We start from the raw sequence: 72089 nt of genomic DNA, 5'->3' as shown, positions 1-72089 counted from the left end.
AGGGCGCTGCAGTGCTGTGCACATTTCCCCAAACTCACGAGACTGTGCATGAAGGATGGGGACGCTTCACAACACGTAAATTATTTTTCAACAAAGCTATTTTAAAAACACTTCCCACAAAGAAAACTTCAGGCCTAAAGGTTTTAATGAAGTCTATCAAATATTTAGGGGAAGTAATAACACCAACTTATCATAAACTTTTTCAGGGAATAGGAGACTAGCATATGCTCCTACGACCCAGCAATTCCACTCCTTGGTATTTCCCCAGGAGAAATAAAAGCACATGACAGTTACATGTTCACTGCAGCTTCCTTCATAATCAGTGCCAAACCAGAATCAACCCAAGTATCCACTAAGGGGTGTGGTCCCTGCATACAGCAGAACACTAGTCAGCTTCCACCACAATCAGGAGCAAATTGCTTATAAACATGACATTATGGACATCTTATTTTAGGCTGCTGTAATAGAAATACTGTAGACCAGGGGCCTTAAGCAACACGAGTTTATTTGTCACAGTTCTGGAACTGGAAGTCCAAGATCAAGGTGCTTGCAGATTCAATGTCTGATAAGAGCTGTTTCCTGGATTTCTGACAGCCACCTTCTTATTTTCTTGCAGAATGGAGAGCAGAGGGAAAAAGAATGAGAGGGAAAGAGGGGGAGAGGGAGGGGGACAGGGAAGGAGTGGGGTGGGGACAGGGAGAGGAGGAGGAGACCTTGTGACTCCTCCCTTTTTACATTCCACCCCTAACACCTAGTTACCTCCGAAAGGCTCCACCTCCTAATACTGATGCAGGATTTTTCTCTAACTCTTCATTGGGCTCATGTTGGGACTCAATATTTACTCAGCCCACTGTGCTCAATCCCTTGCAGGAAGGAGCATGCGAGCAAGTGAGTGCAGGACCTAGCCAGCTGCTCTGGGCACCAGCAAGAGCAAGCTCCATGCAGTGGCACCCAGGTTGGGGGGAGCAGTTGCCTGTGACCCCAAAGCCCCTGAGGGCATGTTACAGTGCTCTCTTAACTCTGCTGTCCATGGATGGTACTGTATTATCAGCTCAGTTGGCCCTTTGCGTCATCCTCTGGGGCACATGCCCTCTGCCAGCAAAGGCAAAGGGCCAGTGTGACAGCCTTTTATGCGTATTTGTACTTGGTAAGTCCTGAGCTCTTGTCCAGCATCCAAGAAGAATGAGGTCATGTGGACACTTGAAGGATGGTGAAGGTGGAGCATTTTATTTAGCGATGGAAATGGCTCTCAGCAGAGAGGGGAGCTGGAGAGGGGATGGGACAGGAGGGTAATCTTCCCTTGAAGTCAGGCTAGTTGTTCCCTGAAGTCAAGCCATCTCTACTGTGAAGTCAAGTTGCAGCTCTTTGAAGTCAAGTTTCCTCTCTCCAGTCAAGCTGCTTCTCCCCTACCAACTGAGTCTGGGATCTTTATAGGCACAGGATGGGGAGTGGGGCTGGTCATAGGTCATTTTGGGAAAGGCAATATTCGATTGGCAAAACACATTATCCCAAAAGAATCAATTGGAAGACAGTGGGCAAACAGGAATAGAAGTTCCCACTTTGGGCGGCGGGTGTCAAGCTTTTTGGCTTGAAGATGGGGTTTCACTGAAGACCCACCCCTGTCTGCCTAGAATTTCTCTGCCTCCTGCCTTTATCAATTCCATCACCTTGGGGGCTGGGCTTCAAGCTATGAATTTGGGGGATACACAAACATTCAGTCCATAGCAATGGATGAATCTCAAAAACATTCTGTGTTGCCACAGAAGCCTGACCCAACGAAGTCCAAAGTGTACGTTTCCAAGTTCAAAAATGCTAGAGAAGAGCATTCCAACCACCGAAAGCACACCCGTCGCTGCCTGAACTGGAGAGATGATTGCAATGGAGCTTTCTGGGACCAGGGAAATATTCTGTAACTGGATTATGGTGTGGTTACGCTGATGTAGACTTTTGTCAAAACTAATTCAAATGTACACTTCAGTGGGGCATGTTTCCATGTGTGCAAATTATATATTCCCAAAGTTAACCTCAAGCTGATGGACTGATTTTGAAAAGAAAGTAAGTGACGTTAAACAGCCTGAGTCAATAAGCCAGGCTCTAAGTTATGTGTCAGGTGACATGCCTTCGGGCCGTCAGGGCATGCTCCTGGGAGGCCTGGCCTAAGGCCAGGCAGCCTGGTACTGGGCACTTCAACTGGAAGTGCTCGGAAGAAACCATTGCAGGCTCTTCCAAGTCATATTGAAACGGATCTTGATAAAAGAGAAGGGAGCCACCAGTCAGCTGGCAGCCAGAGGAACCCATCCTCATCCCATTTCCCTGTCCTGTGCCTTCTACTTGGCACTATGCGGATTTTAGGAGAAATGAAATAGCAAGGCTGTGGAGAGCAAAGCATTGATGTGGGGCCTGTTTCTGCCCCTCCCTCAGCCACGCACCTGAGTCTGCCCCTTCCTTGGGGCCCCTCCCAGCTGTGAGCCCCAGAGACCGGCGAGGGGGCGTCTACCCATTCCGTGCTCTGCCAGCCCAGTGTCCCCTCTGAGGCTAAGCTGGCCTGGCCGCCCCTGCTTCCATAGCTTTGGGTAGAGGCCTCAAGCCAATAAAGAGCACACATATTCAAACTCTGCCACAGCCCACATTAAATACAATTAAATATATATGGGCTGAGTTAAATTGCCATGTTATATTTTGTGAGTATTTAGTTAAACATTTATTTATTTCAAGTTTTCCCACCCCCAAATTAGAACCAACTTTTTTTTGATCCTTTTAGGTTCCTAAAAACTTCAAAAGCTCTGGGACTGCAGGCTTTCTCTACTGACCATGCCTCATCTATAAAACGCCCTTTGCCACACACAAGTCTCTGGCTGCCTGCTTAACTTTTTTTTTTTTTTTTTTGAAAGCTTGTGCTTCCACTTCATTGAACGGGAGCTCCCGTGTAGGGAGCAGTGGGACACGGCGGAGGTCTGGGAGCGGACGTGTTCTCCAGCCCTGGCTGGCACACCTGTGCTGATGAGCCGCCTCTCAGCCCGGCTCCCAGCACAGACAGACGGCGGGGGACCCGTTGTGCAGAGTCCAAGGCTCTGCTTTGTAACCAGCGCCGCAGCGATGCTGTGGTCTTAGGCTGGGCTCCTTCCAGGCAAAGCCTGCCTCCTCCAGGCTTCTCACTTACCTAACTGAGGAAGGGCTCCCACGGGAAGCTGCCAGGGAGTGGGGCGCAGGAGAGGCCAGGTGGGAGTGAAGTCAAGATGTGAGAGCAGCTGGAGACTCGATGGGGCCTGGCTCCAGGGGAGGTGTGGAACCAGCATCCCGCCTCAGGGCTGGCCTCGCCTGGAGGCAGTCTGAGAGCTCCCGGAACCCCCGGAGCAATTGTCCCCTAAGTGCAGCTGCGAGCCTTTCCCGTGGTCACTCACAGGTGCCCTGGCCTGTAGAGGGACGCGGGCCCCACAGCGCCTACTCCCCAGAGCTGCAGGTGTAAAGACCACACTGTGAGTAGGGCTCTGGTTCCTAAAGCCGGTTCTTAGAGGGCTGCCACACCGAGTGTGGACTTTCTACCTGCAGATTTCCAGGAATCGCCCCAAGGGCATCTCCAGGAGCGTCCTCAGGGTTCCAGCTGCAGTGAAATTTGAGATGCGCTAAATTTAAGCTAGTGTTTCCCTGGCCCTGACTCCTGCGCAGGGGTGAGTGTCTGCACGGTGTTTCTCACCCTCCCCGCTCTGCCGCTCAGGTTGGCTACCACGTGGAGCACGCAGGCTCCACTCCACCCCACCTGTTGCCCTCAGTGGGGTGCTGCCCACACCACATGTCCCTGTCTTGGCTGGGTGCTGGAGCCACATCACCAATGCCCCGAAGAGCCCAAGAGCCGGAGTTTTGGTTGCAGGGAGACCGTCTCTTCCCTTTGTAATACACTTTGTAAAGCAAAAGTTTTGTGAGCCTAAATGGGACAGTTTTAGTGAAGCATCTTTTTGGGTCTTTATATCAGACCAAGACGTGCTCCTGGAGAGGTAAGGGGTGCATTTATCTAAGTGACAGTGTCCTCAGCATTTCCCACACCTCCTGCCATGTAAGTTCTGAGCACCAGAGCAGTCTCTTTGGGAGGCCCCTCATGCACATAAGGTCCTGGTAGCCTCCAGGCTGGGTCCCCAGACATCCCCAGACAGATGCGGATACTCAAGCTTCAGTGAGAAAGTCAAAGAACCTGATTCTGTTCCTTTCCCAGGATCAGGAGGTGACCATGAGTAAATCCCTCCTCTTCCTCCCTCTCATACTTTTCACCAGAAAGAACAACTTCCTGCAACACAACTAGTATTAGTTGTGATTGCTTTAGGACAGGAAGATTGCGTGTGTGTGCGTGTGTGTGTGTGCAAGTGCTTTTTACTTTATACATCTTTGTACGCTCCAAATTGTCTATAATGAAAGAAAGAGAGCTTGTATCTCAGTAGACAGTGGGCACACAGTAGAGATGGTTTCTAATCACAAGGGCTGGGTGAGAAAAGGTAGAAGGCAGGCATATTATTGGCATCCATGCTGAGGGCGTGGGAGTTAAGTCTCATGAACACTTCTCTTTGAAATTTTTCCATGTGTGAATGGAAAATTAAGAGCTTGGACACTAAGAGGTCTTTAAAAATGTTTTCCTATATTCAGCCCACTACATTTGCTATAGAAAACAAATATAATGAAAACCTCCGGGCTTTGTGTGAGCTGTTAAGACATTTAGATTGATAATTATCCCCCTAAAATGAAATGTCTTGTCTGCTAGGAATTATTTATGTATTATACTGTTGAATATTCCACAAGCTACATGTGATTTCTCCTGACATTCTCAGGTGAACCAGAAAGGCAGAGCAAAAGTTGTTTCATGCATTTTCCAAATTACTATAAAATGCTCGGGCTGTGTTTGATGCTGGTTACTTCATCTGTAGTAACTCAGGGTGCAGGTTGGTTTTTCACAGGTGGATAATTTAAGCACGCCTGAGTAACAAGATGAGAAGTGCGGATTCAACTCTTATCCTGTTAGTCTTGTCAATGTAGACACCAAGTTGGTTGTGTAAGATTTTAAGAAATTGAGAATTTGTAGTTTAGCTGTCTTCTTGGATCCAATATCTGATGGCTAAGAATGCTCTTCTGCCACTCCTTGTTGGAGATAAAAAGCCCAGGGAGTGTTGCTCTCAGATTGCAACAAATTATCTCCCACAGACACACAGAAAAGAGGCAGAAGAGTATCAGGGAAACAGGACGTGGCTAAGTGGGGTGACCGGGGATGGCGTCTTCCCTCTGTCACTCACAAGCGGTGGGCTCCTATGTGTCACATCACAGTTGAAGGTGTGGATTATAGCAAACCGAGTCCCCTTTCCACTTCTAAAATCTCACCTTTCTCTTGAGAATGTTATTTCTTTATTGAAGGAAAATACAAAATAAATTTCAACTAAAAAGGACAGAGTATTATTTAAAAAAAAACAGGCAACTGTAACAAATGTGGAAATAAAATACAATATCTGACTCATCGAGATCTAGATCTTTTCCTTAAATCCTAAAACAGATGCTTGCAATAAGTAAACAATCCAGCATTTACCTATAGAAATGAATCCTAAAGTTAGAATAATGAAAAAAATGTAATCCCTACAGGACCTATGTTATGTCCTTCCCTGGTTTTGGTATTAGGGTGATACTGACTTCATAGAACAATTTAAGAAGGAATCCCTTTTTCTGTATCTTTTGGTATAATGTCAGTAGGATTGGTACCAACTCTTCTTTGAATGTCTGATAGAATTCAGCGGGGAATCCATCTGGTTCTGGACTTTCTTTTTTTTTTGTTGACAATTTTTAAAATTACCTTTTCCATCTTGCTGCTTGTTATTGAGTTTCTAATGTTCCTGGCTTAATCTAGGAGGGTTGTATATTTCGAGGAATTTATCCATCTACTCTAGGTTTCCTAGTTTATGTGCATAAAGGTGTTCAGAGTAGCCATGAATAATCTTTTGTATTTCTGTTATCAGTTGTAATACCTCTCGTTTCATTTCTAATTGAGCTTATTTGGATCTCTGTCTTCCTGGTTAATCTTGCAAATAGTCTATCAATTTTATTTGTCTTGTTAAAGAATCAGCTTTTTGTTGCATTTATCTTCTGTATTGTTTTTTCTCGTTTTAATTTAATTTAGTTCTGTTATGATCTTTGTTATGCCTTTTCTTCTGCTAGGTTTGGGTTTGGATTTATTTTGTTTCTCTAATTTTATGAGGTGGGATCTTAGACTGTCTATTTGTGCTCTTTTAGACTTTTGGATGTAGGCGTTTAATGCTGTGAGCTTTCCTCTTAGCACCTCATTTGCTGTATTCCAGAGATTTTGATAGGTTATGTCACATTTATCATTTAGTTCAAATAATTTTTTAATTTCTATTTTGATTTCATTGTTAACCCAATAATCATCAGGAGCACGTTATTTAATTTCCATGTATTTTGCATGGTTTCGAGGGATATTTTGGAGTTGAGTTCCAATTTTATTACACCGTGGCCTGACAGAGTACTTGATATAATTTTGACTTTCTTAAATTTACTGAGACTTGTTTTGTGGCCCATCATATAGTCTATCTTGGAGAGGATTCCATGCGTTGATGATTAGAATGTATATACTGCAGTTTTGGGGTAGAATATTCTGTAAATATGTTGTCCTTTTTTTTTGCAGGGTATAGTTTAAGTCTGTTGTTTCTTTGTTGACTTTCTGTCTTGACGAGCTACCTAGCGCTGTTATTGTCTTGCTGTCTATCTCATTTCTTAGGTCTAGGAGTAATTGTTTTGTAAATTCGGGAGTTCCATTATTAGGTGCATATGTATTTAAAACTGTGACATTTTCCTATTGGAGTAGTCCTTTTATCATTATATGATGTCGCTCTTTGTCTTTTTTAACTGCTGTTGCTTTAAAGTTTGTTTTGTCTGTCTGATATAAGAATAGCTACTTCTGCTCACTTGTGGTGTCCATTTACATGAAATATCTTTCTCACCCCTTTACTTTAAGTACGCGAGGCCTTATGTGCTGAGTCTCCTGAAGACACCAGACTGCATCACATTGCAGCAGATTTTCTCAAGTTACTTGTTTATCATATTACTTATGATGTTGTTTGAAGAATAAAAGTTGTACGTTTTATGTTGTTACATCAAAAGTACTTTGTTTTGTTATTTCCTTCATTGTTTTCTTTTTAAAATCTCCTTCTTTATCCAATAGTTTAAAATATGCCATTATTTTCCTAGTTTACATCGATAATTTTTATACTTAATTTCTTTAATCCAGATTATATTAATTTTGATACACTTAGTGAGATAGACCTCTGAAAGTTTTTTGAATAAAGATTTTTTCCAGCAATATATGCTGAATAATCAACCCTTACCCATAATTTGGTATAAACTTCATATATGCCATCCATCTGTTCCAACATGGCATTTAACAGATTAACAAATAGTTATCTTAAAGTCCTCCAGCGGGCCCCCAGGCATGAAAATAAAGGAGAACCCTGAGTTCCTTCGTGTGAAATTCCAGGTAACTAGCCCTGAGAAGTAAGGAAGCAACTTGGTAGGCAAGGTAGCCTTAAACAATAGTCAAGGAACTTAGAGTCCAGAGATGTTTGCTTTCCTGAAGAAACTGAAGGTAACATCTTAATATATGTCTCTGAGTTGTCTTTCACAAACCCGGATCCCACCAAGGACCCCCACCAAAGGGATCCACTGGCACATAGACCTCAGATAAGAAGGAACTGAAGACTGAACTCTGACCACTGCTCTTTGTTCTAAATTTTATCCTGAGGGACCTGGAAAAAGTTGCACCCATAGCCAAAGCTGAGATTCTTTTCTGAGTGACCCCAAATTTTTAAACAAAGCTTCTTTTTCTTAACTAATTGCAAATCAGAAAACATTTGAATCTACCCATGACCTATAAGCCCCTACTTCAAGACATCTTGACCTTTCAGGCCAAAACCCATGTGTACCCTCCATGTATCAATTTACAATTTTGCCTGTAGCTTCTGCCTTCCTGAAATTTACCCGTGCCTTTAAAAGCCCTAATGCAAGCCACCGGGGAAGGTGGAGTTTGAGCATTAGCCACCTTGTCCTCCCTGTCTGATGCCTTGCAGATAAAGGCTTTCCCTTCGGCCTCTGCAAAGCCTCAGTGTGGATATCTGGTTTTACTGCAGCAGGTGGGGAGACCCCAGTTTGGTTGTATAACAGTTTCATCTTCTGGGTTATCCATGAGTCCAGTTTTGTTGATTGCTTTTTTAAATCTCTTGAAAAATAGCTACAGGGTTTTCTTTCTAGCTTGCTCTATTTTGTATTTCATAATCTTCTTGCTGAAAATTTTCTTATGTCAAAATTCTGGACAGTGTGTGAATGAGTGGAGCCTGAGGTCATTATTTAAACCTGCAAATGGGGAATACATTAGTGTAGGGGTGAGTCAATCAAGTCAGTTTGGGTTTTGTTGTTCGTCGCCAAGCCAGACAGTCTCTCCCTCTCTAGAGGAATCCCCTCTACACCTCATAGCCCAGGCCGTGGAATCAAGGTCCTCTTCTACCCCTAATCCCCACAGGTCAGTGGTGAAGCCCAGCAAGTGGCAGCCAGGACTCGGGTTGAGGGGCAGAAATTGACGTGTATCTATACCACCAGTGGGGGCTCTTACTCGCCTCCTACTCCAGCTTGTCTTGTGAGCACCCAATAGGATTCATGCAAAGGAGCTTGCAAGGGAGTGCAAACTCCTTTTGTGCTAGGGACCCCCCAGCCATTCCAAATGGACCCACTAGCCCATGCTTTAACAATTTGATGAAATTTTGGTGATTTCTACTTACACTTTTTATACAACGACTCTTTCTCCTATGCTTTGCTGAAGGGAAACACTCCACCTATCCTGGGAGCACTTTGTCAGTCTTTGGAATCCGGATTACTAGGAAACCTTGCAAACGTAACTCTCAGCTTGACGATCAGCTCAAGAGAAGTTATAATTCTGTAGATTATCCAGGTTCTTCTTATTGTTAAGGTGAGAATGGTAATCTTTATAACTTTCTACCTCCTGCGTGGAAGTGTATTTCTAGGACAGATATCTAAAAGTGGAAAAACTTGGTCACATAACATGCATTGTTTTCATAGGCAGAGAAAACCTCATAAAATAAATGTCTGTCTGTATTCTTTCCCCAATAATGACACCTTTAACTGAAAACTTAGCAAAGTTATTTTTCTTGCTTGCTCAATCACATGTTAAGGGACCCTTGTTTTCTGGTATAGACAGAGGATACTGTCCTGGGTAAGCCTGGAAAACTGACTGTTCAGTCTGGAAACAAGCTTAGTATCTAAGGAAAAAGACTCAAGAGAGACTGAAAAAAGTGCTGACAATAAAGGGTTTAGCAGAGAAATTCTTTTTTTTTTCTGGTGAACTGCATAGAGAGCTTCCTTTACCTAGGTCCCCGATACGGGCTTGTCTTCCATCTCCTGTATACCAGCCATGTTTGAGGCAGTCCTTTTCAAATTCTTTTTGATTAAATTACTTTAAGAAGATTGATGACTGTAGAAGCTGTTTTTCTAACACAACTACAGGCATGAGAGCCCTCACAGTGTTTTAGAAGTAAGGGTCAATTAAGCAATGGGTCTAATAGGTCATTTTCCATCTCTAATGCTAGAGGTGTTCTGCCCTCGTAGGTCAGCAGCAGAACTCAGAACTCAGGGTACAACAGGGACAGCCGGAGAGTCTCAGACCCATCACACGTCCTGGTGCATGCATTTCCCACCAGCTGCCCCCAAAAAAGACCAGGGAGGTGGATTTAATGTTTTTAAATGAGAAGGACTTAGGGCACTGTGGTAGCAATAGAAAGACTAATGCTCACCTATTATAAAAGGAATGGTGAGGGCTAGGCGTGGGGGCTTATGCCTTTGATCCCAGCACTTTGGGATCACCTAAAGTCAGAAGTTCGAGGCCAGCCTCACCAATACGGTGAAACCCTATCTCTACTAAAAATACAAAAATTAGCCAGGCGTGGTGGCATGTGCCTGTAGTCCTAGCTACTCAGGAGGCAAAGACAGGAGAATCACTTAAACCTGGGAGGCAGAGGTTGCCGTGAGCCGGTATCACACCACTGCACGCCAGCCTGAGCAACAGAGCGAGACACCTTCTCAAAAATAAAATTAAATTAAAAAACAAAAGATAAAAGGAACAGGGAAGAAAGGAATGAATTGAACCAAACTCACGCATGATAAACCCTAAAATCCTATGTGTTTTCCACAGGGCATTTTCTGTGGTGCAACTTGGTTCCACTGAGAGAAAAAGAAATCTAAGAAACAGAAGTAGAAGTCAGGGAGATGAGGAGTGGCAGAGAGGTGGGGGAAGGAGGGGGTGAAGAGAAGACGGGAGAGGAGGGGGCTGCCGTGACTGGTACTTGGAGGAGCTGCTTGCTTTCTTTGGACTTTGGTTTCCTGATCCATAAAGTGAAGCAGCTGGACCCCATTATGTTTAAGGTTCTTTCCTCCTTTAAGATTGCATTTTCTGTTTGTTTTAGATGAAGCTAAAGTAAGCGCATCCTGTTGTGCCACAGTGAACTATCGTTTTGGTAACCAGGTCTAAGGCACGGGGCATCGTCTAGTGCACCAAGAATCTGAGGTCCTGGGCAGTGACACTTGGAGATATTGGGGGCCTTTTCATGGGGATTCAATAAAATGCTGAAATTTGAACTGGAGTCTATCTGTAAGGATCTTACTTTTCTTAGGACAGAAAACAACTTAAACATATTCTCCTTCATCCTTGATTTTCCAAAAAGAAAAAAGCTTTTAATAGAAATTCTTAAAACCCACCCTAAAATGGTAAGGTATCATTTGTGTCCACTAAATTTTGTTCAGAAAGGAAAGAAACTTTTTCTTCAGAAAGTTCTTGTCAGAACGTTAGAACTATGCAATTTGAGGCTAAAACAAAACCATCAAATTTTTAAACATCTGAAGTATAAATCACTGGTTATGATATTAGTGACAATGATAATCATGGCTGACTTAACAGAATTCTCAGTAACTTGAGCATTTTCAAGTAATTATCTATTATCTTAATTTTATCTCATCAAATCCCTGTGGGGAAATGGGTTAGGTGGTTACATTCTGCAGATGTAAAGGAAGGAAGTGGGACCCAAGTTGGTGGTGATGTAGGACCAGACTCCAGGCACTCTTCCCAGCCCCGAGCTTTGTTCCCCAGCCCGAATGTCATACAGCCACGAGGTAGTTGCCACTGGGTGGGTGTGGGTAGAACCCACTGTGGTAATACAGGGCCCTCCCAAGACAGGTAGTTTGTTTCCTCAATCGTCCCTGAAACTTTTTGTCTTACTTTTCTTCTTTGTATCCTTTTTTCTGGTCCTGATTTTCTATTTACTTCATAGGATGCTCAGTGTTGAGTATTTCTAGTGTCTAGCACAGGGTGCCATACATAGAAGGTGGCCTGTAAATACTTGTTGAATGACAGGTTAACTAAATGAACACACAGATCATTGAATGTTCATCACGGCTCTGAAGCTATACAGAGAATCTGTTGTGTCTCAGTCATATTATTTTATTTATTTGTATAATTCAGCATTAGACAGTATGTACAATATTGTCCTCTTTGTTTATTTATGTCCAGAAAGGGTAAATAGGCAGAAGCACATGAGCACAGCACAAAAGTGAACACTCATTGAGCATTTATCAAGCACCAAGTTCTAGTGCTCTTGAAATGCATTATTCCATTTAATCTTCATAAACATTTTATATAGTCAGGGATCCTAGTGGCTACTCACAGAAGCCAAGGGCTAATGCATAGAAATGGAATGTTTTGGCCGCCTCTCATGTGTGCTATGAAACTGATGTTAGAGGACAAGCCTCAGGCAATGGGGAGATGGAGGTTAGGTAATAGGGCACAGCTCACAGTCATCTCCAAGAGCCGTCCGATTAGGACCCCCTGCTGCCGACCCTGTGCAAGCTGAGCTGCCCCAGCCATGACCAACAACCTCCCAACTCTCCTCTCTTCTTTGTAACACTCCCTTGGGATCCATGTCCCGGGAAGGGCATCTGATTAGTTGAACTTCAGTCACACTCTCATGTCTTAGCTGCTGGGGCTGCAGGGAGAAGGTTGATTTGTCACGTTGAGCTTCCTTCCAGTGGGAGATGGGTCACCTTCTGCCAAGCCTCCCAATAGGAGACATTACTCTCCAACAGGATTCATATTCTGGGCAGCAGGAAGAAAAGACTAAGCTGATTATATGTAGGTACTATTTTTTGTTCGCTTCTTAGAGATGAGGACACCTAGCTCAGAGAGGTTCTGTAATGTATCCAAGGCCACACAGCTGTTAAGTTGGTACTGCAAGGCTAAGTGATGAGAAAAGGCACAGGACAAGTATGTTCTGCCTTTTTATTAACCAGTTATCTCATTCAACAAAATATAGGTTGAGCCATTATTTTGTGCCAAGAAGTGTTCTAGATGATGCCATACAGTGGTGAGCTGTCTTCTTCTAGAGTGGTCCTTATCCTCTTGGTGCCTATGCTCTAGCAGAGATGCAGACATCAGCAGAGAACCATGAAATGAAGCATACGATTACCAATTTGTTAAGCAAGATTAAGAAGAAAAATAGACTACAATAAGATGACATAAATTGGATGTGGGGTAGTTATGTTCTCTGAGAAAGGAGATTTTATCTGTATAGGAGTTAGCCAGATGAAAAAGAGGAGAAATCATGTCCCAGATAATTCACTGTACTCAGAAACCTGGGGGAGGAAGGAGCTTGATGTGTTAAACATGATTGCATGCTCTTCTGTGTGTTTTATAAATGATTTTAACTAGAGCCAATTTGCTGACTTGACAAGTTAGACTTGTCATTTGTACAAAGCCAGAGTAAACATGTAATTAAATGAAGACTGGGATTATAGATCATTGATTATTTCATGGCATGATGCATTCCTAAATTCTGAATTTAGAAAAACTTAATAATTAAAAATCCCCTGAAATAAGTAACAAAATCTCTCTGAATGATGAGAAAAGTTGTGTCTGCAATGTCCCATGAAAGGCCTCTAACCTCCAGCTTCAGTGAAATCAATCACTCTCCTGAAGTTGTCCTCAAATGTTCAGGTTTTTTGATGCCAGTGTGCAGACCAGGAATGCAAAAACAAAAGAGGCAGACATTTCATCTTATAAATCATAAGATTCTCTCACACAACCCTCTGAAGTGATGACACAGGGAGAAGCAGCAGCCTTGGAGCTGGTCACTTGCTGTTCCCAGTGTCGACAGCTTGAATTTCTTTATGTCTTCAAGAAATGCAAACACTATGCATATTACAGGTCCAAAAAAAATCCACCTCCAGTGAGCCAAGTTGGAAGGGCAGGAAGCAAGTATATGTCAACCTTACAGAAATAACATGTTTATATAAGTAAGTGATTTCTGCAGCCTAATCCAAACACACTGCTGCTCTGGAGATGAGCAATCCTTAGGAAATTTCAAGTCCATTGTTAGTGTATGAGTCAGGTTAGCCTTGTTTATGCTAATGTGACAAAGAGCTCCCATAGCTAAGTGGCTGGAAATGACAGTATTAATTTCCTGCTCATGCTTCATGTTCATTGTGGGTAGGAAGTCTTTATTCACTGTGATCTTTTAAGAACCAAACTGAGGGCTCCCCTGAACATGTGCTTCCACCATAGCCAAGGGGGGAATTTCGTCCTGGTTTTTAAGACTTCCTCCTTAAGGTATCTCTTAGCCAAGCAAGCCACATTGTTATTCTTAACTTCAAAGTGGGTGGAAAGTACAGCTCCACCTAATGTACCTGGCAAGAGACGAGAACTGGAATATTCATGAATCAACCTGATGAGAACCCCAGAGCAAATGAAGATATTCGTCTAGGTCCAGATGGACATTATAGGACCTCAAGAGTATCACAACAGTCATAGTGAAGCCTTTGCTCTGTCCTCCACTGTGGTCTATGTATCAGCCAGAATCCAGTCCAGAAAACAGAAACTAAGTATTTCAGCTCTGGAGGAAACTGATTAGTGACACAGTGTTGGAAGAGCTGGAAGAGGAAAAGGGAGGAGAAGGTTGGAAGGTATAAATGAACAAGTGATTCCCAGAGGCCAGAGAGCTAATGCCCCTGGGCTAGAGTCCTTCAGCCCATGCCTGTCCTGCATGCTGGAGATGCTGTCACAGTTGGTTCTGGATGTGCCACTGAGATGCCACTGCACCAAAAGCTGGAACGGTCATCAGCAATGTTGACACAGCTGCACAGCTTCCATTGGCTGAGTTGAATGGGGTCTGCATTTTAGATAGCAGTGTCATTTCATTTCTTAGTGTTAATGGCTGCTTTGTGGTTATGCAGGAAAATTTCCTCATATTTAGCAAATACACACTGAAGTGTTAGTGGGCAATAGAACATCATTTTGGCAAATTACTCTCAAAAGAGTCAACTGAAAAAACAAATCCTTTGTATTTTCTTAGTTGCAACTTTTCTGTAAGTTTGAGATTCTTTTCTTTTTTTTTTTTTTTTTCAATTTAAAAATTGAGCATAGGACCACTAGTGGGTCACCTGAACAACAAACATATTCTTTCTTCCCCTATGTGAAGCGATGGGCCCAGCTCTTCTGAAAGTCAGTCCATTGCCCAAGCCAACACGAGTCCTTTTTCCTTGCCTGCCGGTCTCTCGACCCAAGGATCCTGAGCTGCCTGGGCAACAGCCATAGATTGAAATCTAATGGGATACTTATTGTGTCTCCAGATGGAAATATGGAAACATTTGCCCTCTGAGAACCAGGACCTCTAGAATTGCAGAACCTAAAGTCGAAAGCACACATCCTCCTTGGGTGATTGATTGGGACATTCATTGGGTTCCCTGTGGTGATGTGAGGCAAGACCTTGGTTTCTCCCATCCCCTTGTTTCCTAGACCCATATATCACACTTGGAAACACAGCACCACATCATAGTCATTGATTAAGGAAGAGACTCTCAATAATAATGGTGCTTTTCTTACCATTGCATTTTTTATTTTTTAAAATAAAAAAATTGTGTTTATATGCTATAAAATTCAACAGTTTAAGTGTAGAATTGTGTATTATCATGATGTAGAATTGTATTACCTCGAAAGTTTCCCTCATATCACTTTTCATTCTGTGCACTCCCACAAACCTGGGCCATGGCAACCCGTACTCTGATCTCTGTCTCTGCAGTTTAGCTTCTCCTAGAATTTCACAAAAACAGAATCACACAGTATGCCATCTTTCATATTTGGCTTATTTGACTTATATCACACAATAATATATGATATGTTCCTTCTTAATCCCTGATAGTATTCTATGACATGCATTTGCCATAATTTATTCATAATAAACCTGAAATTAAGTAGCATAATTCCTTCAGCTTTGTCATAAGTTTTCAAAACTGTCTTGGATGTTCTAAGTCCTTAGCATTTGCAAGTACAGTTTAAAATCAGCTCGTCAATTTCTATAAAAATGCCCACTGGGATTTTGATTGGGATTGCATTGAAGATACAGGTCAACTTGGAGCAAGGAAATATCATGATAGTATCGATTTCTCTATTCTGTGAGCATGGTATCTCTCTACATTTATTTGGTCTTTAATCATTTTTAATAATGTTGGTTTGGTTTTTGTTTTTTTTTTTTAGTTACTGTATAGACTTCTTCAATATATTTTGTTAAATTTATCCCTAATATGTCATGTTTTTGATGATCTTGTAAATGATATTATTTAAATTTTAATTTTCAATCAGACGTTGCTAGTACACAAACATATGTGATTTCTGTGTATTGATTATGGACCCGGCAGCTTGCTAAAATCATTTAACAGTTCTGGTAGCTGTTATATAAATTCTTAGGAATTTTTCTATGTAGACAACATATAGTATGTGGATAAAGTCAAGTTTAATTTTGACTTTTCAATCTATATGCTTTTTATTTCTTTACCTTGCCTTGTGGCATTGTGTAGGATCTCCAATATGACCTTGAATACAAGTGACAAAAGTGAATATTCTTGCCTTGTTTCAGATCTTAGGGGGAAAGCATCCAGTCTTTTGACACTACATACAATGTTGGCTGTAGGCTTTTTAATGGTTTACTTTATCCTCTTGATAACATTTATTTATATGCCGTGTTTTCCAAGAACTTATCAAAAATAAATGCTGAATTTTGTCAAATGTCTTTTCTGTACCTATTGAGATGATCTTACAGTGATTCCCTTTCAGTCTGTTGATAGGGTAAATTACATTGGTTGGTTTTCAAATGTTAAATCAACCCTTATTATCATTAAATTATACACATATATTTTTGATGTATTACTTTTTATATTAGGCAGGATTTATTCTTTTTTTTTTTTCAGACAGAGTTTTGCTCTTGTTACCCAGGCTGGAGTGCAATGGCACGATCTCGGCTCACCGCAACCTCCGCCTCCTGGGTTCAGGCAATTCTCCTGCTTCAGCCTCCTGAGTAGCTGGGATTACAGGCACGCGCCACCATGCCCAGCTAATGTTTTGTATTTTTAGTAGAGACGGGGTTTCACCATGTTGACCAGGATGGTCTCGATCTCTTGACCTTGTGATCCACCCGCCTCGGCCTCCCAAAGTGCTGGGATTACAGGCGTGAGCCACCAAGGATTTATTCTTTAAATATTTTGTTATAGATACTTGCATCTCCAATCATGAGATATATTGATCTACTTCTGATATTATGGTCATAGGACCTCATAAGTTGAGCTGGGAAGTATTCCATCTTTTTTTCATGAAAGGGTGTGTGTTCAGTTGGCACTATTTCTTCCCTAAGTGTGTGATAGACTTCACCAGTGAAGTCATCTCGGCCTAGAGGGTATTATTTGTTTGTCTGTTTGTTAGAACATTTTTAATTAGAATTCAAATCCTTTATGGATATAGTGCTATTCGGGTTATTCATTTCTTCTTAAGTTTGCTAATTCATGTATTTAGTAAATACGTCTATTTCATCTACACTAAAATATACATTTCTGTGAAATAAAGCGGTCCATAATATTCACTTATTATCCTCTCAGTGTTAACAGAATCTGTAGTGATGGCCCTCTCTCATAAATTTTGTCTTCCCAATTTTACTCTGATCAATCTAATTAGAGTTTGTTGATTTTATTGACTTTTTCAAATAACACAGTTCTGATTTTATCAATATGTCTTTACTGGGTTTCTGTTATCTGTTTCATTTATTTACTACTTTATTCTTAATATTTTTTCCTTCATCTTGAAGAGGTTTAATTTATTCTTTCTTAATTTCCTAGAATAAAGGCTTAGATAATTGATTTGAGACATTTTTATAAGCATTTGTTGATAAAAGCCACTCCCTAAACACTGTTCATCTATATGCCACAAATGACGGCATGTTGCACTTTTGTTTTTATAGTGGTAATATTTTCCAATTTTCTTTATGATATCTTTTTTTACTCACAGTTCTTTAAAATATATTGGTCTATATCCAAATATTTGAAGATTTTCTCTATATATTTCTGTAATGGATTTTTAGTTTTTTTTACTCTGTCACCCAGGCTGGAATACAGGTGGTGTGAACTCCACTCACTGCAACCTCTGCCACTCGGGTTCAAGAGATTCTCCTGTCTTAGCCTCCCAAGTAACTGACATCACAGGCACAGTCCACCACACCTGGCTAATTTGTGTATTTTTAGTAGAGATGGGGCTTTACCATGTTGGCCAGCCTGGTCTCGAACTCCTGACCTCAGGTGATCCACCTGCCTCAGCCTCCCAAAGTGCCAGGATTATAGGCATGGGCCACCACAGCTGGCCTATTTCTAGTATATTTTATTACATAATATGGAAGATATCAGAGGGAAAATTTTTTTCTTTTATACACAAACATTTTCCCATTAATTTTCATTTTCTTTTTTTTTTTTTTTTTTTTTGAGATGGAGTCACTCTGTTGCCCACGTTGGAATGCAGCGGTGTGATCTCACCTCACTGCAGCCTCCACCTCCTGGGCTCAAATGATTCTCGTCTCAGCCTCCCAAGTAACTGGAATTACAAGCACGCGCCACCACACCCTGCGAATTTTTGTATTTTTAGGACAGACAGGGTTTCACCATGTTGGTCAGGCTAGTTTCAAACTCTTGACCTCAGTTAATTTACCTGCCTTAGTCTCCCAAAGTGCTGGGATCACAGGCATGGGCACCTGGCCTGATTTCTAGTTGTGAAAGAAGAATATATGTTTATGCTTTCAACCCTCTTAAGTTTATTTAGAGGACTTTCTTTACACCCCAGAATATAATCTATCTTGATAAATATTTGTATTTGAAAACAATGTGTTGTCTGATGTATTGGATGAGTGTGTTATAAATGTCAATTGCAGCAAGTTGTATGATAGTCGTAGCAGGCTGAATAACAGCCCATAACCATATCCAGGTCCTAATCCCTGGAACGTCTGAATGTTGCCTTATATAATAACAGGAACTTTGAAGACTTGATTAAAGATTTTGAGATAAGGAGATTATCCTGGATTATCTGGCCCTAAATATAATCATAGAAATCCTTGTAAGAGGCATCCAGAGAGAGATTTGCCAAGAGAAGTTAAAGGGTACGTGAAGACAGCAGAGAGAGACGTGAAGATGATAGCCTGCCAGTCTTGAAGTTGGAGAAAGGGCTCCTGAGCCAAGAAATGCAAAGAATGCAGCTTTAGAAAGTGGGAAAGGCAGGAAATGAATGTTCCCTAGCGCCTCTGAAGGAGGTGGTCCTGCTGACACTTGGTCTCAGCCTAGTGAAACTCATTTCAGAATTCTGACCTCCAGAAATCCAAGAGAATAATTTTTAAAAACTATTTATTTGGAAATTATTATAGATTCAAAGGAAATTGGAAAGAGAGTACAGAGGGATCCCTTATACACTTCACCAGCTTCCCCCAGGGGTTATGTCTTGTAAAATACCGTACAATAGCAATTGTATAATACAATACAATATACAATATGTCATATAATACCGTACAACAGCAAAACCGGGAAATTGGCATTGTTTCAATATGTGTTCAATGTGTGCATATAGTTTTATTTCTGTGTCACTTAACCACATGTGTAGATTCACATAATCACCACCACCACAACCAAGATACAGAAATATGAGACCAGTCTAGGCAACGTAGCGAGACCCTCATCTCTACAAAAATAAGTAAAAATTTAAAAGTAGCTGAGCATGATGGCATGTGCCTGTGGAAGTCCCAGCTACCCTGGAGACTGAAGCAGAAGGATGGCTTGAATCCAGGAGTTTGAGGGTGCAGTGAGCTATGTTCCTACCACTGTACTCTAGCCTGGATGAAGGAGCAAAACCCTGTCTCGAAAAAAAAAGATACGCAATTATTCCACGAATCACCACAAAGATCTTTCTTATGCTACCCCTTATGGTCACATCCATCCCCTTCTTCCTACCCTCTCACATCCACCACCATCCTTAACACCCAGAAGTTACCAACCTGTTGATCATCTCTTAGCCAATTGATTTTTTTAATACTTCATTTTCAAGGGTGATTTTAATTTCACAGAAAAATTGAAATGAAAGTACAGAGAGTTCCCATATATTCCCTGCCCCACACATGTATAGCCTCCTTCACTATCCACATCCCCCGCCAGAATGACAAGCTTGTGACAGCTGATGAAGCTAATGTGCTTTGTTTCAAATGGCCAAGAATTTAGTTACAGCAGCCATGGGAAACTAGCACAATAATGTTCAAATCTTCCACATCCTGACTCATATTTATTTCATTACTGAGGGAGAAAGGTAGACCTTTCCAACTATAGATATGGATTCTTTTTTTACTTCCAGTTCCGTCTGTTCTTGCTTTATATATTTTGTACCTTTGTTATTTGAACCCATTTACACATTTCAGATTACCATGTTCTCTTGATTAATTTCTCATTTCCTTATTGTAAAATGTTGCTTTTGTCTCTGGTAATATGATTTATCCTGATATTTACTTTGTCATTAAGATAGCCATTCCAACTTTCTTTTGACAGACTTTAAGTTGTATCTTGCTTTTGTATCTGGTCTGACAGTCTCTGACATTTAAATATAGCGTTTAGGCCATTTTTACTTCACGTAATTATCAATGTGGATAGATTGAAAATGACCACTTAACAAAGTGCTATTTTCTATTTGCCCTGTCTCCTCTCAGTACCTTTCAGATTAAATGAATTTTGTTAATAATTTCATTTTAATTTCCCTATTGGCTTGTTAGCTATACTTTTCCGTGTGTGTGTGTGTGTGTGTGTGTGTGTGTGTGTGTGTGTGTGTGTGTTTATGGTTGCTCTAGGATTTACAACATATCCACTGAACTTCTCACAATCTACATTCAAATAACATTTTCTTACCTTATGTATTATGTTAGAACCCAACAACAATCTACTTACATTAAATCCCTCTGTTCTTTGGGCCATTCTTTTCATACATTTTATTTCTACATATATATTAGACATTCTTCAATGTATTATTGTTAGTTTTGCTTTAAGTCATCAATTGTATTTTAAAGAAGTAAAAATAAGAAAAACATTTACATATGTTTACCTATTTACCATTTGGGTTACTCTTTATTTCTTTGTTTAGATCAACTATCTAGAAATATTTTCCTTTTGCTTGAAAAAACTTCTCTTAAGATTTCTTGAATTCCTGCTCTGCTGATTTTAAATTCTATCAAGTCTTGTTTCTCTGAAAAAGTAACTTTAATTTTGGAAAAATTACTTTTATTCTTATTTTTTTTCTAATTATTTTAACTTTATTTTAATGGTTTTAAATTATTTTAGAATTCCATTGTTTTCTGGTTTGCATAGTTTCTGATAAGAAGTCTGATGTCATCCTTAACATAATTCTCCTCCAAGCAATGTTTTCTTTTTCTGGCTACTGGTAAGATTTTCTTCTTTATTGCTGGCTTTTAACAATTTAATAATAATATATCTTGACATAGCTTTGTTTGGTTTTCTTTTCTTTTTACTTTTTGTTTTCTTTCTTGGTTACTTAGAGTTCACTGGGTTTCTGGAATTTGTAGGTTTAAAGTTTTCCTTAAATTTGTAAATTGTTTTGCCGTTCTTTTTTCAAATACTTTTTATTCTCCCTCCCACCATCATCTGGTAGTCCAATATTAAACTGCTTGATATGTTCATTGGCCGACAATACTCTGCTCATCATTTTTCAGCTTTTTAATTCTCTGTGCGTTTCAGTTTAGATAGTTTCTATTGCTGTGTTCTCAAGTTTACTATGTTTTTAATACCAGCAAGATGTAGCATTTATCCCATCCAATAAATAATTTCATATATTGAATTTTTTATCTCTAGAAGTTCAGTTTTGATTTTTAAATATCTTCTATTTCTACATCATGTTCATATTTACCTCTACCTTCATGGATATATGCAGTATATTTGTAATATCTTTTAAGTCTCCTTTTCTGTTAGTGCCATTTCTTTTTACTTCTAGTTCTGTATATATTGATTGATTGTTTTCCTGATTATGATTCATATTTTCCTGTTTTTTGCCTGCCAGTTAGCTTTATATTATATCCTGGATATCATACATTTTAAATTGTTGCTTTCTGGATTTTGCTGTATTCTTCTAAAACTTGTTGAATTTTTTTCATTTATAAAATTACAATTAGTTGTATCCTTTTGAGGCTCTCTTTAAAGCTATATTAGAGTAAGTTCAGAACAGTCTTTAATCTAGGGCTGATATATAGCCCTGGCATTAAAGTGGGGCCCTTATGAAGATCTGTCTGATGCCTCATATATTAAGAGGTCTTTCAGTCTCATAAGTGGGTACATGAACTAGTCCAAGTTCTGTGTGAACTATAAAAATTGTAATATATACTCTTTTTATTGACCTTTGTTCTGACTTTGGCCGTAGGTAGTTGCCTTTCCTATACGTACAGATCAGTATTCACTAAATGACTCAGGGGAACCCCTCTGCAAATCTTTGATACTCTTACTTTTTCTCTGTAATTCCATCATTTCTGATATTTTGCACATGCACATTCTAGCCTCCTTCACCTTCATAAAGTTCAATATATGTCACATAAACTTGGTAGGACTGCCAGGATTTGACTGGTTTTTCCTCCCTGCCCCGCAGTCTGGGAACTGACTCCAGGCAATGTGCTGAGGCAATCATATGGCTCACCTCACTTGTTTCCCTTCTTTCTGGAATCTCAGTTTTACCCTGCCTGTGGTCCAATGTCTGTAAACCATGGTTTTATGTATTTTGCCTGTTCTTATAGTTATTAAAGTGGAAGGGTAAATGCAGTCCCTGTTACTTTATCTGGGCTGGAAGTGGAAGTTCCTTGCATATCATATATTAATAGAGTAAGCAGGGTGTCCTATGGGCATTCCACAAAAGATAGTCAATTTGTGGGTTTTCTGGATTTAGATTGTATATTCACTTGTGACCACTTTTCTAAGATCTCTCCCTTCACCATTTATCATGGAAGTTCTGGCATTCCTATTTCACGTATTAGAGAAACAACCATTTCCAAAGTCCCAAGTCAGCTTGGCTTTATGCTTACATTATCTTCCAGGGTTCTTGTCAGGGCATTAACTTTTGCGCAGGGGGAAAGAGCTCCTGGGAAAGTACAAGATCAGCAGGGAGACACTCCCAGGAAATAAAATAGGTAGGTGACTGTGTCTGATCTCTTTTGGAACATATTTATAGCTGGACCTCCTGATAAATTACATTTTCCACAAGAGTCCTCATCTACTGAAGGTTTTTAGCTTAACGCAAACAAACCTAGAATTTATGGATTTATGGTGCATCGTCCCCTGAAAAAATGTAAGCCATGTGACTATCTATCTGGTTATGAAAGATATTTCATAACCTCTTGTGCCCCTTGTTGTGTGAGATAACCCTCACCTCACTCAAAGACCTCACCTGCTACTCTGCACAGCATCATATGGCAATGTGACCTGGGGAGACACGTTTGACCTAGCAGACCCTTCCCTGGTTTTCACAGGCCACAGGCCATAACAGAAGAGATTTTCTAGATCCTGTTGCTCCTCTTCATCAACACATTGCCTCTATTGTCTTGGCAAGCTCGGCATGTCATCATGATTTCACTAGGATTTGGCCCTTGATATTTGCCTCGTTTCTAGAAGAAGATGAAGCTTTTCATTGCTGAGGCCTCAGCCCATCGTCTGGGGAGCCTGGGAACTGGGTGAATTCTGCTGATAATTACCAAGCTGAACTCAAGAGGTTAGACCCAGTACCCACATCAGCCAGGCACTGGCTGTGCTCCTCCTTCTCCAGACAGCGGGTTCACTGTGGCCACAGACGGTACCCAGTGAAATGCGCAGCCCTGAGCCAGCAGCATTTCAGGTGTCTTGGTGCAGAACCAAAGTGTCCATAACATTATTCCATTTGATTTTTTAAAATTCTAGTCAAGAATCCCTAACTTGTAAAAATTAAATTGGTCATGACCTAGAGATGAAAAAATACTGGCCTGGCTCATGCTTAGGGAGTTAGCCCCTGGCCCGGGGCTTAGCACACAATAAGTGACAGAATAATCCTTTAACCCCCATCTCTGCTGAAGGAAACATCTCTCTAGTGGCTTTGGCCAAAAACATCAGGTTATGTTTACCTCATCTTTTTCTCTCACATTTCACATTCCTTCTTTGTCCGGCTGCCACCTTTGAGATGCAATTTATTCAGAGTCTGGATCTTCTTCCTCTTCTCTGCTGCTGTCTGCCAGTCTCCAGGTCCTTCAAAACGTAAATTGGATCACCTCACTTTGGCTCCTCTGCTTAAAACTCTCTAGTTGTTCTCCATTTTATTCTGAGTAAAGGCTAAGGCTTTACAATGGCCTTAGGTCCTGATGGGTTTCCTCCCTCATCCTGTCTCCAGCTTTTCTGCCCTGGTTCCCTGCTACAGCAACACCGAGCTTCACTGTTGAACCCCCTGAGTGTGGTTCAGCCCTGGGGCATTTGCAGCAGCTGCTCCCCTACTGGAGAGCTCTTCCTTCAAATGTCTGCTCATCTCAGTCCTTCACCTTCTTCAAGTCGTTGCCCAAATAGCAATCTCCCAAAAAGACCGACATTCTGTATCATTCTGTTCAAATTGCCACCTGTCTCCCAGCCCCCAACATCTCTTTCAAATACTCTTACTCTGCTCTTTAAAAACACTGCTCCCATCTTAGACTAAATAATTTACTTATTTATGCCTATTTTCTTATTTTCTGTCTCCTCTACTAGGCTGTCAGTCGCATGAGTGCAAAGAGTTCTACTTGTTTACTTTTGTGACACTGAGTTTGTTCTAGTGCCTAAGACATGGCGCGGCCCACAGAAAGTGCCCAATAACTACTGGCCAGATCCATCAATAACTGACTTGGAGTCTAGGTGGCCACGCTTCGAGCTCCCCTTTCTCCAAATGTTATTCCCAATTTTAAAACTCTCCTGATTCTCCTTTATATACTGTCATATTCTTGAGCCCTAAAATATGAACTTACAAAATAATTTATTTTCAAAAGCGGTTAACTCATTTATCTGATTACTAAATTCAAATCTGATTTAAAATTATAAATTCTTCTGGCTTATATAAATGAGAAAAATTAATTCAGGAGACTATCCTTTCTCATAGGAGTTTAATCTCCAAGGCTTCTGCTAGCACAGAAAACAGTCTGTGATTCTAAGAGTCTATTCACTTCTCATGGCCATATCCAAATATTTTAACACCAATTCCACAGCCTGCACAGTTGGCCGGCCCAGCTGGTCTGCAGAATCTGGGGGAGGCTCGTGGCAGGCTGACGTCAATTGGCAGAGCCCAGTCTGGAAGGAGCTCACAGTCAGCCTACTCCCACACGCTCCCCTCTCTTCTATCCAATGTTATCAGCTAACTTTGCTTCTTCTTATTCAAATTCATCTCCTACAATTTTTTCAACAAGGAAATCTGTGGCCTTTACAGAGTCTTTGGTCATGTTGTTCTCAACCTATAACCATGCCAACAGAAAATATAGGAATTAAGTGTGAATTGTTCTAATTGATGATACTTTTAGTTATATTTTTATTTTTCAAGATAACATTAATTTCTGTAAATGTCTGAACCTACTCTGCGATGGTTTTACATTTCTTTATCCTAAAGGAAGATGAAGATTTTTACACAGAAGAGCTGCCCAAGCAGTACAAAGCAATTGATTATAGACATGATGACAACTGATTTACCAATTGTCTTTACTTGCATGCCAAGGTCTTTTGTTTTGCAGTTTGAAGACCATTCATTACCTCAGTTAGGCTCATTAAACAGTACACCTCTTTGGAACTACAGTGTGCAAGTAAATCAAGTAGAAAAATTCCATAAGAAAACTCGTGGTATTTTCATATATGACTGGATGGAAAAAACAAAACGAGTACAATTCATGATGTAAATAGAAAATGTTTTCTGAAAATAAAAAATCTCATTTATGCTAGCATTTACTGTAATCTGAAATTTCTCATGTTTTTTTGGCAATTTAATGTAATGATAGGATATGAGTGCCATATCCTACGTCTCCAAAAATAGAAGCAGAAAAAAGAAGAGCAAAAAACCACATTGCTGACCAGGCCAAGCTCTGAGTCCTTATGTTCTCAGCCTTTCCAGGCTGCTAAAACATGGAATATTCCACCTGTAGAAGTTATTTGGCCCATATTCTAAGTGACAATTTGAAACCGTTAATCTCTCCTTCAATTTCCTCAGATTCCCTCATGCTCACTCTATTCTGGGAATCTGACAGATATTTACTAATTTGTAACTTGGATATAAAATTATTATCTCACCCACTTCTCCCCTTGTCTTCTCTCCTGTGAACACAGCAGGTGATTATGAGCTCACCCTGAACCTCACCTCCTCTCTGCGCTTATTCAGCCCCGTTTCGTTCTCAGCCTAAAAGGACACTCACCATCAAACCTTCATTTCTTTGAAGTCTCTGGTTTTAGTCAGCCTCTCTCTTGTTCCTCCCTTCCGCATTCCTTTAAATAAATGCTGACCTCGATTCTCTCACACTTATCCATTCCCGAGTTATATCTGGTTGAAAAGGAACTGGAGCAAAAACGCTTCTTAGGGCATTAATTTAAATGATATTTATTAGGTTCACGGGGTTCAGAGTAGTCAGCCAGGCCCCCTGTTATCATCTCAAACCCGATGAATGCACTTCTGTTTCTAATTCCTCCCGCTCTCTCTTGAGCTCTAGAAATTCTGACTCACTTAAACCTTTTCACAGAAACAACTCCACAGATTCCAGCAGCTCCTCCTCCAAATCGTGTCTGCACATCACCCCATAGCTGTCAGAAAATGTCTGTCAGCAAAAGTTTATACACAGCCATATTTGCCATACTTTCCCATTAATTTTCTTTCTTTCTTCTTCTTCTTCTTCTTTTTTTTTTTTTTGAGATGGATTTGCTCTATCAGCCAGGCTGGAGTGCAGTGCGCGATCTCGCCTCATAGCAGCCTCCACCTCCTGGGCTCAAGTGGTTCTCACCTCAGCTTCCTGAGTAACAGATTACAGGTGCCTGCCACCACACCTGGCTAATTTTTGTGTTTTTGGTAGAGTTTGGGTTTCACCACGTTGGGCAGGCTGATCTCAAATTCCTGACCTCAAATGATCCACCCACCTCAGCCTCCCAAAGTGATGGGATTACAAGCGTGAGCCATTGTGCCGGCCTAATTTCCATTTTCATTTCAAACATACACTCGTATAGAAAGAAAAATTACATGAAGGTATAGTAAAAATCACATTTACAATCATAAAATTTACCTGTTAGTACATTTGATATTTTTAAATTTACATTTCTTGTCTGTGAATGGAAACCATAGGTTGGATATTTGCATGACTGGGTGTATCCATAAGGTCAGAACACTAATTGACAGAACAATACTGCATGGAAGGTGGTCTCTAATGGAATGCTACTGAGTTGCCAATACAGTCTTAGAAACCAGGCTTGAAAGATAATCGTCTGCTCATCACATTCATTCAAGACAGAAAACTCTGATAGTAAAAGTGTAGGATGAATTAAAAACAAACCAACAGCAACAACAACAATGAAAACAACAACAAAAAGCTCAAGCCTTGGCAGTCTCATGGTCTAAGCAGAAATGATGGTCTAAAAGAATACAACTTAATAAGTATGACATTGAGTTGAGCATTCCCATTAAAATATCAGAATACCACTACTTAACAGCACTTTATAACTGAAGGATTTTGTAATTTAGAGACTGAAATTTTTCAGGAATTTCTAGCATAATCTACTGAGCAAAAACCCAAGTAAGTCTGCTCTTGGACCATATTCAGAGAAGTTCAAGAAGCGAAGATGTTAATCCCAATGTATTCACCCGGAACTGTTGTAGGGTCTGTTGGCTCACTGTGGGAGGGCATTGGCCAACTCATGTAGGTCCAGGTGTGAGCAAACAGGATGAGGAAAGATGAAAGAAAATGATGACATTCAGCTTAATGCTGTCTTCAAATAATTAAAGATTTTAATGTAATAAAAGGAATAGACTTTTATCTCCAATGTCAGTGCAGCTTGGTGCTGGACTTGCCATACTGTCTTCCACAATGGCTGAAATAATTTATATTCCTGCCAACAGTGTAAAAGTGTTCCTATTTCTCCACAGCCTCCCCAGCATCTGTTGTTTCTTGACTTTTTAATAATCACCATTCTGATTGGTGTGAGATGGTACTGCATTGTGGTTTTGATTTGCATTTCTCTGATGATCAGTGATGTTGAACTTTTTTAAATGTTTGTTGTCTTCTTTTGAGAAGTGTGTGTTCATGTCCTTTGCCCAGTTTTTAATGGTGTTGTTTGTTTTTTTCTTATAAATTTGTTTAAGTTTCTTGTAGATTCTGGGTATTAGACTTTTGTCAGATGGATAGATTGCAAACATTTCTCCCATTCTGTAGGTTGTCTGTTCACTTTGATGATAGTTTCTTTTGTTGTGCAGAAGCTCTTTAGTTTAATTAGATCCCAATTGTCAATTTTTGCTTTTGTTGCAACTGCTTTTGATGTTTTCACCATTAGATCTTTGTCCATCCCTATATCCTGAGTGGTATTGCCTAGATTTTCTTCTAGGGTTTGTATAGGTTTGGGTTTAACATTTAAGTCTTTAATCCATCTTGAGTTAATTTTTGTGTAAGGCATAAGAAAGGGGTCTAGCTTCAATTTTCTGCATATGGCTAGCCAGTTCTCCCAGCACTATTTATTAAATAGAGAATCCCTTCCCTTTCCCGTTGCTTGTTTTTGTCAGATTTGTCAAAGTGTGCTAGCTGGTTCTTTTGCCCTTTAGTTGACACAGTTTCTTCGTTGTGTCAATGCTCTTTACCATTTGGTACATTTTTGGAATCGTTGGTACTGGTTGCTCCTTTCTATGTTTACTGCTTCTTTCAGGAGCTCTTGTAAGGCAGGCCTGGTGGTGATGAAATCTCTGAGCAATTGTTTGTTCATAAATATTTTATTTCTCCTTCGCTTATGAAGCTTAGTTTGGCTGGATGTGAAATTCTAGGTTCAAAGTTCTTTTCTTTAAGGATGTTAAATATTGGTCCCCACTCTCTTCTGGCTTGTAGGGTTTCTGCTGAGACATCTGCTGTGAGTCTGATGGGCTTCCCTTTGTGGGTAACCTGACCTTTCTCTCTGGCTGCCCTTAGCATTTTTTTCTTCATTTAAACCCTGGTGAATCTGACGATTATGTGCCTTGGGGTTTCTCTTCTTGAGGAACATCTTTGTGGTGTTCTCTGATTTCCTGGACTTGAATATTGGCCTGCCTTGCTAGGCTGGGGAAGTGCTCCTGGATAATATCCTGAAGAGTGTTTTCCAGCTTGGATTCATTTTCTCCATCACATTCAGGTACACCTATCAAACGTAGATTAGGTCTTTTCACATAATCCCATATTTCTTGGAGGCTTTGTTCATTTCTTTTTACGCTTTTTTCTCTAATCTTGCCTTCTCATTTTATTTCCCTGAGTTGATCTTCAATCTCTGATATCCTTTCTTCTGCTTGGTCAATTCGGCTATTGAAGCTTGTATATGCTTTGTGAAGTTCTTGTGTTGTGTTTTTCAGCTCCATCAATTCATTTATATTTTTCTCTAAGCTGTTTATTCTCATTAGCATTTCATCAAACCTTTTTTCAAGGTTCTTAGTTTCTTTGCATTGCATTAGAACATGTTCTTTTAGCTTAGAGAAGTTTGTTATTACCCACATTCTGAAGCCTGTTTCTGTCAACTCATCAAACTCATTCTCCATCCAGCCTTGTTCCCTTGCTGGTGAGGAGTCGTGATCCCTTGGAGGAGAAGAGGTTTTCTGGTTTGGGGTGCTTTCATCCTTTCTGCACTGGTTTCTTCCCATCTTTGTGGATTTATCTACCTGTGGTCTTTGTAGTTGATGAATTTCAGATGGGGTCTCTGAGTGGACATCCTTTTCATTGATGATGAAGTTATTTCTTTCTGTTTTTTAGTTTTCCTTCTAACAGTCAGGCCCCTCTGCTGTAGGACTGCTGGAGGTCCACTCCAGATACTGCTTGCCTGGGAATCACCTGTGGTGGCTGCAGAATAGTAAGGGTTGCTGCCAGTTTCTTCTTCTGTTATCTTTGTCCCAGAAGGATATCCACAAGATGTCAACCTGAACTCTCCTTTATGAGGTGTCTCTTTGGATATATGGGGGTCGGTGAGCTGCTTAAGGAGACAGGCTGTCCCTTATAGGAGCTCAAGTGCTGAGCTGTGAGCTCCATTGTTCCATTCAGAGCTGCTGGGCAGGTACATTTACATCTGCTGAAGTGGAGCTCATAACTGCCTTTTTTCACCAGATGCTCTGTCCTGGGAAGGTGGGGCTTTATTTATAAGTTCCTGACATGCTGCACCCTTTTTTCAGAGCTGCCCTGCCCAGCGAGGAGGTAGCCTAGTCAAAGTCTGCCAGCAGAGGCATTGCCAAGCTGCCGTGGGCTCTGCCCAGCTGCTGGGCGAAATTCCTTGCACTTTTGTTTATAGAGGTATAGATAGAAATACCTCGGTAATGGCGGTCTGCCTCAGTAATGGCAGACTGTCTCCATAGTGGTAGACTGTGTTGGTAATGGCGGACTGCCTTGGTAATGGCAGACTGCCTCAGTAATGGCGAACTGCCTCAATAATGGCAGACTGCCTCAGTAGTGGTGGACTGCCTTGGTAATGGTGAACCACCTCAGTAGTGGTGGACTACCTTGGTAATGGTGAACGCCCTTCACCCCACAGAGCTGGAACATCCCAGGTCCAGCTGAGCTTCCTGTGAAACTCTCAATCCAGAGCATTTCAGATTGCTGGTCTTTGTGGGAGTGGAACCCTCCAAGCCAGAGCACCTGGCTCCCTGTTTCAGCCCTCATTTTCAGTTGAATGGGCCACTCTGTCTCCCAGGTATTCCAGGCACCAGTTGAAATAGCAGCCCAGATTTGTGTGAGTTTTTGTGTGGAGACCCACTGAACCGGTTGAAACAGCTGTGCTGGAGACTTGTGGCACTTTTCCACCCAGGAATCTCCTGGTCTGCGGGCAGCAAAAACTCATTTGGAAATGCAGTGATCACTCACCCTCTGCTTTCTCACTGGGAACTGCACTCCAGAGCTGTTCCTATTCGGCCATCTTGGATCTTCAAATCTTTCAAATCTTAAAACTGTAATATGTCTTCATAAACTGATAGGGCAGGTCTCATCTATTTGTGCTTCTATTTCATATTTTACTTACTTTTATGTGGACCTTTAAACTTTCATGTAAATATTATGGTGACATATTTTCCTTTCTCAAAAAAAATTCAACTGGAATTTTTATTGAAACTGTCTTGAATTCATACTTTGATTTGGGGAAAGCCAGCATGTTTATAATACAAAAATGTCCCATCCAAGATCACGGGTTGTCTCTCCATTGAACTTTCTGTGTCACTCACTAAAACTATTTTTTTAAGCTCTCAGCTCCTCCTATTTGACAGACAGCTGCACTTCTCTCACATTGCCAGCCACATCCCTGAGACACCATGGTGAAAGTGAAGGTTGGAGTCAATGGATTTGGTTGTATCTGGCGCCTGGTCAGCAGAGCTACTTTTAACTCTAGTAAAGTAAATATTGTCATCATCAATGACCCCTTTATTGACCTCAACTACATGGTCTACATGTTTCAGTATGATTTCACCCATGGCAAATTCTGTGGCACCATCAAGGCTGAGAATGGAAAGCTTGTCATCAATGGAAATCCCATCACCATCTTCCAGGAGTGAAATGCCTTTAAAATCAAATGGGGCGATGTTGACGCTGAGTACGTCATGGAGTCCACCAGTGTCTTCACCACCATGGAGAAGGCTGGTACTCACTTGCAAGGAGGAGCCAAAAAAACCATCATCTCTGCCCCTCTGCTGATGCCCCCATATTCGTGATGGGCATGAACCATGAGGAGTATGATAACAGCCTCAAGATGGTCAGCAATGCCTCCTGTACCCCCAACTGCCTAGTGCCCCTGGCCAAGGTCATCCATGACAACTCTGGTATCATGGGAAGACTCATGGCCACAGTCTATGCCACCCAGAAAACTGTGGATTACCCCTCTGGGAAACTGTGGTATGATAGCAGCAGGGCTCTCCAGAACATCATCCCTGCCTCTACCGGTGCTGCCAAGGCTGTGGGCAAGGTCATCCCTGAGCTGAACAGGAAGCTCACTGGCATGGCCTGCTGTGTCCCCACTGCCAACGTGTCAGTCATGAACCTGACCTGCCATCTGGAAAAACCTGCCAAATATGATGACATCAAGAAGGTGGTGAAGCAGGCGTCAGAGGGATCCCTCAAGGGTATCCTGGGCTACATCGAGCATCAGATTGTCTTCGCCGACTTCAGTGACACCTGCTCTTCCACCTTCAATGCTGGGGGTGGCATTGCCCTCAACAACCACTTTGTCAAGTTCATTTCCTGCTATGATCATGAATTTGGCTACAGCAACAGGTTGGTGGACCTCATGGCTACAAGGGCTCCAAGGAGTAAGACCCCTGGACCACCAGCCCCAGCAAGAGCACGAGAGGAAGAGAGACGCCTTCATTGCTGGAAAGTCTCTGCCACACTCAGTCCCCCCAACACTGAGAACGTCCCCTCCTCACAGTTTCCATGCAGACTCCCTGAAGAGGGAGAGGCCTAGGGAGCCCCACCTTGTCTTTACCATCAATAAAGTCCCGTGTGCTCAGCCAAAAAAATAAATAAATAAAATATTTTTCTACAAACTTTATATGAATTAATGAGTAATTCTTAAAAACTCTAGTTTTGACTGATATTTGGAATAATATTTTATTATACTTCCTAGTTTATATGTCAGTGTAAAAGATACTAAGATTTCTTAAGTTGTTCTTATCTAAAAATTTTGTTGAATTCTCTTACTAGTTCTAATAGTTGGAAGTTTTTCTGGATGGATGATTATATTATCTGTAAATAATAACAGTTTTATCTCCTTTCAGGTCTTACATCTGCTGCTTATTCTTTATTCCTTATAGGATTGGTCATGAGCTTACATAAAAATGTTAATTAATAGGAGTGATGATAGGCATCTTTACATCGTTTACAATTTCAGAGAAAATATTAAAATTCCCCTAATCTGTATAATGTTTAACATAACTTTTAGAGTAGACAACTTTAACAAGTTAAAGAAATTCCTTTATATTTCCAGTTAACAAGTTTTATTGTACATATGTGTTGAATTGATCAAGAACTTTTTCTGCATCAATTCAGATAATCCTGCATTTTATACTTTACTCTTTGTTGATGTAATAAATTCTGTTGAAATATTTATAATTGTGTATCATCTTGCATGCATGAGTAAGTCTTATTTAATTACTGTGTCTTTTTATCATATTGTTGGATTTTCTTAGCTATAACTTATTTAAGATATTTACATTTATGTTCAAAATGAACCATGCCTATAAATATTGGGGTGGATTAGCCTTATCTAATTATAGAATGAAAATTGGGACCAGGTGTGGTGGCTCAAGCCTGTAATCTTACTACTTTCAGAGCCAGAAGCAGGTGAATTGAGTCCAGGAGTTTGAGACCAGCCTGGGTAACACAGTGAGACCCTACCTCTACAAAAAATAAAAAAATTAGCCAGGTATGGTGGTGTGTGCCTGTTGTCCCAGCTACTCAGGAGGCTGAGAGATCGGAGGATCATTTGAGCTTGGAAGGTAGAGGCTGCAGTGACCTCTGATCATACCACTATACTACAGCCTAGGTGACAGAGTGAGATCCTGTCTCATAAAAGAGTTCAGTTTTGCTCTTTTTTAAATATTTGGAGGGAAATAACTTATATAAAACAGGAATTATTAATAAAACCATCTGAGCTTTAGAGCCTTAGTGAGGAGAAAGATACTTTTCGTGTTATATTTATATGTATGTACTGGGTGCCAATTAAAAATGTGGTTAAAACCATTTCAAAGACCCTGGTTAAGGCAGTGAATAAAGCGCTTAGTTTTGGCACAACTTGTTTTTAGGGTGTGATTTCTCTTCCGCCGCTCACTTCCCACCCTATTCTTCATATTCCCTGAGGGAGTCGCGCTGCCTGGCACTTGGTAGATGCTTTTTGGTTGAACAGATCAAATTTGGGTACCTAGTATCATTTACCTCCTTCCCGGCCCAGAAGCCTACGGGAGACCTACCTGCTTCCTCTCGCTCTAAATAGGCGCCCATTATTCTATCCAATACAAATTGTCCTTTAGCACCTTAAACTTCAAGTATTAGAAATAAACTGTGGTAACAATATTAGTGAGTCCACCATGGCCACGCCCCATGGGAAATTTTTCAGCCAATTCTGTCTATTCCATCTTGGCCAGGGGATGGAACTTTGGGCCCCCATGTCTTCACAAGCTGCCCAAGTGCCAGCCTCTGCCCAAGGGTCTTACTTATAAGTGTTCCATCTACGGAGGGCAAGGACTCACAGGTGATGTGGGGTTGGGCCACCCACACCAAGGCCACTGAACCACTTGCTGGTCGTTGGGAACAGAAATCCTGTAGTCAGGAACACAGCTCCCTCTTTCTCTCTGTGGCTCATTTCTCAGCCCTGTGTCTATTGTTGTAGTTTTTGTTTGTTTGTTTTTGTAGTTTTGGGGTTCCCCCCCATATCAGAATGACTTAATCTTTGAGGCAAAAATCAGCTCAGCAGCCGGGCTTCTGAGTCTTTGCGACTCACATTTGGGTTAAAGAGTCTTTGGAACGTTTTCAGTTTGATGTCAGCTAGAGGTTCTTGTCAGGCACCAACAAAAGATAAAAGAGGAAGAAGACAATAGAAAACAGAGAGGCTAATACTCAAGAGATGCAGCCCTGCCACACATTCACACTCACGTGTACCCACACACTCCGGGATTATCCTCCTGTTAAGTGAATGGACAACCAAATGCTCTGCCTATGGGATAGCCTTACTCTGTCTGTGAAATAACCCTTCTCTGCCTATGGGAGAGCCCTGCTCTGCCTACGGGGAGCCCTGCTTTGTGGAACAGCCATTTTGCCGTACACCGTTGCTCTGATAAACTTTCTTTTACTGCCACCTTGCTCTTAAATTCCTTTCTGAGTGAAGCCAAGCACTCTCTCAGGCTAAGCCCCAGTTTTGGTGTCCACCTGTCTTGCATCAGTACTATTGGGCTTGCCAATTGTACCCATGGACATGTAGCAGGACTCCCCTGAGATCACAAAATGCAATGTCTATCTGCTTTGGAGTCTGACAGCTAATTAATACATGTGGGGCAGAATTGAGTCTTAGCTTTTTAAGTTATAACAGTGTGCTTGGTGGCAGGTTGTAGAGGAAACTCATCTCTAGCTACTGGTGATTGACAATGTTACTAACAGAAACTGAAAGCTGTTTGCTAACCCATGCTTCCTACCACCCAATCCGGAACCCTCGCAAAACCAACTGAACCAAGGATTGGTGCCTGGAACTAAAGGCAGACCTCTACACAGGGGCCTAGGGCCAAATTACCTAAAGTGGTCCCCACTGAAATCTTTCCCTGGGAATATAAGTCAGACATGTGCAACGGCAGTGGCCAGGAGCAGACGTAATGCAGGGAGCGGGCAAGTAGCAGAGCTCACGAGGCAGAGCAAAGAGAAAGCGTTAGCGGGGAGCAGGAGGCACAGGAGCAGAAACGTGTCAAGGCACAATTATGACAAAGCCAGTGGAGGAAGAAACCTGCGCCCTAGAGCCGCTGGGAAATAAGGCTACCACCAGACAACCAGGGGTCCCACTGGATCCCGAGGGTGGCTCAGGACTGTGGGGTGAGCAGCCAGCAGAACAGAATGTCTGAGGTCCAGATAGTACGGTCATGATGGCTGCCCCAGTGCCTGACTTCTGGCCCATAGGTCAAAAACATTAAGAAATACTGGTGAAGGCCGGGTGTGGTGGCTCACGCCTGTAATCCAAGCACTTTGGAGGCCAAGGCAGACGGATCACCTGAGGTCGGGAGTTCAAGAAATACTGGTGAAGACATGTTTAAAACCTGCAAACACTGACATGCATTGTGAAGACAAGAAAGATAACAATTGGTTTGTTAGCTAATGCCATAATTTTAGCAGACCTCCCTTACTTATTAAATAAGAAAACATTTTTTCCTGGAAGCTGTTTCTGTGTTAAGCAGAACCCAACACAGCCTAATTAGAGCTCTTATCAGGATCTTCATATGGATGTTTTAGGAAATAAGAGTCAAATGGCAGAAAGCTTTAAATATCAAAGTTTTGGGGACAGGAGAGATTGGAGAACATGATGATGAATTAATTCACTCGTTGCACAAACATGTGGCTGTCCCTATATGAAGGGCATTCTAGGTGACAAAAGCAGTGCACCATGGTGTCTTTTCTCAAACAGCAGGAAATGCAGGAGAGCTGACAGTCTTCTACAAAATTTCCATGATGAAAGGCAGTGTGGGATATAATAGAGACATGAACAAAACATTTAAATGTAAATAACATCATGTGAATATGCTTCTATTAATCTGTCTTTCCTTAGAAACAGGAGTCCTTTCCTAAGCTCCTTGTAATTCACCTTTTTGTCTTGCTTTAATAAGAATTGATGCTATTGAAACTTTTGACTGACCAAGATTTCGGAGTGGCTGTTGACTCTCCATCCATTAGAAGTTTATTATGATCAATGAACAGACTAAAGAAGGTTCAAACTAAAGTTTTGTTATTAACGTGAGAAACAACATTGATAAGGATGGTTTTCAGCATAAATACGTATCTTACTAGTATGTATTAGGTAACTGGCATACTCATGAAAAGTGCCTACTAAGGTCTGGCTCTGTGTCCCTACCCAAATATCATCTTGAATTGTAATGCCCACGTGTTGGTGGAGGAACCCTGTGGAAGGTGATCAGATAGATCACGGGGTGGTTCCCCCATGCTGTCCTCATGATAGTGACTGAATTCTCATGAGTCTGATGGTTTTATAAGGGGCTTTTCTCCCCTTTGCTCCACACACTTTTCTATCCTGCCACCATGGGAACAAGGACATGTTTGCTTCCCCTTCCATCATGATTTTAAGTTTCCTGAAACCTCCCCAGCCATGCAGAACTGTGAGTCAACTAAACCTCTTTCCTTTATAAATTACCCAGTCTTGTGCAGCTCTTTATACAGCATGATAACAGACTAATACAGTGTCTTCCCTGGCATGAAGCCAGCACAGAAGAAAATCAGACACAAACGACAGAACCAGAGAGTGTTTTTTATTTGAACAATTGCTTCTGATGTCCAGTCATGCTACAAAAGCTAATAAACTTAGATTGATCTGTGCTCATTTCTATTTGTGCAGTCCTTGTACTGTAATATCCTTAGGACTATTCCTGTTATAAAGCAAACTTCTGGAAAGCTTTTCATCATACCTACTACTCTCTATATTAGTATATAGGGCTTAATAATTTTCCTTACATTTTGGAAGTTATTTGCATAAAACTAGTATTGATGCATTTTTAAATTTTCTTTTATAATTGATTATAAGTACAAAGACCAGGCAAGATTTTTTCTGGAGTGGAGCACTTTTGAGGGTAAAAATAAGTGCCAACCAGGTAGATGCAAAGAAAACAGGTATAAAACAATATACCCCTAGACAAACCAGGGGATATTGTGGGTTTTGGCAAGAAAGGGGTTAGCTGCTGCTCTGTAACCTGCTCTCTCTCAGAGACCCACAGAAGACAAAAAAACATTGAAGAAATCGTCTCGCCAAATTTAGTAAATGTATGAATCAGATTTCTTCATGATATTTACTGGGGGAAAGAAAATGGAACGTCCTTGTTAACAGGCTGTCCCTGGTCTACCTAGGTTGCCTACAATATGCAAGCACAGGATTTATAGATTTATATTGCAACAGGGCCCCTGGAAAATGTCAGTGTCAAATTCTTGCTTCAACAGGGTCTTGTGATTACCTGTGCCTTTTGAATTATTAGTAAAGCTTCACAAGGGCACAATTTATGATTTTTTATAACTCTGATTTGATAATTTGACCTAATTTTTAAATTAGGGAATTGTGTAGAATACATGCTAATTTTTTTTCCAATCTCTTCTCTCCCATTGCTTAGATAGCCGTCCTTAATCCTAAGATAATGTATTTGAGTCTTTCATTTCCTTGATTGCCTTTGCCTTTAGAATTCTGCCTGCCACAATTGCATACATAATGCCACAGATGTAATGCCATTTTCACCCATAAATACTTCAGAGTGCATTTTCTGAAAGCAAGTATATTATCTTATGTAACCACGGGGTGATAATTAAAATCAAGAATTAACCTTGATAGAGTACTGAAATCTAATCGACAAACCTCTTCCAAATGTTGCCAGGTGTTCCACTAACTCTCTCTACAGAGAAACTAACAACAGGCAGGCTTCCAGTCCAGACTGCAGCCCAGGATCTCATGCTGTGCTTGGCTGTCTTGTCTTTTCAGCCTCCTTTAATTGGAAACATCTCCTTGGTTTTTATTTGTCTTACACAATCTTGATTATTTAAAGAATGTATGGCCTATACAGTTTTTCAAGACACTTCTTAAACAATGTGCTGGACTTGAAGGAGAATTTATGTAGGATCAGTTTCATTAGAACCATTCACTCCTATTGGAAGACAGAGAATGCCCTACAAACGACAGGCTTAAATAAAAATGATAAAAGCAAAATATTAAAATTATACAATTAAAAATATATTCAAGGTTTTTATTTTTGTTTTCTTTGTTTACTGTTAAACATTAAGATCAAAGTAATTTCCTGAAATATCAACATAAAAATATGAGTAAACATGTTACTATGAAGAAAAAAGTGTATTTCTAAGAACCAATTTGTCTTCTCAACTCATTTTTATTTGATGTTGATCAAAACATACAGTTGACAACTTAGAAGATAAAAGAAAGTGTTATATGTGAACACGTACACACCAGTTACTTGATGTTTAATAGAGTAATGAGATAGGTGTTGGGGGATAATCAAAGACTAGGAAAAAACAGTCAGAAGATGATGCAGCCAACAGGTGGTGTTCCAGCAGTGGATATACTGCTCTCCAGGCACACCCAGTTCTGAAAAAAACAGCACGTTTTCCACTTACATGTGTTGTGGTGCTTTGGGTTTTTACTGGACACCTTTGACTAGGGTGGAGTGTAGTAATCTTATCTGCTTTCTCTGTTTCCACTTGTGTTTCCTGGATTGGATGGTTTGATCCTACTGGAATTTAATCTAACTTAATTGATACTTCTTCAGGCTTCGTTGGTTTCTTATGTGGCTCATTCTTTTCATAGTCAATCCCACCATAAAACCATCTTGCCCACCACCTTCAAGTCAACAGGGTCATGGTTTTCCATCCCACCGCCCCCCCACTTTTTGGCTTGATGCCCACATCCCGCATCACCGGCATCTCCCAGGGAGCTCCTTCGCCGCCAGACTCCCGCGCAGTAGCCCACACGGGATCCACGCCAGGGATGCAGGAAGCAGGGCGGTGGCTCTTGCGCGCTTTCCAATGTGTTTGCGTGTTTATTGCACTTTTCTTTCTAGTGTATCGGATGCTAAAAATGTGTGTTTCTTGAATGCTGAAATGTTTCCATGGATGTAGTCACTTTAGGGGTATATGTGTGTGCCTACATCATCATCCTTATTAGCTACATTATTTAGACTCGGTTAGTTCATCTCTGTCTCCCAGAGCGTGGGAGGAGCGCCAAACGCACCAGCACACTACAGTTTGTTTCCGCTTTGCACCGCCTTGTTGGGGAGCCCTTTCAATGCACATCCAACTTCTTTTCCATTCAGGAAACTCTTCTTACGACTCCCTCAAATTCCTCTGATTTTGTTTTCTTTGCTAAGTTGGTTTTTCTCTCTCCACGCCCACGTTTGCTAACCAGCCTGTCACCTTTCTTTCCACCCACTCTGGATCCCCGCGGGCTTTCCAAGGGCGCCCTGTGCAGCCCCGCGCGGCGCCATCTCCTCACGGCTCCTAGCACGCACTGCAGGGCTGAGGTCCTGCGTCAGCGGCTGCAGCCCCTTCTCGGGAGTTCACCGCAGACTGTAAAAACCGGTATTTTATTTTTACTTCATTGCCTTTCTAAGTTTGTTCTTTCCAAAAACTTTATTGATCTTGACTCAAATGGCGTTTGTCTTCTCGTATATACAATACAAAACTTTTAAAATATTTTAAAAATATTTCTGTAGAATCTTGGAGTACATCATTTTTACATATGTCTGTATTTTATCTTTCAGACACACACAGACACACAGACACACACACACACCCCCGAATCCTGTTGCCAGTGAAATCACCTTCTCTGAGCATACCCAGCAGGCATGTGGCTGTGCAGAGCCAATGCCTGGCTTCTTCCCACGTCACCTGGGGCAGCCCTGCTGCTCCCACTCACGCAGTCCTGGGAGGCTGCACCAGGGGCACCTCAAGAACGCATGCCCCAAGAGGGATTGTCAGGAGCAGAATTGGTGACAGAACTCAGCATCTTTATTCCTTTTCAACTGGCCTCTTTATTGAAGTAAGGCTTTTTAATTGGCTTCCATCTACTTGACAATTATCAAAGATTTCTCGCTGACCCTAAGCAGAGGTCATCTGCCATCTGTCACCTGGGCAGGGTGCCCTCACGCTTGTCACAGGGTTTGTAAGAGTCTCTTGCACGCCTTTCTGGGACCCCCATTGAGGGGTATGAGGACTCATTCATTCAATACTCACCTCTTTCCCGAGTTTACCGTCCTCCATTCAGGCGATGATGCTTTTGGCTAACCAGGGACAGATGGAGGAGCATATTCTCCCAGGTGCTCAGCTGATGCCCCTGGAGACCATCGGGCTTCAGAGGCGGGGGCAGCCCCCTGAGGAGATTTCCAGTCACAAGTCCTACTGCAACTGCCAGGAGGCCACTGGTTGCCCTCCAGCAGAAACACTGTGGTGTCATGATGAGTTATTATCACAGAAGGCATAGTCAGATGTATGGATACAGTTTTTAAATTCTATTTTATTTCTGAAGAAAGGAAAACAACGTCATCAATTACGGGGTTCATAAACAAGTCCCCAGAAAGGAATCTGACCAAGAGTTTTCCAAATTGTTACTTTAAATTTTCATCTTTATCCATATTTTTTTCTAGAAATTGAGAACTCTCTGCTGTTAGCCTGGTGACGTGTTCAACCCCAGAACAAGTGTGGATTCCTTTCATTCAGGAGCTAAGTCACTTAGCAAACTGACACATGTTATGACACATGAACAAAAACTGCTGTCTGGGGCTAAGAGGCGTAATACCCCTCGGGTCCTGAAACTGCTCTGGACATGGGTCTAAGTGACCCAGAACTTATGGACTGAGTGCTGGGAGTCACTGTCGTCAAGATGCCTGAAGCCTTGTGGAGGGCCTCAGTCTCTTCTTGCACATTCCTTTGTTAAGCAAGAATCATTGGTATCAGCGACAAAGCTGAGCAAATGTCTACTCAACTTTGAATTAAAAATGAACTCAGAGGCCGGGCGTGGTGGCTCATGCCTGTAATCCCAGCACTTTGGGAGGCTGAGGTAGGTAGATCACCTGAGGTCAGGAGTTCGAGCTCAGCCTGGCCAACAAGGTGAAACCCCGTCTCTACTAAAAATACAAAAATTAACCAAGAATGCTGCCAGGTGCCTGTAGTCCCAGCTGCTCGGGAGGCTGAGACAGGAGAATCTCTTGAACCAGAGAGTGGAGGTTGCAGTGAGCCAAGAACATACCACTGCTCTCCAACAAGGGAGAGGTCTGGCAGGCCACTCTGTCCAGTCTCGAATGACAGGGATCAAGCTCAGGCTATCCTCATGTCCCCAAATTCTTGCCTGGTCCTCTTTCTACCAAGTCATAAAAAATAGAACTCTTCTGTAATTTTTCCCCATTTTTTACTGTAAAATAGTGGCTATCTACATGCCTGCTTCATGTAGTTTTCTAGAAGTGCCTGATATCTACAAAATTTTTAGGATTTTGACACAAACTAAAAATTTCAACAATGCCATGATTTAAAAATAAGCCATTTCTTTGTTTTTTCCTCTTTACCTAGAAAGTGATCTTAGATATGCATTCTTAAGCAATTTCTAAATGCATCTATGTAGTACTATGAAGTACTGTCAATCTGAGGATGTTTAATGAAGTCATAAATGCGTAAGTTTGTAAATGCTAAACATTTCAATCACCAAGCACTTTTTCTTGCAAATTTTTCTAAGCAAAACATCTGGAGCTGAAATAACCGGAATCACATGTACTTCCAAACTTTGTAAACATCTCCAATTTCCTGGATTTCTTCTCCTCTAATATTTGAAAACCAACCCTTTATGAGAACACAAGAAAATGCTGAATGTGGCAGGCATGCAAATGGTCTCAGCTTACAGAATTTAATCTGAGCATATTTCAGTACCATATGGAAATAACTAGCTTAACAAATAATACACATTCTACAACTTCAGCATTTGCACATGTAAAGGAATCAGAACTAACTATTGAAGCTCCTGGGACACTCCTGGCTATTGAGTAATTTATTGCACCAAAAGCATCCACACAGCCAAGAGCAATTTATTGAACCAGAAATCCAGAGGCTGTTTATTAACATTTATTATTAATTCATACTATTATAGGTACATTTTAAACAATTTTTTGGTCATTTTGCTCACAATTTCAGTGGTATACAAAGCAAATAATGTACAACCACAGTTGGATTTTTGGTTAGGTGGAAGGCCTGACTTTTTGTGTGTCAATATAGATATGGACGTAGTATGGAATTTCTCTGGGATAGTCTAGGGGGACCTGCTTCAAGATGTGGCAGAATGGCAGATGAGAAGCCAACAGCTGCCATTAGTAGTGGAAAAAGAACACTCACACCTCTCAGTTATGTGAGAAACACATCATGTGTAAACTATATTCAGCAAAAACTATGATCACTCAATCGGTCATCCTATGGTTATGGGATGCCTGGGGTGTTGCTTTTCTGACCGGAAACCTCTGTGGCTGGTGGCACCTTTCCCTGAGTTTTGCCAAGACCCACTGGGCTCGTCCCACCCACTTGGCCTGGCAGGCTGTGCTCGGCTCACACTGCCAGCCTGGGTTCCACACTTGCCGAGAGAGCTGGCTCTCGGTGCTCCATGAGCCGGACCCACGAGCAGCTGCAGCTGTGCCTCAGTGGGTGGGGTTCCTGCACGATTTGTGGAGCCAGAGGCCCAGGTCTGTAGCCAGGACGTGAACAGCTCCAGCTGCACCCAGGGAGTTCCTGCTCCACCAACTTGGAAGGGGTGGGGCTCCCACTTGTCTCTGGCTCCTGCTGGCTCCACAGCCCTGGCTGTGCCTCTCTGCTACAGCCAGCGTGATGGTAGCAGCTGCTCAAGACGGGCTGCTGCTGCTATCACTGCACTACTTGTTATGCAATAATTATGAGTCAAGCATTTAGGCTGAGAGGTGAAGAAAGAAAACAGGGAGCACGGGAGAGTACGTGTCTGTCTTCCTTAGCGTTACAAAAACTTCATGTAGCTTATCCACCATCTTTGAACTGAGACTTGACAAGCAATTAAACATTTCTCGGTAGCCAAGAAGGAGGAGAACATCTGTGGCACAAAAGTGACTTTTACAGCACACCCTAGGAAAGTCGAAGACATGAAACATTTAATAAGCAATGAACATGTACAATAAAGCATTTACTGTGTCTAAGAAATTACACAAGAAATTATAAGAACAAAATGACAAAGACAAGATATCCATATCATTGGAAATGACTAATAGGAATTTAAGGGTATCAGACAACAGGAGAGAAATCATAAGAGAAAAGTGAGAGTGCAGTCAGTACTCAAAATACATATCACACGCTCCTGAACACTTGGAAACGAGGCACTGAACTTGCAACCAGCCAATGAAAAGAGGAAAAATGATCCATTGCCCAACTGGCAATGCAAAAATAACAACAACAACAACCAAAAAAACATGTTTTTTTAAAAAACCAGTTGTGCTAGAGAAGCACAGATGAATTTAACTGAGCCCTGACATACATTTCCCCAGAACACAGAGATGATTCTCGTGGCATAAAAAACAATGTACTTAACAACATACGTACTGTAAGAAAAGCTTGTATGGAAAATGGTGCCCTTCACTGTCCATTTAAGGCACAATAATGAAAACACGTTCCAGTAAATGAAATTCTATTTGGGTTCAAATTAATGTGGCCCAAGGCATTTCTCTTTCCCAGAAAGGAGTTCTGAGGCAGTATCTAAAGACAGATTCAAAGTTTTCCTCAGGAAGCAATTCTGGATTGATTACAACACAGAGAAGGGCCAAGGTAATTTTGGCTTAGTAAACTAGACAATCCCACAAAACCCAGTTTGGGTTCCAAGACCAGCTGGAGTGAAAACTTGGTTCAGGGTTGTAGCACCTCCTACCAGACCAACAATGAGCAGGACGAAGGATGCATGATGAGCTGAGAACACAACCGTGTGGACGAGTGCATGCCTAAGCCCTCTTTAGTTGCTCACTAAGAAGCAATTGAAGTCTGACATCATGTAAAGAGGAATGGCTACCCTGCTGGAGAGACAGCGTGGAAAAAGAAAAATATTTGGCCAGCAATCAGCAATTACAGCCATTCAAGCAGAAGCACCGAACACGTGAGTGATCTTGCAGCCACATGAGTAACACCAGGTGAGGTGACCGGAGCTGTCTGGCTGAGCCCCATTCATACCACAGAGCAGCAAGTGGCCAATAGCTATTGCTTTCAGCACTGAGTTATGGGCTGGTTTGCCAAATAGCATTACATTACTAAAATAGCCCACACTTGGAAAAAGTTTAAAACTCGTGTGTTCAAACACCTTCTAAGAGCCCCCACTATCCCAAAGTCCATAAAAAGCAATAAAACATCTCACATGGAACACCTTTTTTTTCTGCTTGACTAAATAAATCAAAGGATTATATAGACTGTTCCCTCTCAGTTGGTTAAACGCTAAAGAACATCATGGCTATTTACGATTAACAGGATCAAAAAATGCTTCCAGCAACTGGACAAAACATCCTCACAAATGATATACATCCACCAAAAATGAGAGTCTTGATTTTTATTTTTATTTTTTATTTATTTATTTTTATTAAGATGGGGTTTCACCATGATGGCCAGGCTGATCTTGAACTCCTGACCTCAGGTGATCCACCCACCTCAGCCTCCCAAAGTGCTAGGATTACAGGCGTGAGCCACTGCGCCCAGCCAAGAGCCTTGATTTTTAAAAAGTTGCTCTTAATTCCTTTTCCTGGGTTTTGTGTAGCACTCCTAAGTAAATCAAAAGCTAGAAGTGTGGGTGGAAGAGAGTATGGGAAGATCAGTTCCATCTGGGGGTAAAAAGAATCATGAAGAAGGCCTAGAGGTACCTGGAAGTGTCCATGCTCCAGGACAATGTGTCCTTGTGGAGGACAGGGTAACAATGCTGGAGGCATGGCTGACACTTTGGCAGAGAACAACACCTCTGTATCTGTTTCTAGGGCCACTGTAATAAAGTAACTCAACCTGAATGGCTTGAACAAGAGAAATGCATTGTCTCACTGCTCTAGAGGCCAGAAGTTCAAAATCAAGGTGTCCGCAGCGTCATGCTCTCTCTGAAGGCTCCAGAGGAGGATCCTTCCTGCCTCTTCCAGCTTCTGGTGTTTCTGGAAATTCTTGGCAATTCTTGGTGTGTGGCTCATCTCTCCAACATCTGCCTCCATCGCCAAATACGCCCTCCCAGTCTGCTTCTGTGTCGTCACCTGGGGTGCTTCTCTGTGTCTGCGTCTCATCTCCCTCTTCTTACGAGGACACCAGTCACTGGATCAGGACCCAGCCTAACCCAATATGACCTCAGCATGTCTTGACTGATTATACCTCAAAAACCCTATTTCAAATAAGGTCTCATTCTGAGGGTCATGGTAAACATGAATTTTTGAGGGATACTCTTTAAACCAGTACAACCTTCAATTGCAGGTGAAGGTGCTTGGACTTTTTCAATGTACCACCACCCCCATTGGAGCCAGAGAGCATGCAATGGAGAGCACCATGTCGGGACCTCATATGAATTGAGCGATGACCCTGACCCTCATTTCATGATCAGAAACATTTAAGGTTTGCTGTTTGACTCTCTTGTGTGTAATTTTCTCCCTAACTAGAAGGTTCCTGAAAGGCTGTGACCTACATTTTTTTTTTGTCAATGTATCATACAATAAGTATTTTTTTGACATGAAACATTTTGAGAGGATTGAAAGGAAACCAGGTATAGAACAACATGTATTAAATCCCCGCTGTCGAGCACCATTCATACATTATCTCATTAGGCATCATTAGGCTCCTCTCAAAGAGGAGAAAATGGATGAATATGGAAGCTTTGAGCCTGCCCAGGCCAGGCAGAACTACACAGTTTGAATGTTTAACGTGCCTTTAGGGGACCCAGCAAGTGCACCGTGACTGCATTTAACAAATAAAACTCCAAAGCGTTGTGGGAGGGATCAATGTGGCCACAGGTTATGAATTTGATCTCTTTTAGAGTATTTGGAGAAAAGCTATTAGATTCTGGATTTCCTTTCCTTTCAAATTATTTTTGGTTTCTAGACTGTGCTTCTATAAATGCAAGTGGCCCACATGGGAATCAGGATTTAAAAGTTACAAACATAAAATATATACACATTCAAATTCTGTAAGAAAAGACTATTTGATAGAAATTTATATCATTTTTTTCTTCCTCATGTTTTCTGAATTTTTAAATGAACACTTTTACTTCCATAACAGAAAAAAAATAAGCATTGATTAATCCCAGTCCTCCTTGTGGTCCTGTCTCCAGGTGTCCAGCGGGTCCTCTCATCTTTCGTGGAGATGGATGCCAACACCCAGCAGGTACATACTTGCTACTGTGTCTTAGCCCCTTCAGTTAACTTCGTTTTCTTTCCTGAAAACCAGTCAATGACTTCTCAAATTTCTTATCACGGCCTTTACAACCCTGCGTGTCTTATAGGTTTTCCCTGCGTGTCTTACAGGTTTTTACTCATCTCTCTAAACTCATCATAATCCACTCTTTCCCCCCTCTCACACATGGCTTTTAGTTGGTTCCTAGAATATGCAACATTTTTTTTTAAGGGAAGAGTTCTTCATACATGCTGTTTCCTCTGTTGGGATTTCTCTTATCTAGACAGTTTGTATGACTAGCCTTTTTCAGGCTTTATGTCTAAGAAAACATCACACTCTGTGAAGTTAGTTCCATCTCCCACATTCTCTAAAGCAAGTTCTGTTAGTGCTGAGCTCAGACTGTCTTGTTTAACATTGTGTCCAGCACCTAGCACAGTGCTCCAAGCATGGGAGGTCCTTAACAAATATTTGAAGAGTAAACGAAATTGTTATTTTAGTAACAAATCTTCACTGTCTACTTCATAGGGTAGGAAAATCAAAGGAAACAATGTTATTGGAAAATACTTCATAATTGTAATACAATTAAAGTAAAATATATTAACATTTTACCTACTATACATATGTATTGGTACATTTCAATATATGTGATATCTCATCCATAAAGGCTGTTGATTTTTTTTTAAAGGAACACATATGTATATTTTTAAAAATCCTCTTCGTCAAGTTAACTTGAAGTGCTAATACCATTAATATGGGAGCATGATTTTATTCATCTAAAATTATATCTATTTACTTTCTGGCAAGCTGTGTTTTATCAGTTAGGATGCTTTTGGCTTTAAGTAACAACAAAAAACTACAATCAAAGCAACAAAAATAACAACTTGACTCAAGATGACTTAAAGTATAAAATAATAAGGGCATTTATAATCTCACATAACAAGAATGCCAGAGGTAGGTGCACCCCAGGGTTGGTAAACACGGTCCCTCAGAGAGCTTGTCTGAGGCTCAGGGTCTCAGGGGGACACATCGCTGCACTCTGCCATCTGCAGACAAAGACGCTCCCTGACTCGGGCTCCCCTGAGCCCACTTCTGGCTGATGGTATATGTGAAGGTGGTGGCAGAGGATTTGGGGAAAAGTGGGAGTTTTAAGATATCTTTTGAAGCTTGAAACCACAAAACTGACTAAAGAATAGGATGAGGGGACAGGGAGTCAGGGCTGTCTAGTTTGAGAAACCGGTGTATGGTTGGTGATGCCACTTACCGAGATGGGGAGGAAGCAGTTTGGGGGGCGGAATCAGGAATTCCATCTTAGACAGCTTACATTTGAGTTGCCTGTGAAGCATCCAGTAAGAGGTGTTCCTAAGATGATGTAATAGTCAGACTTCATTTCAAAAGAAGTACCGAATTTGGGATATAATTGGAGTCTTCTCAAGTTGCAGATGACATTCATAGCCCTGGGAACGAATGAAGTCACCTAAGGAGAGAGCTCTGATAAAGAAGGGAGTGTGGTTAAAGAAGGCAAGTGATTTCTTTCTTTTTTTAATTTACCTTTTAAGTTCAGGGGTACATGTGTTATATAGGTCAATTTGTGCCATGGGAGATTTGTTGTACAGACGATTTCCTCACCCAGGTACTAGGCCTAGTAGCCAGTAGTTATTTTTCCTGATCCTTTCCCTCCTTCCCAACCTCCACCCTACAATAGGCCCCATTGTGTGTTGTTCCCCTCTATGTGTCCATGTATTCTTATCATTTAGCTCCCTTTTATAAGTGAGAACATGCAGTATTTGCTTTTCTGTTCCTGGGTTAGTTTGCTGAGGGTAATATCCTGCAGCTCCATCCGTGTTCCTGCAAAAGACATGATCTCATTCTTTGTATGGGTGCATAGCAGTCTATGGTGGATATACACCACATTTTCTTTGTCAGGTCTACTGATGACGCACAGTTAGGTTGATGTCATGTTTTTGCTATTGTGAGTGGTGCTGTGATGAATATGCACGTGCATGTGTCTTTACAATAGAACAATTTCTATTCCTTTAGATATATACCAAGTAATAATACCCAATAATGGTATCATTGGGTCAAATGGTATTTCTGTTTTTAGGCTTTCAGGAATTGCCATGCTACTGTGTCTTCCACAATGGTTGAACTAATTTGCAGCCCCACCAACAGTGTATAAGCATTCCTTTTTCTCTGTAACCTCGCCAATATCTGTTATTTTGTTACTATTTAATAATAACCATTATGACTAGTCTAAGATAGTATCTCATTGTGGCTTTGATTTGCATTTCTCTAATGATCCATGATTTGAGCTTTTCCTCATATGCTTCTTAGCTGCATATATGTCTTTTTTTAAAAAATGGCTATTCATGTCCTTTGTCTAATTTTTAACGGTATTGTTTGCTTTTCTCTTGTAAATTTGTTTAAGTTCCTTATAGGTGCTGGATATTAGACCTTTGTAAGATGCAAAATTTGCAAAAATTTTCTTTGGTTCTATAGGTTGTCTGTGCACTCTGTTGATAGTTTGCTGTGCAGAAGCTCTTTAATTAGATTCCATTTGCCAATTTTTGCTTTTGTTGCAATTGCTTTGGTGTCTTTATCATGAAATCTTTGCCCATTCTTATGTCCAGAATGGTATTGTCTATGTTGTCTTCCAAAGTTTTTATAGTTTTGGGTTTTACATTTAAGTCTTTAATCCATCTTGAGTTAATTTTTGTATGTGGTATAAAGAAGGGATCTAGTTTTAATCTTTGACATATGGCTAGCCAGCTATCCCAGCACCATTTATTTAATATTTGTATATGGTGTAAGGAATGGATTTAGCTTCAGTCTTCTGCATATGGCTAGCCACTTATCCCAGCACCATTTATTGAATAGAGAATCCTTTCCCCATTGCTTGTTTTTGTCAGTTTTATTGAAGACCAGATGGTTGTAGGTGTGCAGACTTATTTCTGGGTTCTCTATTCTGTTCCATTGGTCTATGTGTTTGCTTTTGTGCCATTACCATGCTGTTTGGGTTACTATATCCCTGTAGTATAGTTTGAAGTCAGGCAACATGATGCCTCTAGCTTTGTTCTTTTTGCTTAGGGTTGCTGTGGATATTCAGGCTCTTTTTTGGTTCAGAATGAATTTTAAAAATAAGTGGGTGTTGAACAATGAGAACACATGGACACAGGGAGGGAAACATCACACACCGGGGCCTGGGAAGTCGGGGGTTAGGAGAGGAATAGCAGGGGGTAAGGGGACTGGGGAGGGATAGCATTAGGAGAAATATCTAATGTAGGTGACGGGGTGATGGATGCAGCAAACCACCACCATGGCACGTGTATACCTATGTAACAAACCTGCAAACTCTGCACATGTACCCCAGAACTTAAAGTATAATAAATAAATTTTTTAAAAAAAATTTTTTTCTAGTTTACTGAAAAATGTTGATGATAGTTTAGTAGGAATAGCATTGAATCTGTAAAGTGCTTTGGGCAGTTTGGCCATTTTAACAATATTGATCCTTCTTATCCATGAGTGTGGAATGTTTTTCCATTTGTTTGTGTCATCTGATTTCTTTGAGCAGTGTTTTGTAGTTGTCCTTGTAGAGAGCTTTCACCTCCCTGGTTAGTCGTATTTCTAGGCATGTTATTTTTTGTGTGTGGCAATTGTGAATGGGAGTTTGCTCCTGATTTGTCTCTCAGCTTGACTGTTGTTAGTGTATAGAAATGTTAGTGACGTTTGCACATGAATTTTGTATCCTGAGGCTTTGCTGAATTTATCAGCTGTAGGAGATTTTGGGCCAAGACTATGGGCTTTTCTAGATATAGATCATGTTGTCTGAAAACAGGGATAGTTTGGCTTTCTCGCTTCCTTTTTGGATGCAATTTATTTCTTTTTCTTGCCTGATTGCCCAGGCCCACACTTCCAATACTATGTTGAATAGGAGTGGTGAGAGAAGGCTTTCTTGTCTTGTGCCAGTTTTCAAGAGGAATGCTTCCAGCTTTTGCCCTTTCAGTATGACGTTGGCTGTGGGCTTGTTATAGATGGCTCTTATTATTTTGAGGTATGTTCGTTTAATACATAGTTTATTGAGAGTTTTTAACATGAAGTGGTGTTTAATTTTATTGTAAGCCTTTTCCGCATATATTGAGATAATCATGCGTTTTTTGTCTTTAGTTCTGTTTATGTGATGAATCACATTTCTTGATTTGCATATGTTGAACATTGCTATCTTGCATCCCAGGGATAATGCCTACTTGATCATGGTGGATAAACTTTTTGATGTGCTACTGGGTTTGGTTTACCAGTATTTTGTTGAGGATTTTTGCATTAATGTTCATCAAAAATATTGGCCTAAAGTTTTCTTTTTTTGTTGTGTCTCTGCCAAGTTTTGGTATCAGGATAATGCTGGCCTCATAGAATGAGTTAGGGATGAGTCCCTCCTGCTCAGTTTTTTTAGACTAGCTCCTCAAGGAATGCACCAGCTCTTCTTTGTACATCTGGTAGAATACAGCTATGAATCTGTCTGGTCCTGTGCTTTTCTTGGTTGGCAGGCTATTTATGACCAATTAATTTCAGACCTCCTTATCAGTCTGTTCAGGATTTCAGTTTCTTCCTAGTTCAGTCTTGGGAGGGTGTATATGTCTAGGAATTTATCTATTTCTTCTAGATTTTTTTAGTTTATGACCATAGATGTGTTCATAATATTCTCTGACTGTTAATTGTATTCCTGTGAGGTCAGTGGTAATACCCCTCTTGCTGTTTCTGATTGTGTTTATTTAAATCTTCTCTCTATTCTTCTTTATTAACATAGCTAGTGATCTATTTGTTTTATTAACTTATTGTTCTGTTGAATGGTTTTTCACATCCCAATCTCCTTCAGTTCAGCTCTGATTTTGGTTATTTCTTGTCTTGAAGGCAGATGATTTCTTATGGAGGTGAATATTTGCTTACTTAAAGCCCAGCTTCTAGGGATCTCATTTCTACATGTCTGTCCCAAAGAAATAAAAGACTTACCTTTAACTGAAAAATCTGGGCATGCATCTTTATGGCAACATTATTCATAATTACTCAAAACTGGAAGCAACACAAATGGGGCCAAGCCTGGAGGCTTTATCTGACCGTTACAATCCACTAACCTCCAGTCGTGCCAAAGACCCTCTGTTACTCTCACCTCTGCGTCAAGGACATTGCACTGTGCAATGGAGACCACCAACTGCCCCACAGAGGCAGAGATTCAGAAGACAGGCAGAACACGCATTGTCACTCCCAGAAGGTCAGTTGTTTATAAATATGAAACCAAACTATTAAATAACAACAGCTGTAGGGCTGATCTTAACCAATAACATAACAAAAAATATCCCCAGTTATTCTGAGCAAGGTCTGCACTGAGTCAGCACTAGAACTCTGATGCAATCACACTAGAAAATACTGGATAAACTTTCCTCCTAAAACTTTAAGGAAGCTGAGAAACAGAGTCACATCACATACTTCAACAGAGTACAATTCAGCAAACTCAGGCTACATCACACATTGAAAAACCAAATTTTGTATGCAACTCCTTTCTGTAAAACAAGTTTTTTTTACTACAATTAAAAAATAGAAGTTTCCAATTCAATTTTGCAACTAAAAAGTAATAATAATGTGGTGTCTTTATGTTAAACTTTGGAAAAAGCCAAGGAATTTGCCTGCTTGGGTGAATGAATTCTGCAGGACCTTAAGGCTGCTCGCCACGTAAACCAAGACTTCTGAGGCAAGTGGGGCTCCCTCTGGCGGCTGCTCCAAATAGCTGCTCCTGCAGGACTCCAAGCTTCACCCTCTCAAACCAACAGAAGCCAGCAGGAGGCTGCATTCGGTGTGGCAAATAACCTAGCTAAGCACTGTGGACAGAGAGAGTTGCAAGAAAAATGATGGCATAAAGTAGCTGATCGCTAACATTTCACTGAGAATAGACCCCTTGCAGGGACTGAGACAACACAACGTCTCCCATAGATCTGGTGGTCAGAGAGGATAGATAAGAATCCCTAGAGCCCTGTAAGAAGCCACACCAGCACATCCCCGTGTGGGTATCCATGGCCTGGCAGCCTGCAGAATTCCGGGACCAGAGACTTCCTCATCCTGTTGGAATGCCCAGGCATCTCCACCTCAAATGTCCTCATCTTCCCGGAACCCCTCTTTTTCTCTTAACATTCCTCTAAATAAAATTCCCTATCTGCTACAACATAGAAAGAGAGGAGGAACAAGAAAACTAGTTACCAACTAATAAGAAGGCCCAGGGGCCGCTCGACGTTTAATCTTCCCAAGGGATGAGAATGCGCCTCGTGCTGCTCAGCACCTGAAATGCAGCCCTGGCTAATGGCTCCGTTTCACTGGACGTACTCCCGGGATCATAGATGGCAGCTGGGGAGGGCAGTGAGGGTGGAAATGTCTCACTAGGCTGAATTGAAGTGAGGTCTACCCATTGCCTTCTTTGCACATGTTTAAGTATTCAAAGAATCTAGTAATTTACCCATAAGAGATAATCAAACAAGAGAACAAAGGTGTATGTGCAAAGATTTGGATCTTAGCTTTATTTGAAATAATGGAAGGTTGGAAGTCAATTCACGTCCATCAATGTGGGGCTGGCCACCTGCCAGTGGGTTACATCCCTGCAGGGACATGACCCACCCATGGAGAGAATGATGGTCATTGATGGCATTGGGACAGCAAGAACTCCATGAAGAAAGCTGCCCCGCAAAATGAGATGCAATTGACATTGATGTGTCTGTACTTGTGCAAAGAGAGATTTGGGAAAGGAAGTTTACTGAAATGTTAACAATACATTACAAGTTTTGAAGTGACTTTAATTTCTTTTTTTTTTTTTTTTTTTTTTTTTTTCAATTTTCCATCAGGCTTGAATTTTCTCCATAGACATGCATCATCTATGTCAGCAGTCCCCAACCTTTTTGGCACCAGGGACCAGTTTCGTGAAAGGCAACTTTTCCACAGATCAGGAGTGTGAGGGACGGTTTAGGATGGTTCAAGCACATTATGTTTATCTAGATTCTCATAAGGAGCATGCTAGATCCCTTGCATGCCGAGGTCACAGGAGGGTTTGTGTTCCTATGAGAATCTAATGCAGTTACTCGTCTGACGGGAGGTGAAGCTTAGCCTCACTCACCTGCCCCGACACTCACCTCCTGCTGCACAGCCCTGTTCCTAACAGGCCACAGACCCAAACCAGCCCATCCCCTGGGCGTTGGGACCTCTGATTTGTGTAATTGGAAATAAAGTTGTTTGCATTACTCTAAAATAAAAGGAAGTAGCCTTGTTCTAAGGTATTCTAGAAGTGCCATAGTAGGGAAAAGTTCTGCTGAAAACTGTAGGGATGTTTAGTCATTTTAGGGAAACACAAGAAACTGGATGAATTCGAGTTTTTATCTATCTTCCTTCAAGACAGCTACTAGTGATCTGCAGAAAGATGATTGGGAAATAAATCAGGAAAACTGAGCCCAAAGTGAGGTGCAAAGGTTCTAAAAGGATCAGTGGTCAATGATGTCATGGCATGTATTAGCTGAATCTGTGGTGTGAGTTCTAAAATTATACTGAGATATTGGGGAAAAACAAAGGCTCAGCTATGCTTTCATCAGATTTCAGTTCCTTTGACAGTTCCTTGGGTGGTCACTACTCCTACTGTGATGAGCCACCACTGACCTGGGCCCTCTGCCCTGTTCTTGTCACAGTTACAAGGTGAGCTTTCTTTAAAAGATTATTTGACTAGCAATTGGCCTTGTCCATTGGCTTGTGAGCTTCATGAACACATGCATCATTTCTTTTTCTGAGACAGAGTCTCACTCTGTCGGCCAGGCTGCAGTGTGGTGGTGCAATCTTGGCTCACTGCAACCTCGGCCTCCCAGGTTCAGGTAATCCATCCACCTCAGCCTCCTGAATAGCTGGGACTACAGGTGAGGGCCACCATGCCTGGCTGATTTTTGTATTTGTTGTAGAGATAGCATTTCATCAAATGAGCCACCTGTCTTGGCCTCCCATAATGCTGAGATTACAGGCATGGGCCACCATGCCTAGCTATTTTTATTTTTCTTTAATTTTTGTTCATAATTTAATCCTTGGTGACTGACACATACTGGGGTCTCAAAACAAGTTTGAGTGAATTTATAAAAGCAGTATGATGTGACTTTTAAAAATAATTGTAATAGCTTGGTGCAGTGGCTCAGATCAGCACTTTGGGAGGACAAGGGAGGCAGATCACAACATCAGGAGATTGAGACCATTCTGGCCAACATGGTGAAACTTCATCTCTACTAAAAATACAAAGATTAGCTGAGCATGGTGGTGGGTGCCTGTGGTCCTAGCTACTCAGGAAACTGAGGAAAGAGAATCACTTGAACCAGGCAGGTGGAGGTTGCAATAAGCCAAGATCATGCCACTGCACTCCAGTCTGGCAACAGAGTGAGATGTCATCTCAAAAAAAATAATTATTATTATAATTATAACACTTTGACAATGGAAACACAAATGACCTTAGTGATCTGAAAGTTGCATTTTGTACTTTTTGCTTTGATTGCATATTTTGAAACAATAGATGCCTCACAATTTTTCCTTGACTGTTATTTCATTTTCTATTCCTCAAAGAGGCTATAGACACTGGAGGAAACACCAGAGCCCACACAGGGGTGGTTCATTGTGAGAAAAGGTAAGACAAGTAAGTCCCTCTATTTGAAAGCCTGAGACGTTTTTCAGCAGGCATATTGCATGCATGACCAAACAGATTAATGTGGTTCTAACTGGTAAACCATTAATTAGCCATAGAATATATTCAAGGTCATTCAGAAAGATACACAAGCAAATCCACAAAAGGGGATTATAAACCCACTGTGTTCAGCTATTCCTGTATTGCTATAATGAAATACCTGAAGCTGGGTAATTTATAAAGAAAAGAGGTTTAATTGGCTTATGGTTCTGCAGGCTTCAGAAAGTGTGGTGCCAGCATCTGCTGGGTTCTGGTGAGGGACTCAGAAACCTTACAATCATAGCAGAAGGCAAAGGGGGAGTAGACATCTCACATAATGAGAGCAGGAGCAAGAGAGAGAGCAGGTAGGGGGAGGTGTCACACACTTTTAAGCAGCCAGATCTCATGATAACTCACTCACTCTCATGAGGACAGAGCCAAACCATTCATGAGAAACATCAAACACCTTCCACCAAACTCCAGACTGGGGATTACATCTCAACATAAGATTTGGAGGGACTATCTAAACTATATCGTTCTGCCCCTGCCCTCCCAAATCTCAGGTCCTTCTCATATTGTAAAATAATCTCATGTCCTTCTCACATTGCAAAATAATCTCTTCTCTATAGTCCCCCAAAGTCTTAACTTGTTCAAGCTTTAACTCAAAAGTTCCAAGTCCAAATGAATTCCTTCCACCTGTGAGCCTATAAAATCACAAGAAGTTACTTACTTCTGAGATACAATGGGAATACAAGAATTGGGTAAATATTCCTGTTCTAAAAGGTAGAAACCAGCCAAAAGAAAAGGGCTACAGGCCCCACACAAGCCTAAAACCCAGTAGGACAGTTATTAAATATTAAAGCTCCAAAATAATCTCATTCAACTCCATGTCCCACATCCAGTGCACACAGGTGCAAGAGATGGTCTCCCAAGGCTTTGAGTAGCTCCATCCCTGTGTCTTTGCAGGACACAGCCCCTCAGTTGCTCTCACAAGCTGGAGTTGAGTGCCTGTAGCTTTTCCAGGTCCAGGGTGCAAGCTGCCGATCGATCTCTCATACTGTGGTCTGGAGTACAGATCCCCTTTCCCACAGCTTCATTAGACAGTGCCCTAGTGGGGACTCTGTGTGGGATCTCCAACCACACATTTCCCCTTGACCCTTCCCTAGTAAAATCTCTCTGTGAGGGCTCCACCCCTGCAGCAGACTTCTGCCAGGGCACCCAGACTTTGCCATACCTCCATTGAAATCTAAGAGGAGGCTACCAAGCCTTCTTCACTGTTGCATTCTATGTGCCTTCAGGCTTAACACCACATAGACGCATGATAGCTTATGGCTTGTGCCCTTTGTAACAGCAGCCAGAGCAGCCAGGATGTGGGGACCAGTGTCCCAAGGCTGTGCAGAGCATTGGGGTCCTGGGCTTGGCCCACAGAACAATTCTTTCCTCCTAGGCCTCTGGGCCTATGATAGGTGGGGCTGTCTAGAAGAACTCTGAAATGCCTTTGAGGCCTTTTCCCCATTGTCTTGGCTGTCAGCACCTTACTCCCTTTTAGTCATGCAAATCTTTCTAGCAAGTAGTTGCTCCACAGCCTCTCCTGATAATGATTTTTATTCCTCTCCTGATAATGCTTTTTCTTTCTCTGGCATGTGGCCAAGCTGCAAATTTTCCAAACTTTTACACTCTGTTTCCCCTTTAAATATAACTTGCAATTTTAAGTCATTTCTTTGCTCCCACGTCTGACCATAGGCTGTTAGAAGCAGCCAGGTTAGAAGCAGTCAGGTCACATGTTGAACACTTTATTGCTTAGAAATTTCTTCCTCCAGATACCCCAAGTCATTACTCTTAAGTTCAAACTTCCACAAATCCCTAGGGCATGAACACGATATAGCCAAGTTGTTATCACTATCAGCATTTTGGTCACAATCATGGAACCAGATTCTAAGAAGTTCCAAACTTCACCTCATCTTTCTTTCTTCTTCTGTGCCCTCCCAACTCCTCCATCCTCTGTCCATTAATGAATTCCAAAGTTGCTTCCACATTTTCAGGTATCTTCATAGCAACATCTCACTCCTTGGTACCAATTTTCTGTGTTAGTCCATTCTTATATTGCTATAAAGAAGCACCTGAAGCTAGGTAATTTATAGAGAAAAGAGGTTTAATTGGCTCACGATTCTGTAGTCTGTACAGGAAGCATGGTGTTCACATCTGCTTGGCTTCTGGAGAAGCCCCAAGAAGCTTCTAATCATGTGGAAGGCAAAGTGTGAGCACAGGTCTCACATGGCCAGAGCAGGAGCAAAAGAGAGGATGAGAGGGAGGTGTCACATGCTTCTAAACAACCAGCTCTCACAAAAACTCACTTATGCTGGGAGGACAGTACCAAGCCCTTCATGAGGAATCCACTCCCATGACTCAAACACGTCCCACAAGGCCCTACGTCCAACACTGAGGATTACATCTCAACATGAGATTTGGAGGGGACGTCCAAACTATATCACCCAGAAACGGGCCGACTTCACGGTTTTGCAGTATCTGAGATGATGTATGCACTGCTCAGCATCATAGAGGTTTCTAAAACCAAGGGTCGATGGGAGAGATATATTGATCCCAGCTTTGAGTATGAAGAGGAAAAAAAAGAAGCAGAGTTTATTTTTTTTTCCCATTTATTTATTTTATTGCATTTTACATTTTGGGGTACATGTGAAGAACATGCAAAATTGTTGCATAGGTACACACATGGCAGTGTGATTTGCTGCCTTCCTCCCCATCACCTACATCTGGCATTTCTCCCCTTGCTATCTCTCCCCAGCTTCCCACCCCCCACCCTCCCTCCCCTATTTCCCCCCAACTGACCCCAGTGTGTAGTGCTCCCCTCCCTGTGTCCATGTGTTCTCATTGTTCAACACCCGCCTATGAGTGAGAACATGCGGTGTTTGATCTTCTGCTCTTCTGTCAGTTTGCTGAGAATGATGGTTTCCAGGTTCATCCATGTCCCTACAAAGGACCCAAACTCATCGTTTCTGACGGCTGCATAATATTCCATGGTGTATATGTGCCACATTTTCCCTATCCAGTCTATCGTCGATGGGCATTTGGGTTGGTTCCAGGTCTTTGCTATTGTAAACAGTGCTGCAATGAACATTCGTGTACACGTGTCCTTATAGTAGAACGATTTGTAATCCTTTGGATATATACCCAGTAATGGGATTGCTGGGTCAAATGGAATTTCTATTTCTAGGTCCTTGAGGAATCGCCACACTGTCTTCCACAATGGTTGCACTAATTTACACTCCCACCAACAGTGCAAAAGTGTTCCTATTTCTCCACATCCTCTCCAGCATCTGTTGTCTCCAGATTTTTTAATGATCGCCATTCTAACCGGCGTGAGATGGTATCTCAGTGTAGTTTTGATTTGCATTTCTCTGATGACCAGTGATGATGAGCATTTTTTCATATGTTTGTTGGCCTCACGTATGTCTTCTTTTGAGAAGTGTCTGTTCATATCCTTTGCCCACTTTTGAATGGGCTTGTTAGTTTTTTCTTGTAAATCTGCTTTAGTTCTTTGTAAATTACGGATATCAGCCCTTTGTCAGATGGGAGAAGCAGAGTTTAAATGTTGTCAGTCCTCAAACACAGAGATGAAGGCTCAGGGAATTACCTTAGAAGAAAGATATTGCATTGTCGGACGACTGAAAGAAAACAAAACAAATTTTAAAAAAAATTGTGGAGGATGGGGTGAGGTTTCAGGTTAGCAGTATAAAATTCTCTTTTGTATTAAGGGCACTTTATTCATAGTCTGCTTATCATGTGAGAGGGCATCATACACCTTAAAAAGGAATAATTCCATTTCCTTCCTTTTCTAAGTGATTTACAAGAAACTCGTTGCATAGATTTTTTTAAATCAACTAAATGCCCTCAAAGTTTAACAGTTGTTTACTATGAAGCATAATTACTGAAAATGCTGGGCTATATTAATAGAGGCATATTTGTCAGATTATGGAAGGCCATGATCCCACTATAAGAATCACAACTACTTTGAATATTTGTTATTTCTTAATTTTTGCAATAACTGTGAGAGGTAAACAACTAAAGAGGCCCTGAATCCCACCCAGTGTTTAGAGGAACAGGCATGCATCCATTTTGTGATCTTGGGAAATCCTTTCATCAGCTCCACAGAGTTGTTAATAAAAGAATTCATGACCTGATACATGAAAAGCACTTACTTGGTGTAGGGCCGGGACTTAGCAAGCAATAAATAGCTGCAATAATTTGATTATTTGACAAATAAGAAACAGATTCCTTTCCTTACGTGACTTGTCCAAGACTTCACAGTTGGAAGAAGTAGAGCCAGGGCTGCAGTCCAGGCTCAGCTCTGTTTCACACTCCAAGTCCCTTCTTCACCCGCTTCTCAGCTGCCTATTCCCTTGATCTTGCCATGGTAATGTCACAGACAAGACCTTTGCTTTGCCAAGATCTGATGTTGACATAACATCCCATGCTATCCCCAAGCTTCTTCCTTGAGAGACTGAATGTTTCCATGTTGCTCATGTCTCCAGTGGTCACTTATATCTCCCTGACAATCTACTCTGCTAAGTACATTCCCTCTCCTTGCAAAATACTGAAACGAACAAACTAAGCAGATAAACTAACAAAATAGGCAGATAAACACACCTTCACACCTTGCTGCCAGCTGATTACCTGGGTCTCTCTTGTTCCTTTGCCACATGCACAAGTTTTTGAAGAGCAGGCCCCTGTCTACCCCTGCACCATCCTCTCTCTCTTCAGCCCTTGCAGTCTGACTCTAACCCTCCTTTGTGTGGAAACCCAGAGGTCCCACGACCACTGCTATAGCTGAGGCATTGCTCTGTCTTCTGTTTGTCAACCTTGACAGCACCAAGAACCTCTAAGCACCCCCCAAGCCTCCTTCCCTTGGCTCTCTGTCTCCCTTTCATACTTTCTCACCTCACTCCAACTTTGCCAACTTGTCTGGTTTCTTTTCTTGACTCTTCTTCCTACTCTTTCCTGACTTGCTCAATTTCTTTTAAGAATCAGAGAACTTTAGAATCATAAGAAATCTAAAACATTATCTGGTTCAATAGTGATCCATTGTCCTCCCCACTGCCGCCAATATCCCCGGCTGGTGCTGCTCTAGGCCCTGCAGTGGTGGCAGTGGGCTCTCCCTGCCCCGTGTGCAGGGCAGTGGACCTTTACCTGGCTACCGATGTTGGGGAGCCAGACTGCCTTCTCATGACTCCTTTAACTCTGCCTTGTGAGATCTTCCCTGGCCCCTGAACCATCACCCCAGACACCAAGGCTCTTGCCTCTCCCTGATCTCTCCCCACAGCCCTGAGGTTTTCTCTCTCTAGATAACAGCCCAATTTCTTCAGCTGCAATTCATTACATATAGTTTCTTTTTCTCCACTTCCCTGTCACTGCACCTATTCCAATTTACCCATCCATAAACTCTGAATTTTGATTGCCTCAAAGAATCTGCACACAMTATAGCAGRGTGCTCACCACTCCAGTTCAGGAGAAAACACAGGTAGGGGCAGGTCCTCAGCTGGAATGAGGCCCCAGGRGCTAAGTTACTGGGTAGCTAATGAGGAAAAGTGGTGTTCTACCTAATATAGAATAGATAGATGATGACTGACTGATGACTGGCTGGTGAGGTAGCTGACTGACTGGCTGGCTGGCTGGCTGGATGTGGATGGATGGATGGATGGATGATAGAGGTGGATGAATGGATGGATGGATACGGATGGATGAATGGATATGGATGGAGATGGTTGGAAGGATGGATGCTATGGATGCATGGATGGCTATGGATGTATGGATGTAGATGCATGGATGGATGGATGGATGGATGGAGATGCATGGATGGATGGAGATGGATAGATGAATGGAGATGCATGAATGGCTGGATGGAGATGCATGGATGGATGGATGGCTATGGATGGATGGATGGATGGATATGGATGGATGCATGGAGATGCATGGATGGATGGATGGAGATGCATGGATGGATGGAGATGGATAGATGAATGGAGATGCATGAATGGATGGATGGATGGAGATGCATGGATGGATGGATGGCTATGGATGGATGGATGGAGATGGATGGATGGATGGATGGATATGGATGGATAGATGGAGATGGATGGATGGATGGATGGATGGATAAGTGGATGGATATATAGATAGATAGATAGACTGGATTCATACATAAGAAAGAATGTTAGAATTACAGATATGCAAAATAAAAGTTGTTTGCTGAAGTGTGCAGAAAGCTGACCAGAAACAGTAAATGTGAGTTTGAACCTAGGTGCTCCACTTGTGCATGGAGTTTGTCCCACTGCACTTATGAGTAAGGTGTGGGGCAGTCACTTCTTGTCGTCCTGATCACGTGGTTGTGCCAAGTCCTGGCCCAGGTCTCTGCTTCTCCAACTGTTTTTCTCAAACCCTTTACCACACTCTGAAACTATCCCTTCTGACTTGCTTTTCTTTTTTTCTTCCCAACTGCAGTCCTGGGAAGGCAAGTATCTTGTTCATGGCAGTAGCGCAGTACCTAGCATGTAGCAAGCAGCTCAGTAAATATTGGTCGGACCAGTACGCGGTTTTAACAAATGGATGCATTCTGTGCACTCACAGAGGAGGGTGCCCTAAGACAGCGAAATTAAAAACGCAAAGGAATGAGCACGGTGCTGTTTCGCCATCGTGTGGCCTTTCTGACCATTGCAGCTACGAGCTTATGGCTGGATTTATACCTGGGGATAACACCTGTGTTTGCCTCGTTGGCTGGCTGGTGGCATCAAGTCAGAGGCTGATAGGACTTACTACATTCACCTGCTTCTCCTATACCGATCTTTCTATCTTTGCGCTCTCTTTAGAGCTAATGTTTCTTGAGGTGCACATTTGGCTTCTGCTTTTCTCATTGTGAAGTATTTGTTGATCCATTGCACCTGGCTACAAATGACTACTAATTCCAAATCTCAGATCTGAAGTTCACACTCCTTATATCAGCATTTAAAGTGACAAAGCTTCTCCCTAAACACTGATTCAGCTACATCCCACAAATTTTAATATGTTGTATTTTTGTTGTCATGCACATCAAAATATTTACTAATTTCCCCCCTTGATTTAATTTTTGGCCCATGAACTATTTAGAAGTGTGTTCTTTAATTGCCAGATATTTAGACAGTTTTTCTAAATATCTTGTTACTAATTTCTAAGTAAATTCCATTGTGCTCAGAAAATATACTTTGCAGGACTTCAATGCTTTTACTAAGACTTGTTTCATGTTCAGCATCTTGTCCATCTTAGCAAATGTCTTATGTGCATTGGAAAAGAATGTGCATTCTGCAGCTGCTGAATGTAGTGTTCTGTAAATATCAACGAGATGAAAGTGGTTGGTTGTGCTGCTGTGGTCGTCTCTGTCTTTAATGATATTTTGATAGTTTGTTCTATCAATTACAGAAAGAGATGTATATATAAATTCTTAGCTATAATTGTGAAGTTGTCAGTATTTCCTAGTTCTTTTCATTTTGCTTTATGTATCTAAGGCTGTGTATTTTACAAAATTAATTGCTAAATCTTCTTGATGAATTGTCAGTCTGTGATTATAACAATGAAATATCTCTAATAATGCTCTGATGTTACATTTGTCACTCCAGCATTTTTATCTGTGTCATTTGCTCATGGTATGTCTTTTTTGTTCCATTTCTTTTAACCTAACTTTGTCTTTATATTTAAAGCATGTCTCTTTCTCTTTTTTGTTGTTTTTGTTTTTTGAGACCAAGTCTCACGCTGTTGCCCAGGCTGGAGTGCAGTGGTGCTCACTGCAACCTCCACCTCTGGGGTTCAAGTGATTCTTCTGCCTCAACCTCCCAAGTAGCTGGGATTACAGGCATCTGCCACCATACCCAGGTAATTTTTCTATTTTTAGTAGAAATGGGTTTCACCATTTTGGTCAGGTTGGCCTCAAACTCCTGACTTCAGTTGATCCACCAAGCTTGGCCTCTCAAAGTGCTGTGATTCCATGCGTGAGCCACTGCACCTGGCCTAGAGCATGTCTCCTGTAGTCAGCATATAATATGCTATTATTTTTTATCCATTCCAACAATCTCTGGCTTTTGATTATTTAGGCTATTAAAATTTACTGTAAGTATGAATACGGTTGGTTCAAGACTTCCATTTTATTACTTGTTTTCGGTTGTTCCCTCTGCTTTGGTTTCTTGAGTCCCCCTTTCCTCACTTCTTTTGGATAATTTACATTGTAGCATTTCATTTTAATTCATCTATGGGCTTTTCAGCTACATTCTTATGCATGTTTTAGTGTTTGCTCTATGGGTTAAAATATATATACCTAGTTTTTCACGTTTGACTTAGAGTTGTCTCAATTTCTTTATTATATGTGTATATATATATATAATATATATATAAGTAATATATATAATAAAGTAACACAATAAAGTTTAGAAATTTTATATATATATATATAGACAGAGAGAGAGAGAGAGAAAGAGTCTCATTCTGTTGCCCAGGCTGGAATTTAAATTTAAGTAAAACAAAGAAAACTTGCAGACATATTGGACCCTCTACCACTGCCACCCACATTGACCTGTATGCTATAGATGTCTTAGATTATGTCTACACACATTGAAAACCCCACCAGCCAATATTATAATTTTTGCTTTTAATAGTCATAAGTATTTGTGAGAAGTTCAGAGGAAAAAAATACATTATCCCAGCTATTTATTGTTGATATCCCTTTATTACTAAAAAGCCAAGTTTCTATCAAGTGTCAGTTTTCTGCAGCATGAAGAACTTCATTTTGCATTTCTTGTAGAGGGTTCTGCAGACAACGTTTTCTTATGTTTCTTTCATCTGAGAATATCTTGACATTGCCTTTATTCCTGAATTTCTTTATTGTGTGTGTGTGTGTGTGTGTGTGTGTAATATATAATGAAGAAAGTAATATAATAAAGTTTAGAAGATATATATATACACACACATATATACTTATATATATATACATATATATATATACTTTCTACATATATATATAGACAGAGAGAGAATGAGAAAGAGTCTCATTCTTTTGCCCAGGCTGGAGTGAACTGGTACAATCTTGGCTCACTGCAACATCCATTTCCCAGGTTCAAGCAATTCTCATGTCTCAGCCTCCCAAATAGCTGGGATTACAAGTGCGCACCAACACACCTGGCTCCTTTTTTATTTTTGTATTTGTATCTTTAGTAGAAATGGAGTTTTGCCATGTTAGCCAGACTGGTCTCAAACTCCTAGTCTCAAGTGATCCACCTTCCTCAGCCTCCCAAAGGGCTGGGATTACAAGCATGAGCCACCATGCCCAGCACTGAAGGATATTTTTGATCGATAGAGAAGTCTGGATTGACAGTTCTTTGCTTTCAGTAAATGTGTTGTCCTACTATCTTCTGGTCTCCACAGCTCCTAATGTGACATCTGTAATTGTAATAATTCCAATTATTATCTCCCTGGATGTGCCATTTTTCTCTAGCTGCTTTAAAGAATTTTTCTTTATATGTGGATTTCAACAATTTCATTATAGTTATTTTATTTGAGTATATCTTTCACCAAATTCGGAAAATTTTTAGCCATTATTTCTTCAAATGTATATTTATATATTTTTTGAGACAAAGTCTCACTCTTGTCACCTAGGCTGGAGTGCAGTGGCTCAGTCTTGGCTCACCACAACCTCCACTTCCTGGGTTCAAGCGATTCTCATGCCTCAGTCTCCAAAGCTGAGATTACAGGCTCCTGCCACCAGGCCTAGCTAATTTTTTTGTATTTTTAGTAGAGACAGGGTTTCACCATGTTGGTGAGGCTGGTCTTGAACTCCTGACCTCAGGCGATCCACCCACCTCAGCCTCCCAAAGTGCTAGGATTACAGGCATGAGCCACCATGCCTGGCCTCTTCAAATATTTTTTTGGCACCAATCTGTTTTCCTGATCCTCTAGAATTTCAATGTCACATATTGTAGACCTTTTGACATTTGCTTAGTTTCCTGCATTTCATCATTTTTTTCAATAATGTTTCTCTTTTTCCTTCAGATTGGACAAAAAAAAATCAATATTTTTATTGATTTACCTTTAGGTTCTCTGACACTTTATTCTGTTCTCTTCATCCTGCTATTGAACTTATCCGGTATATTTCTAACTTTGGTTTATTTGTTTCTCAGATCTAAGTTTTTATTTTGGCTCTTTTAAATAATTTATAATTTTCTGCAGTCATTACTATCATTCTGTTTATTCCAATCATATTTACCATTACTTCATTAAGCATAGTGACAACAGTTGCTATAAAGTCCTGGTCTAATAATGTCAACATCTGTACATCTTGGGGTTGACATTTGTTTATTGTTTTTTCACTTGAAGATTAGTCACATTTTTTTCTAACTCTTTGTATAAACTTTGGATTTTTTTAATAGATATTTGAATAATATATTGATTCTGAGTCCCATTATAATCCTCTGAAGAATACTGATGCTTTTGTTTTCATAGACAGCCCAGTTAGATTCTGACCACAAATTTAGTCTTTAGTCTTGTTTTCTTGGTGGCAGAGTTTCTAATCTCAGTTTCATTCTCAAAGCTTTTGTTATGCTTTTTTTGGATCCGTTCTGCTCATTGACAGCTGAGGCCTAATATCAAGACTGTCTAAGTTCAAAAGCAAAGTTAGAAATCCCCACCTTTGGCTTTTTTGTCCAAACTGGTATTGCCATCTCAGACAACTATGATGTTAAAGTGTACTTACTGTTTTTGACAAATGCTCTGGAGTTAGGCTATCACCACGGAGCAAGCTCCGTATCAGAGCAAACAAAGATAAGTCCTCTGAATGGGTCTTTTCCAAGGAGCTGCCCAATGGGCCAGACATTGACAACTCTCTTGGTTGCTTCCAAACTTTAACAATTATTTTAAAAATGGGGCCCTAAGCATTTGTGGGAAGGCTGTTGTGTGGACCTTTTGTGGAGCAGAGAGGGGCAAGTTTCCTACATAAGACTGTGTAACTATTTTCCTGTCAAGTTTAGAAGTTAAACCACTGGCCAAAACAATAAAAGGATGCCAAGGCAATAAAATGGGGGAGAAGTAGTCTTTTCCACAAATGATGTTGCAAAAATGAGATATCAGCATCTAAAACAATGAAGTTGGAATCTTCCTCACCCCACACACAAAAATCAACCCAAAATGTATCTAAAATCAACATGTAAGAGGCAAACATATAAAACTCTTAGAAGAAAATATAGGAGTAAGTCCTCATGACCTTGAGTTGGACAATGTTTTCTTAGATATGACGCCAAAAGCACAACTAACAACAACAACGAAAAGTAAATTGTACCTCATTAAAATTTGAAACACTATGCATGAAAAGGCGTCATCAAAACACATGGAAAGGTAAGCTACCAAATAAGAGAAACATTTGTAGATCATGTACTTCATAAGAGATTTGTATCTAGAATATATGAAGAACTCTAACAACTCAACAATAAAAAACAGCCCATTTTTTTACGTTGGCAAAGGATTTGAACAGGCATTTCTCCAAATAAAATATAGAAACAGCCAGTGAGCACATGAAAACTTAATCAATAAGGAAATGTAAATCAAAACCATAATGATATACCACTTCACATCCACTAGGATGGCTAAAAAAATTTTTAAGACAGGAACAATTATTGGTGAGGCTATAGATAAATTAGAACTCTCATACATTGCTGAAGAAATTGTAAAATCATGCATCAACTTTGGAAGCATTTTTGCTGTTCTTCAAAACATTAAATATGCAGTCACTATATGACCCAGTAATTCTTCTTTAAGAATATATTCAAGAGAAATGAAAATAAATATCCACATAAAAATTGTACACAAATGTTTATAACAGCATTATTCCTAAAAGCCAAAAAGTAGAAACGACCAAAATGTCCACTGGAGGATGAATGGGAAAGGAAAACATGGAATCCATACAGTGAAGTGAAATCCGTACAGTGAAATGAAACCCATACAGTGAAATGGAATCCATACAGTTAAATGAAATCCATACAGTTAAAAGAAATGAAAAATAAGGAATGAAATACTGATACATACTGCAACTTGGATGAATTTTGAAAACATTACATTAAGTAAGAGAAGCCAATGACAAAATACCACACACTGTATATGCATTTATTTAAAGTCCAGAAGAGGCAAGTCTGTAAACATAGAAGACAGGTTTGTGGTTTCCAGGGATTAAGGGAAGACAGAGTGTGGAGTGACTGCTAGTGCATATGAAGTGACGGAAATATCCTGGCATTAGATAGCAGTGCTGGTTGCACAACCTTAAATATACTGAAAACCATTGAATTGCACATGTAAAGGGGGTGAATGTATTGTATGTGAACATTATCTCAATATGGCTGTTGTTTTTCACCTATCGGAATGGTAATGTGTAGCGGTAGTGCTGACGAGAGTATAGGTAAGAAGGAATTCTGTATGCTGAAATGGGTTGGGCAAATTGGCACAATCTCTTTCAGCATCAATTTTGTAGTTTTTATTATATTCGATATGCGTATACCCTTTTGTCCAGAATTTCCAATTCTAGAAAAATATTCTACTAGTAAAATTCATATATGTACACCAAAGATTTGGTAGATCTTTGTGTGTTAATATAAAATGATCTATAAAATATTTTTTCAGACTGAAAAATTTTGAATAAAGTCTGTATAATAGACCTTATTCTAATTTTTGAATAGGGTCTATGATATTTTTCCAATGTTGATTTCCAGATTTTGATTGCTATAGCATGGTTAAGCGAGTTGTTAATATCAGGGTAAGGCAGTGAGGGATATATAGGCACTCTGTGCTATTTTTGTAAGTCTAAGATTATGCAAAATAAAACCAAAATACCATAATAACTTTGGTAAAAATATGTATGTTGTGAAAATATAGCTATTTAAATGGAAATGAATACCCAATTCAAGAGAATACAATGAGAGAGGTGTGGAGTGGTGACTTCAACTATACTTGCAATATTTCACTTTTAGGCTTCATCATAATCAGGTATTCATTACATAATCCTTTGAAATTTTCATACAAAAGGAAAATACACACCAAAAGGGCAATAAAAATTGTTGGAACCAATTTCCTGAGTCTGCAAATCTCTGGAACCCATCTGTGCTCCCAGGATCAAACCTACTGCTTTGAAAAACTTGACGGTGTTAGTACCTACATTTGCTGCACAAAGGTACTTTTTACTTCACTGCTGGATGCATCATCCAAAGGGGAACATATTCCTGCAGGGATGCCGTTCTGTCACTGGGATGGAAGGCAAGCGAGTCAGAGAGTGTAGAGAAAGAAGTAAAAGCCTTCAACACCTGTGTGTTCCGTGACTAGCGCCGTTCTCACTTTCACAGGGAGGCGCCATCTGCCCATTCAGGGATGTGCAGCGACTGTCTCCTTGGGCTCTGCACACCACCGTGAACATGTTGTCAGCACTGGTGACTCATAGCTTACACTGAAAACAGTCGCCAGTCCCTAGCAACCGCTCATCGACTTTTTCCCAGACATTTCCAGTTTCTCTGCATTCCTATGGAGACCGCTATTTTCTTCTTGCTTCACTCTTTGTGTGACATAAGACAGAAGTCTACACAGCTCTTCCCCACCATCGGCGTATGTGGACTGAACCAGAACAACAGCAAAGAAACGGTGGTGGACCCAGGTCCTGGAAATTGCCAGACCACTTACCTTAAGGGAAATGTACCAGGAATAACCTCAGTGTCCGGCCAGCTTTTATAAACTGCTTTTTGGTCTCCTAAGGACGGGCACTGGTGATGGGCCAAGCAGCCTCGGGTGAATGTGGCCTCCTTGTTCTCGATGTTTATACTGAACACGCAATAAAATGCCGTGAGGGAGCGCCATGGCTAGGAACAGCCGATTTGCAGATGAATGAGAATAAACGGGAGGAAGTGGAGTCTTCTCCAGCCAGTCTTCTTTCACATGCGTTCTCTCTGATTCGCAGCCACACATGTCAGCCCTCACCTCAAGAACAGCATTTTGCTCCTGGTGGATCCCTCTCTCCTGCTGACATCCTCTCTCTTCTCTTGTCTCAGTTTATCAGCTGCTTTTCCCCTTCCAACGGCCTTTCCCTTTCTCTCCTGTGCTGACTCCTCTCCTCTCTCTGATCTGCACACGTGAGCCCTCTTTTCTGCATAGCCTCAGAGTCTGCCTAAGAGATTCACCCATTCTTTGCCTTTATGGCCCATTTATGTCCCAGTGATTCCCTAATGGGTATATCCAGCTCAGGCCTCTTTAGTGATTACTTTACAAATCCATTTGAAACTTCCACAGCTGCATCCAGCACACGTCTAAAATGTTCTGGTTCCAGCCCCAAATGTGTTCTCCTCTCGTGTTCTCTAGCTCGGTGCCTGGTGCCTCCATCTCCCTTCTTGCCCCTGAGAGGCCTGGTGTCATTCTTCCCACCCCACATCGCCCCTCTCCTCATCCGCCTCATATCTTGCTCCTTGTTCGCAGTGGCACACTTCTGACTGCTGGAACGCCCAGCCCCAGGGCAGCCAGAGGGAGCTTCGCTTCCTGAGCATCCTGAACGAAGAGTTCCCATGGGGATGGGGCCACCAGTGTCACTTTACCCAGGAGAGCAGGGAGCTGCAGCTGCGTCCACGGCAGTGATACCTCTAGGTCACTGTGGCAGCAGGAGGGACTGGGGCTGGAGAGCAATGACTGCCCACGGGCAGCGGGACATTTGCACATTTGCAGGAGGAAGTGCAGACGGCTTCATGCCGGAGAGCTGCTGGGGGAGCCAGGGGCGATTCCTGGGTCAAGTGGGGATTCCAAGAGCCACGGACCCCTATTGTCCCTGAGCTCAGGACCTCCAGTGCTTTACTCAAGGCTGCAGGCCTTAGGAACCCACGCTGCAGGCCTCGGAAATCCACGCCGCAGGCCTCTGGAACCCATGCTGCAGGCCTCCGGAACCCACGCCACAGGCCTCGGAAATCCACGCCGCAGGCCTCGGAAATCCACGCCACAGGCCTCTGGAACCCACGCCGCAGACCTCGGGAACCTATCCTATGCTGCAGGCCTCGGAAATCCACGCTGCAGGCCTCTGGAACCCACACTGCAGGCCTCGGGAACCCACGCTGCAGGCCTCGGAAATCCACGCTGCAGGTATCGGAAATCCACGCTGCAGGCCTCGGGAACCCACGCTGCAGGCCTCGGAAATCCACGCTGCAGGCCTCTGGAACCCACGCTGCAGGCCTCGGAAATCCACGCTGCAGGCCTCTAGAACCCACGTTGCAGTTCTTTCTGTAGCTCCTTGCATTCATTTTCCACCTCCTCCCCTTAGGGAAGAAGTCTTGCCAGAGTCACATCTGTGTGAAAAGTGGCACCTTCCTAAAACAGCTGAGTCAAGTCAGTCTTCTCATGACTTCACGTCTAGAGTGTTTCTAATAGGAATGAAGGAGGGTAAACCATTTAGAAATAAGATATAAAGGTCTGTTTGCATGATGTCCCCATGAAACAGCTTGTTGGACTGTCTGTGGGAGGAAGAACGTTGCAGGAAGAGGACACGGCATGAACTGGCAAGGTTTTCCAAAAAATTCTAAGGGATACTGTGGGGCACCAGAACTGGAAGTCGGGCAGCTGAGTCCTGGCTAGGAAGGCAGTGGGACGTGACTCCTGCCAAGTCTGAAGGGAGAGAAAGGAGGCCATGGGGCAGGGCAGCCAAGGAGCAGGCAGGACTCTCAGCCCCAGGAGCCCTTCAGGAGGGCGCGTTTGTGGGTCTCTGTGGTCTGTCCGCCTGAGCAGGTGCACCAAGCTGGACTCCTGGAGGCTCAGGAGCTAAGCTCCTGTGTGGCCGGAACACTCAGACGCACATCTGCGTCAATGTCTTCTGAAGGGAAGCTCTAGACTTACAGAAGTGGGAGATCAGGATGACAGATATTAATTATCTGTTAATATTAAAATTAATTATGCATCTCTAGTGAGTAAGTTCTGGGAAACATGTTTTCCACATTGGCAAATGGGTTAGGAAGTCCTTCACAAGGTTGTAATAAGAATTAAAAGTGTGTGAACATATGCATGTGAATATGTATAGTATGTGTGTGAATTGTGTGTATATGTATATGAATGTGTCAATGTATATCGTGCATGTATACATATATAAATGTGTCTATGTATACAAGTGTATGTGTCTATTAGAACTCATATGTATATTGTGTATGTATACTTGCATGTTTGTTTGTATATAAATGTGTATGTATGTACGTATGTGTGTATTCTATATGTATAATATATGAATATCTGTATATATATAAATGTACATAAATGTATGTGTACATGTATGGTGTATTTATATGTATGTATGGCATATTTACATGTGTGTATATGTATGTATATGAGTAGATATATTGTGCATGTATAAATATATAAATACACAAATGTGTGCATATATATATGTATGTATGTATCCATATATTTATATGTAAATGTGTGCATACATATATGAATATGTATACCTATGTATATGTATATAAATGTGTATATGTTTCTATGTATGTATATATAAATATATGTATGTTTGTGTGTATATGTGTATACATATATATGTAAGTTTATATGCATATTTGTGGATATGCATATGGTATACATATATGGACATGTATGTGTGTGCATATGTAAAGTGACCATCACGTGACCACATCCTCATCCCCTGCTCCAGGTAGCCAAACCCATCACCCACAGCCCCGCAGGTACAGACGGCTCTCCCAGAGTCCCTGCCCCTACCTGAAACATCATGCCCTGAGGAGGCTTCAGCATCCAGCGATGAGCATGCCAACCTCAGTAGAGAAGGAGAGCTGCCAAGGTGCCCAAATGGCCCAGTGTGAACTGACTACCCGCATACCCTGCAGATGAGCACAGCTCAACCTCCCCTCCACACGCCACAGTCCACTTGGTCATCCCAGTCATCACCACCCAGACCCTCATCTCTGATTGTTCCATGCATTCCCTGATCTGACTGTGTTTACCACTCTCTCAAACTCTTCCACTGCATGTCTGAAAACTCCTTTTATATATACTTTAAATGTTTAATA

The 72089-nt window shown here is 41.4% G+C and overlaps 1 long non-coding RNA gene, 1 other non-coding gene and 1 pseudogene across 2 annotated transcripts; 2 read left to right on the top strand and 1 right to left on the bottom strand.

The window, feature by feature from the left end:
- Window positions 1-22718: 22718 nt before the first annotated feature.
- On the bottom strand, window positions 22719-26171 carry LOC116533390. The gene is made up of 3 exons (XR_004261271.1): window positions 25863-26171; window positions 23172-24917; window positions 22719-23084 (listed from the first exon to the last, which is right to left on the bottom strand). It is a non-coding gene; the product is annotated as an uncharacterized LOC116533390 (long non-coding RNA).
- A 4769-nt stretch (window positions 26172-30940) lies between these two features.
- On the top strand, window positions 30941-32091 carry LOC116533492 (annotated as a pseudogene).
- A 21690-nt stretch (window positions 32092-53781) lies between these two features.
- Window positions 53782-53849, top strand: LOC116533504. Its single transcript, XR_004261326.1, has one exon. It is a non-coding gene; the product is annotated as a small nucleolar RNA SNORD45 (small nucleolar RNA).
- The last annotated feature ends 18240 nt before the right edge of the window (window positions 53850-72089 follow it).

Source organism: Sapajus apella, unplaced genomic scaffold (assembly GCF_009761245.1).
Source record: "Sapajus apella isolate SASKATOON/1434 unplaced genomic scaffold, GSC_monkey_1.0 scaffold82, whole genome shotgun sequence".
Lineage (NCBI taxonomy): Eukaryota > Metazoa > Chordata > Mammalia > Primates > Cebidae > Sapajus > Sapajus apella.
Note: the sequence above shows the minus strand (reverse complement) of the source record. Positions and strands in the feature narration are given on the sequence as shown.